Here is a 70504-nt window from a genome sequence, read left to right on the forward strand (position 1 = left end):
CGGCTCCTCGCCCCACCTCACCCACAGCCCAGCGGGTACCACAGCAGCCTCCCTGGGGCTCGGCGGGGGCTGCCGTGTTAGATCACCGCAGGGCTAGGGAGCGTTAGCAGGAGCTCGGTGCCTCTTGGAAGCTGGGAATAGGACCCAAGGGCACGTGTGATCCTTGAGCTGGCATCACCCCGGAGCCGACACCGGAGTCCGGCAGTGGTTGATTTCCCGGGAGGCTCAAGTGCCAGCCGCGGGCTTCTCTGGGGTTTGCCTCGAGTCAGTGCTCAGGAGACGCGCTTGCAGAGATGCTAGAGTCCTATTACAGATCCCGACTGCAGCAAGCAGCTGGGTGTGCTGTTTGGGAACAATATGTTTGGGTAGCAGTGCTCCTCATCAAACAGGTTTCTACCCTACAAACATTTTTCTTTACCCTACATTTTTCTTTAAAACAAAAAAGAGGAACACGAAAGAAATCCGTTCCACCCTTTGCTTTTATTTTCTCGAAAGCCCCAGATCTTATCAACAAAGCCTCCTTCCCATCTGATGGCCTGCGGGATGCTGAGTGACAGCACGGGGGATGAAAAGGACAGGTCCCTTTGAATGCCAGCAGCTGAGACGCACCACAGTCAATCCCAAATTGATTTATACAACATGGGTTTCTTCCTCCTTTCCCACTGGGCTGGGTCCCGCTCCCGTGGGCTGCGCTGGCGGGTGCCCACGGGATGTGGATGCCAACATGAACCTGCATTCCCGGCCGAGGACGTGGGCGGGCAGCCCGTGCCAAGGGAGGGCAGAGGGGTACCGCTGCCGGAGAGCATCCTGCCCCCCCGCTCTGCCCGCTCCTCCCCTCTGCCTGTCCCAGCGCCGGGGCAGGGCTGACGGCGGGGAGGGGAGCGGCGGCTGCTTCACCGTGTGGGACTGGCCAAGGTGGTGCAGAGAAATACCTGGCAGACCCACCTGCCTGCGGGTTTGTCTCCAGCAGCTCCTGCCAGCAACCTCCCACCCCTTCCTGGGCAGCCGAGGTCAGGCAGCAGGCAGGTCTCCTGGCTGGGGGGCTGCCGAGCCTCCCCCAAAGCTGCATTTCCACCCTGTGGGCTTGCGGTGAATAAATATCCTGTGTTTATGCTGTTTGGCTTCAGTGGGATATGAACGTGTTCGGTGGGGAGCGATCCCCCCCCGCACACACACACACAGACAGAGGCTGGGGAGAGCCGAGGGGGAGGGAGCATTTACACACGCACGCAAAACAATCCCTGTTTGTCTCCGAAGACAGACCCCACTGTTGGGTTTCCTGGGGTCACGCAGCTGCATGAACATGTGGAAAAGAAATGTATCTCTCCTAAGCACTGGACATACATGTAATTCAATATATTGCTCCCATGTGCAAGAAATCCACCAAACTGGCCCCATTTCAAATCACAGGGAAACACAGAGTATCAGGGATGGAGGCAAATCCACTCCTAATTCCATTCTTTATTTTATTTTAATTGGGTTGGACTGCGAGAGGCAACAGAGGTTGCATGGGGGTCTCGGGATGCCCAGCTCGCCGGGGCGGGGGGACGCAGGCACTGCGGGGTGGGGAGCTCCCACCGTCCCTTCCAGGTGCCGGTGCTCGTGGCCGCACCTCGCCGATGGGGCAAAGCCACGTCTGACCCGCCAGCGAGGTGCCACGGCGACCGCCAGGTCCTGAGACAAGCTCTCCTGGACCCCGGAGCGGGGGTGCCCGCAAGCCCCTGCCTGCATCCTGCCAGTCAGAAAACTGGGGTTCACCCTGGCTTTTGGCATGGGCTCTCCCTCGAGCACTAGGCAGCCTTTTCCCAGGATTTGGGTCCCTGGATCACCTTCCTCCTGCAGATCTGCACCCCAACACCTCCACTTCGCACCTGCGGCTCCCTCGGAGGAGGCTGGGCCGGTCTTGCCAAGCCGGGAGGAAAGCCTATTTGACTTCCACAAACAAAGCATGAGGACGTGAACCGCAGTTACCTCATCTGAGCCTTAAATGGATTTTTCCATTAAGAGAGGATTTTTTTTGTCTTGTTTTATTGAAAAGGAATTTGCAGTAATTAGCTCTTATGGGGGATTTCACTGTTCTCCCTCCTCCTCTAAAGCATAAAACACTTATTACTACACATTGTTTAAGCAATGTCCACTCCCTGAGATTTTTCTTTCCTCGTGCGATGATCAAGCCCTGCCTTTGGACTTCAAGGCCCTAAATCTTCCTGCAGACCTGAGCCGTGCCGTGGTCCCCTCTGGCTGGATCTGCATTTATCTTTCCCCCGCAGCCCTCCAAGCAGCTGGAAACAAGAGAGCTTGTAAAATGAGACTTTTTTTTGTTTTTTTTTCTTTTCCCTCTGCTTTGTCAGATTATTGTTGGTAGGAACTTTCCGTACCCACTTCTACAGTCACCGGGAAAGCAGCTGCCCATCGCTGAGCCACAGAGGGGGAATCTTCCCTACGGATGTCTACCCCTCCCACTGCCTTCGCCTTTGTTAGGCTGGCCTATATTTAGACTGTTGAGCTTCGTCTTCCTCCTTGGAGAGCGGGCTGGGAGCGAAGCAGCCCATCCCTGCCCGCGGCTCCCGCTGCCCGTGCCGCAGAGGGGAGGCAGGCGCTGGCACAGGAGGGACAGCCCCTGCCTGGGGACGAGAGGGGCTGGGGACAGCACCGCACCGAGCAGGAGCGCTGGGGCTCGGGGGATGCGGCCGAGCCACCTCCTGGGGCTGGGCCAGCAGCAGATTTGGAGGGTAGAAGTGAAGGGCTTGGATCCCTGCACCCTCCAGAGGGGGTCTCGCAGGAGGAACCCCCGGGCAGGGGACAAGGGCTGGCCCCAGCATCCCTGGGAGACGGCGGGCTGTGCCGCCCCGTGCCCCGCCGGATGGTACCGCTCGTGGGGAGTCAGGACAGCAGAAACACCCTTCGGGGGCTGCTGGAAAGGCACGGCAGAGGGACAGTCCTGGTTTTAACTCCGCGTATGTTTCCATAACTCTTCAGGTGCTCTTCCCCTTGTCTTAATTAATTTAAAATAAGAGGCCTCGGGACACTCGGCATGAAAGGGCTCCCTCCTCTTGCTCCAGCTCCCGCGGCAATTTGCCGGCTCAGCGTCTCGCCCAGGGTTGCCATGAGCTGGTACCGAAACCCGCGCTGGAAGGAAGAAGCTGGTGGTGCTGGCTCTGGCCGCAGCCGCAGATATTTATCCTTTACAACGCACAGCCAAGAGGACAGGGGACACCACGTACACGCACCCCGCGAGCGTGGCTGTCCGGGACCCTGCTGGAGGCCGGTGACAGGCCTGTCCCTGCAGCTGGGCATGAATGGGGTGCCCAGGCCTCGGCTATACATTCACACCCTCACGGGCACCATCTCTGCATATCCAGCTCGTGCCCAGCAAGAGCCAAACCTTGCCTGTCTCTTTCCAGCAGCCCCTGGGACCCGCAGCCGGCCACCCAGCCCACACCAGCATCCCCTGAGGAGACCTGTCCTCCTGGAACCCCCCGCTAGGACCCACCAGGCTGTCCCTCCTGCTCTGGGATGGCAACTGTCCCCCGCTCACCGTGCTGCCCTGCCAGCAAAATTTCCCTGATATCCAGCCTACGTTTTCCTTTTCTATTTCCATGCCTCTATATCGCTCCTTACAGCCCCTTGGCCTAACCTAAACAGCTCCCCGCCCTCCTTGGCATTTCGGCTCTTCGGAGACCCGCAGATGGTTCTCGCATCGCCGCCGCTATCGGCTGCCCGCGCGAGATGTGGCTGAGTCGTTACTGCAGTTGGGTGTAGCATGTGTTAGCTTCGTTTGAGCGCAAAGATGAAAAACACTATGTGCTGTGAGCGCTTATTGTTGCTATTATGCAGCCCTTTTAAACTTGCCATATAAATCATGCCCTCCAGCTCCTTGACTATGTTCCTGGTTCTCCTCTGAACTCTCTCCAATCCATCAGCATCGTTCCAGGAACGGGTGCAGTATCGCAGGTGCAGCTGGGGGAGCCTTTCGCCAAAAGCCTCTCGTCCTCCGCAGGTCCCGGCACGACGGCCGGGCCCAGCGGTGCCCGCGCAGCCCGAGGGGGACGCGGGGACCTTGCCGGGGGTGACGCCGCGGCTGCGGAGGCGCCCGGCCCCACGCGTGCACCACGCCTGCAAAATGACCGTGTTGCCAGAGCGATTTCAGACAATGCTTTGACGTTAACAGCTTCTCTGGTTGCACTGTCATTTCCCATTAGAGGCCTTGGTAACTAGCACTTCATGAGGCTTTGCAGAATAATTTGTATGTTTAATACACCTCGAAAGCCCGTGTTGGGCTGCAATTAAGGCAGGGGGGAGGGAGCAGAGAGAAGAGGAAAGGCCTACCTCCCGCTGGTTGCAAAGAACCTGCTGCTTTCTGCAGAGGGCTGCTTCGACTGAGGATGCCAGGGAAGCTGGAATTAGAGGCAAAAGCATAATTTGTCATTTGCAAGTGTAAGCCAAACCCTGGGCTGGTGAGAAGAGAAATGAGAGACCTGGGAGCTCCTCGTGGGAAATTGCCATTTAAAGAGCTGAGCTGGCCTGGCCTGCCGGCCGCTGCGGAGCCGGGCTGGTGGCCGAGACCCGGGGACACGGGCCCTGGCGGGGTGGCGAGAGGGGAACAAGCAGCTGGGCAGAGCCGTCGCGCAGGTCACTGCGGAGGGGATGCTGCGGCCTGGGCTGAAAACCAGCTCTGGGCTCCGTACGGGGAATAGGACATCCATTTTTCTGTGCACCATTAGGTAGCTTTCCTTTGCCTCTCTTTTGCTTTTGCTACATGCACATGCTAGAGAAAATAAACAATGTTAGAGAAAATGAAGCGGTTAGGCAAAGACCAGTCCGTCCCCACTCCAGCCCTCGCAGGAGCCAGGTTTCAGAGGCGCGCACCGGCGTTTATTAACTCTTCCCATCGGCAAATATAAAACCACCCAGCGACCGTCGCAGGGAGCCCACAGAGCTCTCCTTATGTCAGTAAACGCAAGCATTGCTTCACGTGAGGAATTATGAACTGCTGGGAGTAGAGAAGTCTTGAGTGAATTATGCAGTGTGATTTATTCTCTGAGCTGCCCATGGAAGGGAGTTTCCACTCGTTTCAGCTCACGCAGGACCGGGGCCTTGGCTCGAAGGTGGCAAATGCTGAGCACGTCGCCGTGGGCAGAACCAGGCCCACGTCTCCTCCCCCGGCGAGTGTCACACGTGGACCTGCCAGATGTCCGCGGTGCAGGAGCGTGGGGAGGACAGGGGCCGGCATCTTTGGTGACGGGGATGCTGCAGCTCACCCGCGCACCAGGCGGGGGGGGTTACTGCAGGAATAAAGCCGAATCCCCATTGTAAAATGGTGAAGATTAAATATTTTTAAAACCTAATCAAAAATAGCGACGTGTGGGAGCCAGGCATCCTCAGAAGCTGTCAGAAATATTCCCTTTTTCCTTAGGGGCTGCATCAGAGGGTGCCAGCTCCTTCCTCAGCAGCCTCGTTTAACTGTGTGGGAATTTGCCGTAGGCAGAGCTGGGACACAGTTGTTTCAGGAGCACATGAGCCGTCTTGCAGAGTCCATCAGGAAGCCCATCAGCAGCTCAGGTGGCTCCTGAGCAGCATTGACATCAGACTGTTTAAAGCCACGTTGCCACCAAGCCCTGCAAAACCATCCCAGCTTTTCCCCCTGCTCCTTCCAGCCCTTCCAGGCTCCCCGGGGAAAGGTAACACTGCCGTTACCTCCGTAATGTGCTTGTCCAAGTTAACCCGGGACTCATCAGGCAGAGGTGTGGTGCTCCTTGCCGTGGTCCTGTGCGACCCGAGGTGCTGCCCCACGCCTGCTTTCGCTCGGTGCCCCCTGCTCAGCCGGGCCTCCAGCTTTGCAGGTGCGCAGGCGCTGCTCGGCGGGACCGGCGGGGGTGAACCCCGCTTCGGTGTAGGCTGCACCACGGGAAATTTGGATGAACGTTTTAACATGCTCAACGTCCATCGTGCCCCACATCTTGAACTCAGCAGCTGGGTGTAGAGGACTTAGTTTCCACAGTTCATGTTTTCTTTTGCTTTGCGGTGGATGACAGTAAACGGGGCGCCTTTGCTGAGTCCGTGCCACCTCCCCTTCCCACTGCAGCTGCCCAAGAAACACGGCTCTCTTTACTGGGGCCATATTTTACTGACGCAGGCATGAACCCCCTTTGTTGCCAAATTCCCAGCTCAGCTTTCCAAGCCTTTTTCAGAAGATGACGGGGACCCAAGTACCCCAGTCCCAGCTAGTCCTGCCTCCCCCCTTGCTGCAGGAGCTCTCCCCGTGCTCCTCCTGAGGCCTTTCCCAGCAGAGCCTCCTCCTCCAGCCCAGGAGTCCTCACCAGATCATGCCTAGATGATTTTTTTCCTGTGCTCTACTTATGTTTGTTCCTCCCAGTTAATCTCCTAGGGTTGCCCCCCACAAATCCCCCAAGCTGATTTATGCCCTTCATATACTTGTAGATAGTTATCATATCGTGCCATGGATGCCGGCGAGCCCAGCTAGGCAGATTTAGCTCTTTTAATCTCTCTTCATAAGTCAACCCCTTCAGCCGCTTAATCATTTCTGTTGTTCTCCTCCAAATTCCCAACGAGATGGTTTGTCTTGCAAGCACCTGATGCATGGTCATATATTTACCAAAACTTCAGCAGCTTAACACAGAAATAACACTGCACGGAGGTTGTTTACTCACCTGCAACCCAAAGAGTCGTTAAGCTCCTGACGAAATGCCAAGCGGCTCCGCGTGCTGCTGGCGTGGGTCAGAGCCCGTGCCCGGTGTGCTGGGGATGGCTCGGCTGAACAGTGCGGAGGCGGGATGGAGGTCGGATGGCTCTTGTGGGGGACATCTATGAAGGGGGACCTGCCCCAGGCTCTGCCAAAAAAACCTTCCAAGGCCAAAAAAGCTCCATCACTGCAAACACCCACGTCACCCGTGGCGGCAAGGGGGTGCCCCGTGGCATGGCACGCAGGCGGAGGGACGGCACAGCCCAGCTGGGTGATGGCCACCCAAACGCCCAGCCCCGTGCCGCGCTCGCTGGGTTTGGTCACTCTTTCCTAGGACAGCCCGTGATGAGATGCGACGAGGGAGCTGCTTTCCAATTGCTTCTCTGGCACAGCTTTATTGCGTTTCTTTTAGAAGTGGGAGGTCTGCGGGTAGTGTGTGAAGGCTGGGAAAAGCCACCTGGCTGAGGGGCCCGTCGGAGAGGAGCAGGGCATATGGAAAAGGTTCAGGCAGGCTTTGATCCTGGCCGAGTCGTTCGGAGCAGGACAGGCGGGCGGTGGGAATAGCCAGAGCGGGGAGGGAGCACGGACGGGCTCTGTCCTCGCTCCAAAACATCAGAAAACATATTTAAGGCTTCATGATCAAAATATTCCTGCTGGCCCTGAATTCCCTGGTTAGCAAACATGCTCATGGATGAGTGTACAGCCCGGGGGCCACAGGCCGTGGGCTGACAGCACGTGTACCTGCTATTTTAACGGAAAAGCCTTCACCGTTTTTCCCAGCCTCCCAAATGCAGAGACGAAGCCACTGCCACTCTTCAGACCAGGTCACAGGCACCCAGGCTGTGGGGCTGGGGGAAGAGTGTGCATCTCCCAGCACGTTACCGTATCGGAGCCTGGCTGGGTGGCAGAGTTTACATTTTTCAGTAACGTTCCCCTCCTTCTTCCTTCCCTGTTCCCTGATATTTATTATTTCCCCTCATAATGCCTTTTTCATCGTGAGATAAACAACTCTCCCACTCCCCCTAACTGGAAACAATAGCTGCCCAGCCTGCCAGCCTCCGCCGACGGCCTTGCTAAAGCCGAGGGCTCGGTTTTGATAAGCTCCTGTTACAGCCAATGCACTCTGCTCCCTGTGCAAAGCGGCTGGTTTCGTGTCCCTGGGGATGCGGAGGGGAGTCGAGGAGGGCGCCTGAGCCCCCCAGGCTGCTTGAGCCCCCCTGGCTGCCCCACGCCGGGGCAGGAGCACCGTCTGCACAGGGGCCGGGCTGCACCCACCATGGAGCATCCTCAGTGCCGCCCTTCCTGGGGTCTCAGCTCTGCGCTCCCAAATCCACCCCTGCTTTGGAGAGACAAATGATAAGAAAAGGAGTAAAAAAAGCTTCCAGTCCAGAAGACCTGCTGGGTTTGCTGTAAAAGCTGTTAGTGGTGGGTAATCTCCTCTTTTCCTGGGAGGCCAGAGCGCATTAGGATGAAAACCCTCCTGGAGTAAGGTGCGTCCAGGTGTAATCTGGTAAATCATGTACCACAGCCCTTCAAATGTGCTCCTCAGCGCTCAGGTCTCCAGAGCTCTGCAAAGATCATTTGGTGGGGGAGCGATGGAGGTCTGGGGACGAGGAGCGGTGTGTCCCACCACCGCCAGCACACGCTGGAGCTTCTGGGCCCAGCCTGTCCTTGGGACCAGGCTGCACGCCCGGGACTGGGACCAGCCGTTGGACGTCACCATGCCAGAGCAGAGGCCCTGCGGCTCGAGGGCCCAGTGGGGGATGGAGAGGAGCCCTGGCATGGTGCACGCTGGGCTAACACCAGCACCCGTCCTCCTGCTTGGCTGCAGCCACCTTAGACGGGAACAGGCGGCCCCGAGCAGATCCCCTGCAAATCTCGCTGCTGCCTGTTTCGTTTCAGCTGCTGAGCTGTAAGCCTGGTTGTCCCCCTTCCAAACATCGGTTCAAAAGGTGTTGCTCTCCTGAGGGCAGGGGAGAACAGCCACAACAGAAGCCTGACATCGCGGCTGGACCTGGGCTGTGCGGGTGATGCGCCGGGTCCAGGGCTGTGCCGCCCCCAGCACAGCGATCCGGACCCCCAGCGCCTGGGGTTCGCAGCCAGGGCTTCCTAGGCAAGTGGCCAAACTCCAGCGGGAACCCAATCCAGCTCCTCCTTCCCCCAGAGCTGGCAGCAGCAGGCAAGCCTTGCCCGCCTGCCCCCAGACCCCGTGTGCCGACCCTTGGAGAGCCCAGCGGGGGCTCGGGAACCTGCTCCTTCCCGACACCGAACAGCCCCCGCTTCCCCAACCCCTCCGTCTAAAGGAAACTCTATCTCTGCAAACACTTGCTCCCTTTATATCTTTCTCCTTTTTTTTTATGGGGAGGCCTTGGAGGAGAAGGAATGGGAGGGGGCTGGCACTTCCCCCCTCCGCCTTGTCTCTCCAAAATAAAGGGATGCAGCTGGTGAGGCAGCAGTTTCTGGAGCAGTATGGATGGGGTGAGAAAGTCATTACCTGCCTTGGGTTTCACTGTGGGAATGGCTGCACCTTTCACTGGGAAACGCTTGTGTCTGGGGGGACTTGAGAGGGGGAAGCGTGGGGGAGGTGGGGGCAAAGGGGCAAAAAAAGGTCGGCAAACCGAAAAGGGAAGGGAGAAAAAGGAAGGGATTTCTTTTTTTCTTTTTTTTTTTTGCATGTAGACATGTAGAGTCTGAAATAAATTACCTGTCTCCAAAAACAGTGCATTAGGAGGAATAATCGATTGAACACGCCACAAACTCTTATTTTATGGCTCTGTAAGCCTGACTGGTGCTGGGGAAGTGGGGGAAGAGAGAAGCTGTAATACACAACAGAGGGGACACTTCAGGGGTGTGGTTTTTTTTTGTCTTGCCTTTTTTCTTTTCTTTCTTCTTTTTGTTCCTCTCCCCTCGCATTTTGTGGCCTTTTTTTTTTTTGTTTCACTTTTTTTAATCTCCCTTTGGGGACTTTCCCCTTTGTTCTGTTGTGGGGAAGAAAACTGGATTGTGTTTCTCCTGCTCCTGACTAAAAGAAATGACATCAGCCCGATGTGTTTAAGCATCTCTTCCCTTCTGCAGTCCTTACCCTTCCCTTCCCCGAACTGCTTAGTAATTTAGAGGTTAATAAGGGATTATTATTTTCTTTCCCCTATTTGTGATTTTGAAGGATGGAAGCTTGGCACGGCGCTGGCAGAGGGGAAGCAGCGGGATGCACCCGTCTGCAAAGCACCGGCTGGTTTCCTCCCCCCGGCTTGCAGCGGTCCTCGCGGAGCATCCCGACCCCTCACTACGGCTTCTCTGGGACCCCCGGACACCAGCCCATCCACAGGGATGGCTTTCCTGCATCCCTTCGCACCGGGGCTACAGGCTGCACCTGGAGCTTTCCCTGGTGAGATGGCAATGAGACGGGGTCCTCAGACAATTTGAGGGCCTGGATTCAGCATCCCCCATCCCAAGAGCCACGCGGACGCCTCACCGGCATGTGGGCGAGGAGCCCCTGGCAGCCCTGAGACCCTCCAGGCTCTCGAAGTGGCCAGAGCCAGTGGAGCAAGCGCAGGGCCGAGGCAGAGAGACGTGAGAACAAAGGGGCAGAAATTAAAAGACAATTTCCAGAGCCCAAAATAAATATGTGGAAAAAAAGAGCAAGAACGCGGCAGCAACTGGGGGGAACGTGAGGATTTCTGACAAGTTCCCAGCCTAATAGTGACATTCGCCAGGAGGGTCATTAACTCCCCCAATGGAAGGAGACATTCAGCTTTTTCAGAAGCCCCTGGGTCATTTCCTCGGGGTTTTCTGCCTCCCTGATGCTCCGTTCCAGCAACCCGCGGGGCCGGGTTCACAGCCGGCTCGGTCCCGAGGGGGTACAAGCTGCAGGAGCAGATATCCACACTCCTTTGTGGTTTCCCCCATGATTTCCAAGCCCTCTAACAGCCACCTGAGGCTGAAGAGCAGGGACCTGAGAAAGCAGTGATGGACCCTCTGAATCACCACAATCCTGCAGAATTTGCAGCTGCACAAGTGCTAAAAGCAACTCTCAGGAGCCAAGGCTGAGGGAAGGACTCCAGCCTCGGGGAGAAGCAGGTCTGGAGCGAGCTTGCTGCCGCTCTCTGTAGCAAGCAGCGAGCTGCACCGAGCAAGCCCTGTGTGAAAGCGATTTCTTCTGCGGTCAGAGCACGGTTCTTCCCAGTTTGCTCAGACCAATGGGCACGAAGTGACCAGATTTCGGGGGAACCAAATGTCAGGTAACTTCTAGTTATTCAGCTCAACGTGGATTTAGGGCCACACTCTCGCCCAGTCGGGAAAGTCCCTCCTGCTGCCTGAGCAGCGCAGGGGAGGCAGAAGCCCTCGGCCCCCCCGAGGGGACCGCAGCCAGGCAGCTCGCCAACCTTGGCAATGTCTTACAAATGCCCTAAATCTCACTAGAAGAACTCGACCATCTTTTCGGGGCCCAAAGCTCAAGGTCACGTTGCGTACCTGGAGCCGGACACGCCAAGCGCAGGTGAGTCAGCAGCTCTGGGAAGATCCCGTGCCTTACCCGAAGGTGCTCCGCAGGAGACATCATTAACCTTAAGGATTCAGCCGACTCAACTGCCTGCTTGTGTTGTCCATAATTAAAGTTGCGCCGAGAAAATAAATCTTGTTCCCCACTAATATGATGGAGGAGAGTGTTAAATTATAGCTCGGTTTATCAAATGATTGCCCAATGCAGCTACCTTCTTTAATAACTTATGATAAAACATGTCATAAAATGATTTGGGAATTAATACCTACTGGATGATGCTGTGACAAACTGCTATAATATGTTTCGCTACAGGAAGGTGCACGTTCTTGTTTTATTTAAAGAAGCTGCAAGTGGATTTAGTGTTCATGTAAATAAGGGGCTGATTGACAGGTAAGGGCTTAAGAGAGCCCGTGGGTGGAAGAAGAGAACTGCCCTCGCAGCTTTGCCAGCATTACTTTCCGATGCTCCCCACTCCCAAGCTCTTCCGCCGGTGCCTGATGAATACCTGCACCATTTCTGCCCGTTACACCCCTTCCTCCCGCTTTCCCCCTTCGCCCTCTCCTGCACACCTCCCCCCCGATAACCTCTGGGACGGCAGCATCTGAGTCCAGCCCCCCCAGCTCCAGGCAGCTGGGCTCCGGGACTGACCTACTTCATCCTGAAGTCACGTTAATAGCTGGAGGTGGGCACCGTGGTTTCCACCTCATCCTCACTTGGAAGCGTTTACAGTGGTTTGAGGATCCTTGCGAAAATGCAACCGTCGGGAAATGCCAAAGACACCAAATGGAAATCGAGAGAGGAGAACAAATAAAAAAAAAAAAAAAGAGGAAAAAACATCCTGTAAAAATATCACTCTGTTACACGAGTCACATTTGATTATCTCCTATGAAAATTGAGCTCTCAGCAGGAGATGTAAATTTTTCACAGTGCAAACCTGCTGTCAGACTCCGCAGGGATTTCCCCAGAGGAGCTCTCATCGCAAGCCCCCTCCTACTCCTTCCTAAACCCATCGGCAGCACCCCAGGGCTCCGCAAAGGCGCTTACAGCCACCCCACGCCCTCCCTGGTACCCAGCACCGAGGTGGCACCTCCTGGCAGGAAGAGCAGGGCAAAGCCCCGTCCTGGCAGCGGCAGCGTCCCGGCAGCCCACCCGGCGCGGGGCAGCGGGCAGCACGCTCTCCTGAGCAGCCGCCGCAGCCGCCGCCGAACCCCAGGCCCGGGCACAGGAGCGAGAGGGAGCATCATGGGGAAAAGGAAAATCGTTATTTATTTTTTTTTAACCTTCCACCGAACCGGTTGTTTTAAGCGTCACATTTACCTTCTCGCTTAGACACCGGCACCACGCAGCCCATCGGCAACGAGCTGTGAACTGTGTCCACCTCCCTAAGGCAACCCATAGATGATGCCCAAATTTGCAGCTGCATCTGTCCAGCTGGCCGAGTGACCCGTGTCCCTGCTGACCCCCAAACACCCACCCAACTTCCCTCCGTGGGGCCGGAGGGGCTCCCAGTGTCCCACAGGTCCACGCTCGGCTGCTCTCCCGGGTTTTGCAGCCAGCAAACATTAAATAACCCGTGGGAGCAGATCCTGCTGCGGAAACCCAGCTCTCCATCTCCAGGACGTGATGCTCACCATCTGTTCTGCCAGCCTGGCTCGCAGGAGGAGGATGAAGGCAGGGGGCTGTGGCCGGGCGAGCTGCTCCCGAGCCCCCGGGAGCTGCAGCCCCCAGCGCTCCCCAGGGCGCTGCTGGCTGCCAGTAGCACCCCTATAAAGTCGCAAAGCAGCTCTCCTAATTGGCCCCTGTTTTCCCACTCTCATAAATGTCCAAAGCGTTCTCATTTTAGACTGAAATTCCCCACGTTTAATCCCAGCCCAAAGGAGAATGTCTGCGGGGAAAGTCTCAGCAAATTTCCTTCACCCATTTGCAATTTATCAGCAAAAAAGGGAGAAAAACCAACTCTTTTTCTAAAGTAAAAATAGTCAAACCGCACTTTTATAAAAAAATCATGGCTAAAGCAAAACAGCAAAAGTTTGTAACTTGACTCCTGGGTAGAACCACAAGCTTTACAAGGTTGGGGGGGGGGGCACGCTTTAAATATAAATAAATAAATAAATCTCACATTGTAAACGATATTAGATAAATACCACAAAACAAATATTGCGTGTACTCGGGTCCTCAAGCAATCAGCTCAGACCCTGCCCAGTGTCCTGCTCTGTCTTTGTTAGCCATGACAATTCGGGTAATTGTGCTTGCTGCCAGGAGCCTTGGCAGAAACAGCTAGATTTAAGTAAATATTACAGAATATCCATAGGAAATGCATTTCAAGTCGATAAGCACAAATATATGCGCTACTAACCTCACTCGACAGGTCGCGTTCATCCACAGGCGACGCGGAAACGCGCGGCGTGACTTACTCGCCCAGCAAAGCGGCTTGGATTTCGGCTGCCAAATTCTTGAGGTGAATTGCTTACAAATGGGCCCTGAATGGATAAAAGTCACTTGCTACAATCACTCAGTTAAATAAATAAATAAAAAATAATATTCTTGAATAATTGCTTTCATTAAAATCACGCTCTGCAGACAAATCACGGGCGAGGAAACCCCCACGGCGCAGCCCAGCTGAAGGGGACAAGTGAGCTGCTCACCCAGGCAGTGGTTTCTCACGCGCTTGGGCAGCGGCTCCCAGCACGGCGCTGGCAGGAGACCCCCCTCCAGCGCGGACCGACTTCTGCCACCACCCGCGATGCTGCCCAAGGCCGCGCTCTTCCAGTTTGCATCAAAAAAAATCAAGGGAAACGTCTGCTACCCTGACCTGCTGGCTTGGATTCATCTCAGCCAGCCACGGTGATCCAACCCAACCTTTCGAGGCTTGAAACTCATCCCCTGGCGAGCACCATGACGGGGGTCTCCCCGTGGCCCACCAGGTGCCATCGGGTGTGACATCCGCGGCTGCGGGGGAGAACAGGGGAGGGGAGGGTCGCCCACCCGCTGCTGCCGAAGGACCCGGAGAGAAGCCACGATGCTGAAAGCTAAAGCGGGGCTACAGGAATGACCAGCAGGGCAGCAGGGGGCCAGGCTGCAGAAGAAAAAGGCAGCTGGGAAGACAAGGTGACAACAGTGACAGGGGACACCCATGAGCAACCCCCTTTGCTCCTCAGGGGATGTGAGACCTTTCCTCCAGCAGGACCCACGGACCACCCGTGTCCCGGCCGAGAGGCTTGGCCTGATGGAGCAGATCCTGCTGGTCCTGCTGGCGGTGACGGTGGCTTTTTCCAGGCTCACACACGCTGGATTCAGCGGAGGATGTAAGATGCAGTTGTGCAACCAGACCTTGGTGCAATTTGCAAAGTTAGAAACGAAGAAAATCAGTAACTTTATTTTACAACTTCATTTGCCAAAAAACCCTCTCCCCTCTGTTTTTCATCTGGGGAGAGTTTTGAATTTCCATGTACTCGTTTCCTTTTTACATTCCAGTCTCCTCTCTCCAGTCTGTGTGCCGGTGCTTGCTGCCCAGACGCTCTTGCAGCCCGTCTGACACACGCAATGCCTTCCCAAGGGCGATGCAGCCCTGCCCCGCTGCCTCGGCTCGCCGCAGCCCCTGCCTGTCCCTCCCCTCCCCACCCCGGCCCTGGGGTGAGGCGGGACTGGGGACAGTGGGAAAAGGAGGCTTTGAGTGGGGGGGGAGCTGGGGCCTAGCAAATTCCCCGCTCCCCGGGCAGGGTGCGGGTGCTTGTGCCCTGCATGCCCCCTCCGTGCCAGTGCCTCGGTGCCAGGAGAGGGTGGGCGCCCGTGCTGTGAAATGGTGCTGGAGGGAAGAGAGAGACCCCCAGGCAGGACCCTCAAACCCCGCCAAGAACTCATTTCCCCACCGTCGCTCTTCCCTGCGCCCAGCCAGAGAGTCCGGCGAGCCTCCGCGTGCCCACCCGCCTGCCCCACACCATGGGGGTCACGCCATCCCTCCTGCTCCCGAGCCAGGTGGAGGAGGCAGCCAGGGCACCAGCTCCTCGACCCAGCTAATTTCACCAGAGGACATTTGAGCATTGCCTAAGCCCGTTTAAAACCTGATATGATCCCATAAACTCTGCCTACCTTAACTCGTATTAAACGGAATTGGCTGAAACGGTTGTAACCGAGCTGTAAGTCAGTTCATCTAGCTCCTTCCCCGTCTCTTCTAAATGGGGGCTTAGGGGAAAAAGAGCCATCAAGGAGCTCAAACTAGTAATAATGGTGTTATGTTGCAGTAGAGAAAATTAAAGTTAAACATTAGGGAAACCTTTATAACTCTAACTAGAGTTCAGACGGTGGAACAAGCTGCTCAGGGAGACTGTTGAATTGCTTTCCCCAGAGATATTCAAAGATAAGGCTAAGTACCCATCTGACAAGGATGGTTTACCAGCCTGATGCAGAGGATAAAATGGAGCAGGTGAGCTGGTAGAGGTTCCTTCCAGCCTTAATGACTCTGTGCAGTCGGTGAAGGGCCCCTCCACACTGGAACACCATAAAACATATCCTCATTTTTCACAGCCTCGTACAGAAATGCTCCTGCAGAGCACTTCCCAGTGCTAAGTGACACAGAAACAAGGCTCCGGCACCCCGAGTACTAGGTGGCCAGTGCTCAGGAGCTCAAGAGGGCTGCAGGAAATATAAAGGCTCAGAACAAAGAAATCCGTAGTAACATGTGTCTAGGGAAATGGCTGGACGACCGGAATGCCTCCAGGAGGACTTTAAACCTCTCAACCAGAAGGCTGCACTGCTGGGACAGCGGGAGCAGAACCAGCAACCCGGCATTTGAACCGCTGAAGGTTTTCTCGTGGAAGCCCTTTGACAAATATACAGTCCATCTGCCTTCCCGTCTCGTCTGTTTTTAAGCTGCAAACACACAGCACAGGCCGAGGTCTGCTGGAGCCCGGGCTGCGGCAGTGTCTGTCGGGTCTTGGAGGGTCTCTGCCCCTCCGGTCAGCCCTCCCTCGAGTGCCGCCTGCTTCTTGTGCCAGCGAGAGCCGGTTCTCTGCTGCTCCGTCTGTTGGGACGGAGGACATGGGAAGCCCCCCAGCCTCTGTTGTGGCCCTGGGTGCAGAGCAGGGATGCTGGCTCCCCCATAAAGCCCCAGAGGGCTGCCGTGTCGTGCCGAGCAGGGGCATGGTGCTCTGCAACGCCCAAAAAAGTCCTTCAGCTAGAAAGAGAGGAAAGAAGAGGAGGAAGGAGAAAAGGATGCTTCCCAGAAACTCACCGAGGAGGCGCGAGCGCAGGTTGGGGAGCTCCCAGCAGCTGGCCGGGCGCACCAGGAGGGGGCCCCAGCTCCCTTCCCCGGGACGGAGCCCCTGCTTCAGCCCACGCCATGGGGAGAGGTGGGGGTTGAGGCTGGAACCAGCAGATAATCTCTCAATCAGCCCTAGCTAATTTGTAAGGCATTACTGAAATGTCGACTGTACATATGTTAGTGTTAAGTCAAGTGGAAGGTATGCTCAAAATGTGATAAAGAAGTGGCTCAAGGAAAAAGGAGGAGCATGGCCGATAAAGAGAAGGACCAGGGCCACACCGTGCCGTGACTGCAAGTGCCCGCTGACAACGTGATGGGGGATCTTATCAGGGATGCGGTCGGGATGTCTCTCATTCCTTCGCTGTCCCCAGCACGAGCAAACCCCTGGGTGCTCCCTGGGCATTGATACGTGCCCGGTGTCTCCTGAAATTTCACCCACAGAGAAGCGTAAGGGGCAGCTGAGATGTGACGCGCGGTACAAGTGTGCAAGCAAGTAGAGGTACGGCCGAGGTTTTTCCCTTTCATGCTGCTTTGGGGTATTTCTTCCACTAAGACCTCCCTGGTCCCTGCAATCCCCAGCCCAGCTGGACAAACCAGTGGCCTGGGCCAGGGTGTTCTGCCTCCGCTCCCCTTCGCCGTGGCTGTACAGGAGCCCTCTGCTTGGATTTATCCCAATGCCGCAGCTTTGAAATTCTGGGGGGGAGAGAGAGGAGAAGGCTTTGCCTGGCCAGCAGATCCCTCCCAGGACTTCAAAGCCTCTTGGATTCATCCCAAAACAAAATAAGATTTCTTTAATTTTCCAGCAGGATAGGGGGAGAAGCCTCCCTGCCAATCTCTGCCGAGCACCTTTGCAGAGCCAGGGAGCTGGGCAGCCGCGTGCTCCCCTCTCCCCGCATCTCAGAAGGGGAAAGTACCTCGTCTTCTCCTACCTCAGCTAAAAACAGACGCAGAAGATCGAATGCCAGAAAGATTGGCAGGAGGAAACTGGATTTCTTCTTCGTTCCAGCAATTTGATATATACACGTGCAACCTGACTTCGATTTCGGTAGCGCCGGGATCCAGAGGTGGGTGTGCAGCCCAGCTTCCAGCTGCTACGGAGGCAAGAGTGCGCTTGTGTTTAATGGCTGTCATATTAGCAGTTGCTATTTAATATTTGATGTTTAGTCTGGTTTGTCTGCTTTTCCCTTTAGGATCCGGTCTATTCCAAACAGAGCCAAAACAGGCTTAAAGAGGAATCAGGTTCAAAGATAGACACAAATTGATTTCAGACTGGCCAAGCAGCTAATGCGCCTTCCCACCCAAAGCAGGGTTCAGCTTCTGGCTGGCGTCGACTGTTTCTGGGATCCTCGGACATCTGCAACGCTGCTGGAGGGGACAGTAGGCTCTGAAAGATGGGAGAGTGGGATCTGAGTCCAAATCTGGGATGTTTCGCTTCCCCGTCTGAAGATTCATGGCCCCAAAGAGGCACCAGATGGAGCTGCTGGTGGGAAAGGTCTTGTTTGCCTTGTCCTACCTTTGGGATGGAGTGACAGCCACCCAGCTTGGGGAAGGCCAGCAGAGCCTGCTTCCTGCCAACAGCCACATGCTCCTGCAGAAGAACCAACACTACCAGGGATTTCCTCTGATTTTTAGATACTATCTTTTTTTAAAAAAGAGAACCAAAACCAATCCCAGCATCACTGGCATCTCCTTGGCAAGGCGTGGAGGTGTAACACTGGTGTGTGTTTTACAGCTCGTGAGCTACACACAGCTGGAAAAATAGTTAACGTTCCTGTTTTACATGCTCCAGCCTGGTTTTGCAGGGAGCAGGTCTAGCAGCTGAACCTTGCCAAAACAGGCAACTGCAGGTATTTAAACTTAAGAATGAGATTTGGACCGTGATGCACCAAGGTCTCTGAGGTTTCTTGACACCCTGGAAATCACAGGGAGGATCTGGCATCCGTAGGCTCAGCTTTATGGAACAGATGAGTCTAGTGCTTTGTGGTTTAAAGTATGGCATGGGAAATAGTATGAGTGGGAGAAAATACATTGATTTAGGAGGCTCCTGGACAAGGTTACCTTCTGCCTCCTAGGCTAAACTACCCCTTGCTGCTGCTCTACGGCGTATCTGCAAAAAAATAAAGGGCAAGAACAAGGGTAGACGTGCAGCGTGGAAGGGACGTATCCACCATCTGGGCCCTTTCTTCCCCCCCAGTGCAGAGTAGGCACCCTGGGATGGTGGCTCAAGCCCCAGGATGCACCAAGGCTCCCTGCGACACTGGCAGCCTTTCTCTTCCCAGGACACATGGCCTCAGCCCAAACCTGTGCGTCCGAGGGTGGAGCGGGACACACCCCAGCCTGGAAAAAGACACCAGCCATTTGCAGATCTGCTCAGCCCCCTCTTCCCTACCCCTGCATCCTCGGACCCCAGGGGAAGAGCGAGGCAGGCTTATTTTTTTCTTGCCTAAATGAAGAGCAGGGTAACCCTAAAGTGACCCCAGATGCCTGCGCTGACCTCCTCACCCAGCGAGCCTTCCAGAGCTGCTGTTAACCAAGAGCTCCACAGCCAAGGCCAGACACCCAGGAGCCGGGGGTGGCTGAGGGAGGATTAGGAGCCAAAATATTCCGATTCCTCCGGCGGTAACAATGCAGCGGGGACGCGGCCGGCTGCCGGGCTTCTCCGGAGCACGAGTCCCAGGAGCCGTGCCGGCCTCACCCTGCGGTGTCACCAGTGCCCCGGGGCTCAGATGGGGGACAGCTGAGCGGGCAGCGGGCTCTGGGCTAAACACGACGCTTTTCAGCTGGTCAGCCACCTCCGAACCTCAGACAGCTCCGACTTGAAATGCAAAATCCATCCGGCCCCTGGCTCTCGGGACAGATCGGGCAGGATGGGGGTGTGATTTTTTGGTCCAATCCAGTATCTAGCTCCCAGTAGTGCTGAGGAAGAGGGCTGGGGAGCCTGGGGCACAACGCACACTCTCACCTGCTCTCTGTACATGTAAGCGACTTGTGCTTCTGGAGGCGATGCCCAGAGCAAGGTGGGAGGGAAGCCCAGGGCTAGGGTGCTTTGGGCACCAGAGGCAGAGGCAGTTCCTTACGGTCTCCTTCAAGTGACAGATCCACCGCAGTGGCCCTGTGGTCTCACAGCTGCTTGTCCCAGTGTTCCTCGTGAGTCAGGCTGGGGAACTGATCCAGCTGGAAATCATCCGGGGTGGGGGGAAGGATTTGATGAGATCAAATGCCTGAACCAGTTCGCAGCTTGTCTGCTCACTCCTGCTGCTGCAGGGAAGCAGGAGAGGGGCTGGGGAAAAGCAATAGGTGGGACCAGCGCTTTCAGCAAGAACCATATGTCAGACATGCATGAGCAGAGATTTGTGCCCTCTGGATTTTAGCTTTGGCTCCTGCTCGGCTGCTCTGGGCAGCGCTTTCGGAGCCTTCGGTGCGGATGGAGGTGTTTCGCCTACCTGGCGAACGGCAGATGTGCAGCAGCCTCTGGCGCGGGCTATGGCGGGGGACGCCTCCAGCCCAGCGCCTTCGTGCCTGTCACCGCCGCCGGCCCCGCGAGGACACAGCAAAAGGAGAAGGCGCATGGGAGGTTGAATTCATTATTAATATCAAACACATGGGCAAACAACGTTCCTCAAGCAATATCACAGGCCCAATCAAAACCACAGCGTGGACAAACAGCACAAAAAGCCTTACAAGGCTTCAAAACCTGGCTTTTTTTAAAAAAAAAAAAGCCAACCTAATCTGGGAAGCAACAGTATGAATCATGCTGCGTTTTAAACAAGGAAAGGATATATTTAATTTCCAGTTTATGAAACCAGTTTTATTTATTTATGATTATGCTCCAGTGTTTAGCTTATATACAAAGTAATGACTCATTTCTGAAGTAGCTACAAGTCATATTTAGAATAGTACATTTCCTCCACGAGGAAATGAGAAAAGCCAGTAGAGTCCTTTTGGTCCCATCATCCCAGCATCAGAGGAGAAGGGTTTGATGTTTGCATCAGAAGATTTCCCTTGCTACCGTACCTCCTTGCTGTGGAAACAGCCTGTCCTCCGGGGTAGGAAACTCCTGTGTTGTTAACTAACCGCGCCGGGGAAAAAATGTGTCAGCAGTAAAGTTTGGCTTCTGAGCATTAAGGCTACAAAGCAGTCCCTTGACACAGCACCAGCCACGCCAGAAATGGGGCATAAATAGAGATTTCAGCGGGGAGCAGGCAGGTTTTGCTGGAGCAGACCAAACCAGCAGCCTCCTTTGGGCCAGGGTCAGCCTGCGGTGCTGGTCTGTCTGCGCTGGCGCAGCACGAGCGGGAACGTGCCCCATCGCTGCCCCGTGCCCGGGTTCACACGCTACACACGCTCCACCGCCCTGCTCCTCAATGCACTCCTTGTCTGCAGGATTTTGAATTTGCCCCTTTGGTTGCAACAATTAACGACATGATTTTTCTGCCAATTAAAGGTCTCCATTATGAAAAAATACTCTTTTAATGAAAAAAAAATTACGTCCCGTCACAAATGATTTTTCCCCCCTCTGTGCCACAGCCCGCGGGCCGGTGCGTGTCCTGGGGCGATGTGATTCACTGGGCTGAGCCCTCTCTTCTCAGCCCTGTTTCTACCTCTTTTACCATCCCTGCACCGTGGCCCGCATGCCCCAGATGACGGACGTCACAGCACAGACCTCTGAGCCACCCCAACGAGCACTGGTTTTCCTTTTTAGTTTTCCCCCAAATGCAAAGCAAGGAGCCAGCAGCACTCTCCCCCCACGCCGGCATCCCCACCGGCGACGTCCCAGGGCAGGGAGGTGGGCTCAGAGCCCCTGAGCATGGCTTGGCCCACTCTCCACCACAGGGCATCACCAGGAGGCTGTAAAAGAGCCGGTGCGCCCACCCCACCTCAGCCAGGTCCCAGCGCCAGGGGTCCCGGTGGCCCGGAGCCCCTCGCCTCTCACCCCAGGGTGGGAGGGAGCCGTGGAAGCCTCTGGAGGAAGCGCAATCAGGCTGCTATTTAAGGCCTATTATCTCAGCTCTGCTACAGGCTTCCTGATAATTCCCTGAATTAGCCAGGCAGCTTTGTTCTCGAGTGTTTTTGTCAGATATCTTGGACTACACCGCAGGGAAGGGGGGTGGGATGGGACGGGGCAGGAGGAATGACGGGCACCACTGCTGCATGTTTACAAGTTCCTAGGCAGGAACTACAAGGCTAATTAATTTCTCATTAAGGAAGAAGTTGAAGGATAAAGGAGCATAAAACCAGAGCTTTGGGAGATGCTGTGGAGTCCAAAGACGTGCGTACGTGTCTTTCCCTTTCATCCACGAGAATGGGCCCCTTTCATGCAGCAAACACCTTGTTTTCTGGTTCTCCCTTTCATCACGAACACTCTGCCTTCCCAGAGACTTCCTCCTCCCCAGCCGCTTCAGGGGCTGTGGGGCAGGGCAAACCGCGAGTCACCGCAGCCCCGCAGGGCAGGCAAAACCAAGGGATTTCTGGAAAAAGCTCAAAGTCCCAGGGTAACACGGTACCTCTAGCTGGGATCCTGTCCTGGAATTCCCAAGATGGATTCCCATCCCTGGAAACATTCAAGATCAGGTTGGACGGGGCTCTGAGCAACCTGATCTAATTAAAGGTGTCCCTGCTCAGTGCAGGGGGGTTGGACTAGATGGCCTTTAAAAGTCCCTTCCAACCCAAACCATTCTGTGATTCCATGATCGTCTCGGGCACCACTGCAGCTGCCTCCATCCCCTGGCCATGGCCGGAGCACAGCCTCACCCAGCCCCATCCTTCCCTGCAGAAACACATGAAGCGGAGAGTACCAGGAGGAGAAAAGCTGATATTGCTTCTCTGCCCCTGCAGAGAGCCAGGGGAGAGCTGGGGACCCTTCCAGGTGGTGTCATCCCAGTCCCTGCTGCTGTTATAAAGATGAAGGAGCCCCACAAACCTTGCATGACCTCCATGAGAAGTACCTGCTCAGGTTTGCGCTTGAGCCCCCCCTGTGCTGTGCTTGTCCCCTGGGGGATGTGCTGGCCCCGGGGTGCTTTCCTTGGCTGCCTTGCAAGGGCACCAGGAAACGGGGTGGGAAATGGCTCGGGTAGGAGCAGGTCCTTACTGCTGGACAGGGAAGATTTGGGAGCTAAAAGAGCACCCAGAGGTCTTGAAGTCTGGATCTCATTTTAGGTTAGATTGTATTATGGCCTCACGGGAAGATCAAAGCCCAGGGCGAGCAGACCTCAGCCCCCTCCCACCAGCCATGGGACCTGGGCAGGCCACCATGAGCTGCACCACAAGCAGCCTCCAAAGCCAGTGCGAGGGACAGGCCACCCAGCAGGCAGCAGACCCCCAACACACCCAGCCCCAGGGACTGGCCCCCTGCCCCTGCCAGCCACCCCGTCTTGTCCAGGGGAAAAAAGAAACCCTTCGCCAAGGTTTTATTTCACCTTTCTGTTGCAAATGCTCCATAAACAACCCAGGACCGCCTGGCTCGTCTGATGTGGCTGGAGGCTGTGGGCTGACACAAGCGGTTCAGCGAGGCATCTTTCTTCTAGATGGGATTTGCCTCACGCCATAGATTTTAAGTACTGTGAAAACTGGCCCATTTTGCCGTGTTCGACAGAGTGTGTATTTTATAACATACCTTGTCTCAAGCACATTAGCTAAGCAAACATTACATTTTATCAGGCAAATAACGAATGAGAGGATAATGGATATATGTTTCTTACCTACGCTTCTTGGAACACGAGCGAGGAAAGTGGGTGTTTCCCAAAGACGGCAGGGTTGTGAGGAGCTGTCAGTGGTGAAGGTCTCCCGGGACTGTGACGGTGGCCATGGGAGCCCTGAGGAGCCCGTGGCTGCCCGATGGGGTGGAGGAGCATCCCTCCGCAGGGCTGAGGGGCTGCACAGCGAGATGGGGCACAGCCAGCACTGAGCAGAAGGGAGGACTATGGGGCTTTCTCCTTCCCATCGGCTCCAGCCCCTGAAGCTCACGAGCGCGTATGCAGAACCCATGAAAATTTCTTCTCTCTCATTTACAGAAGGAATTTTTTTCCCCCCAGCTTGGAATTCAGTTAGCTGCAGTTTTCATGCACAAAGTGCCTGAATTGGCCAGAGTTAGGAGAGGTCCAGCCCTTCCCCGCTCCCCCAAGGTGCTGGGGGAAATCACACAGTTCATTTTTTCTGGCTGCAGAATGCCTTTTCCTTTGCATTCTTCATCTCTCAGGTACTTAATCACCATGTTTCCTATTCACATGTCTGGTCATTTCACTTGTGTCAGGGCTCCTTAACTAGGAAATATCAAGATGTTTTCACCCTAGAAAACTGAGAAGCATATAATTAGCCACCCAGGTAATAAATTACCTGTGCTGGCGACAGCCCACTGGGGGAACCTTTATTCTCCATCTCATCCTATTATGCTGAGCCAATTTAGCACATCTGTAGTTGTTTTAAAATAGTAATTTAGATGGAATCATAGCAAAAGGAAGCTTATTAACAACTTAGCTGCCAAGAGAAAGATGGAAGGGACAGAGGCTGCCATGGAGGGAGAAGTTTGTTCCTGGCGGCAGGACAATGCTTCAGGGGAAGACAAATCTCACCGGTGCCTCCAGTCCCTTTGCTTGGAGAGCAGGCATGCTCCACGCTCCCCCCTCCAGCCCACCCTGGAGCCCCCCCCCCAAGCCTTGCCTGCGGGACCTGCCGCAATGCTGGGGTGGGGAACCGCACAGGCACTTGGCTGTTGCATGACCCATGTCTCCTGCATGTGGGAGAGGACCTGAGGATGCCACCTCCTTCAACGGTTATGTTACTGAGCCCTGGACAGACCTGTGACCCACCCCCTCAACCCCCACCCCAGCCTCAATCACCCTTGCTGGCTTACCATAACAGATGCAGGACAGCAGTGATATTTAGCTGGGGAGGTTTCCCAAGGTCCCCAGCTGGCAGAGTTGTTCCCCAAGGCTCTTAGTGCATGGTCCCCAGCTGCAGGACCTCAGGGCTCTGCTCCTTTGGAGACCTTCCAAGCCTGGCACTGCTGCATGGGCACCAGGCTCTGCAGGTGAGAATTACAGTGGACAGCTGAGACCTCAGGCCACTGGCCAACTAGAAAATGCCAGGAGCAACTGCTGGGAAGAAAAGAGCAGCTCCAGCCTGGAGGGAGAAGAGACAGAATTAATATCAGTGCATGTGTAAATAAAAGCAGCCAGTTTCTGCCTCCCTACTGCAGAGCGGTAATCCCAGTGCAACCATCTAGGTCAATGTTTGTGATGAGATCGCGTTCTCCGAGCTCCGCGTAGCAGCCTCAAACAGAGAATCACTGAAGTGCATTCAGCAGCACCAGGGTCTGCTCAGGCGGGCCCTTAGCCAGCCAGCACCCAGCCAGCCAGCACCCTTACCTAATGCACCCTGTGCCTCATCTGGACGAGACTTGCTTTGACCGCTCCATCACGACCAACAGGAAGGTTTGCTCAGTGGTAGCTCAGGTTCCCGGCGCCGGCCACTGATGCCAAGCGCAAACCAAGGGGTTTGTGCTTTGGCACCATCTGCTGAGTAGATGAACCGTTCATTTCACCAAGCGAGCCTTGCCTCCTTCCTCCTCATTCTCCTCGCTATCCATCATCCAAGCCCTGTGTTAGACACCCTCAGTCTTTGTTGCAATGGCCAGGACGCTCGAGAGCTGCGCAAGAGCTCTCCGCTTCAGAGGGGAACAAGCACGCTGCTGTAAAGCTTCCCCATCCCACCTTCCATTTGAAATTCATCCCCTCCCCATGCTGCTATGGGACATTTCAGAATTATGACAGGACGAGGGGTAACGCACATCATTTTTTAGCCTAGACTAAGAGACAGAAGAGCCCTCAGCTCCACTTTGAATTCCAAGCAGGTGTTCATCTGGACATCACCACCCTCACGTGCACCTAAACCCGTGAACAAAGTGGGCCAGAGACCTTCCTTTGGCTCTGAGACCTCTCCCCATAACTCAGCTGGGCTCCACAAGGAGCTGAGTTCTCATCCTCCTCAGCCAGGTGGCTGCATCCATCTCCTTTGGGAAGACGTTCACCCCGAGCTGTGCCGGTACAGAGCCTGGGGCTTCCTCACCAGCGGGGTGAGCTGAGCATGTGGGCCCCACCACCACGGCAGAGGGCCGTGGGCCATACCCTGGGGCTGTCGGTGCAGCCAGAGCACCCAGGTCTCCTCCAGACTTGCCAAGTGCCTGTGACCTCCCTGAGCAGAGGGACTGCAGCTGCCTTTGCAGCCGAGACCCACGAAACTCAGGGTCTGGTCAAGGGCAGCAGGACGTGGAAAAACAGGCCTGGCAGAGGGAGCTCTGCCCACCCACACGCCAGTCCATGCAGGGGCACTGGGAACATTGGAAAATATGCCCGAGGCCCCCCTCCTGCCTCCCTGCCCACACGCGGCTGGCTCCAGCCAGGCCCCCCAGCCAGAGAGCTCAGGCACCCTGCAAGAGGCTGTTCCCGTGGCCCTCTTCCAACAGGACAGTTAATCCTAGCCTGACTTTGCAACAAGGACCAAAACCCACATGAAAGAGACTATTTTTTCCGATTTCCTTCCTCATCTGGCAGCCTGGAGAGCGCATCTACTTGGAATAAAGCATCCTGGCATTCTCCCTGCCATCACCTAACCACCGGTTGCTGCTTCAGCTCCCTCCCTGCCTCTGCTTGCTGCTGCTGGAAGCTCATCTGTGCAGGAGGACCTGGCCAGCACCAGCATTAGCCCTTCCAAATAAATGGGCTACCAGTCACTGCTCAGAGCAGACAGGGCTCTGAACTTCATGCATCCTCACAAGGCCACATACTGATGGTCATTTTCTTCAAAACCAAGCCTTAGCATGTTTTAGTAAACAAGAAATAAAAAGGATTTGCAAAATATTTCACTGTAGCCTTCTCCAGAGCACTGCTCTAGGATGGCATGGCCTGGCCACTGCAGCAGATTACTTTTATGAAGGGATCCCCCATGCCATGGAAATTGGATCGTCCCCGGGTGAAAGCCTGAGCACGAGCTAGTTCCTGGCTTGCTGGGACACTCGGGCTTAGGGAAAGCTTGGAGGTTGTGAGGGTGAGCAGCAGGTTTGCCTAAAAAAGGCAGAGCAAAGCACATGAAGAGGAAGCTGTTCCCTGCAGTTTTATTTTTCCTTTCTTATTCCTTATTTACACAGGTTTTTCGAGCTCCGCTCTCATATTTTTGCCCTTTGCAAATGGAAAAGAGTAACACAACATGCCAAAGTCCTGACCCTGAATAACTATGTGCGATATCCCTCTGTATCAACTCACCAAGCTCATATCCAGTTAATCAGCTCCTGGAAAATCAAGTCACACACGAACTCTTTTGGCTCCAAAGACTACTTTTTTCATACATTTAGACAGAGGCCAGCAATGCCTCTCTTCCATGTGATTCAGATGCCTCGGCTGTGTGCGTCTCTGGAGCGAGGCCCCACGCAGGGGACAAGCCGTGCCTGAAGCCTCCAGAAGCTCACCTCCCATCCCAGAGGTGCCCGTCCTGCAGGCTGGCGCTCCCACTCGCTCCTCTGGCCAGATGGCTCACTGCAGCAGGCTGTTGTCAAATTACCACTTTCTGGAACTGCTCAATGTATCATTTGCCTTATGCTTTCATTGAATGGATCATTGACCCCACTTTTTCCTCATTGTCTTTGATTATCTGAGGACATCCCATTCACTGCTGTATAGAGAGTTCCCAAGAGGATCCCACCCCTTCCATGCATAAAACCAAAGCAAACATCGTCGCCTTTTTCAGAAGTCTGGATCCGTCCCTCTGATGAATCATTCCTCTGTATCCACATTTCACTAAAGGATGGGGAGTGGAGGAATGGCGGTGGGTTTAGTCAACTGCAGATTCACAAAAACAGGAACAACAAAAAAAATCTACTTGCATCAAACATTAGTTAGCAAATCAAATTACTCTCCACTTCATCTATATTATTTAGGCTTAATTGTATTACTGGAGCTGTAATACAGTGAAAATACAATTATTGGCAGACAGATTGCAAGAATGGCATCTTTAGGAAAGCAGGAAGAAAGGGCGCTTGGCTGGTATTGATGAAGAAGGGGCCGAGAGCTACCCTGTGCTGAGACAAAAGCTTTCCTCCTGCAGGGATTCCAGTTCATATCCTAAATTAGGTTGCAGCTGACGTGAGCTGAAGGCTCTCCTTAATCACCAGATTTTATTTGCTATTACTAAGCTGCTGCACAGCCACCGGTGAGATTTGGATGCTGCGGAGGACCCGAGCGAGGACAGGGTTTGTTTTACCCATCGGAGACTCTACGGAACACCTCGCTTGCCGTGCCAATAAACATCCTGCTCTTTCACGGCACGCCGAGAACCAGGGAACGTGCCGATCGCTCTTCCGCGTACGGTTATTGAGCATAGCATCCTAAGCACCATCACACAAACCTTTCTCTCTGCACAGTCATTACCCAGGGGACAGTCTCCATCTCTTACCGCTGCTTGGATGCCAGCAAGCCCAGGGCTGGTCCCTGCTCCTCCTGCCGTTACCGTGGGACCGGCACGCTCCATGCCATCGCAGTGAACAAATCGCCTGCCAAGGAGCAACGCGGCTTTACCGTGGAAAAGGGTTTTGGCCCTCGGACCTGCCCAACACGGTGCTTGCGACACCTGCCTTGAGACTCTGCTACAGTCAGAAGAGAATTTCCTCTTCAGAAGTTTAAAGACAAGTAAGGCTCAGAATAATTAAAATCCCTTCTGCAATGCCATTAAATATAAATACAAATGGTGTTAATATCTCTGGTTACTACGAGAGCATTCCCAAGCACCCTCTAATTGTCTAATTAAATCACCAAGGGCTTAGGTTAGTGACAATGTAATCCTTAATGGTGCCTTGCTTGTACATTTATATAAGGTACTGTACAAGATGGTTGTTTATCTAATTAATCCCCAAGGTCAGATTCAGAGCTGGTGTGCAAGGTAATGTAATTTAGGTCCCTTGCATTTTGTCAGGCTTGCTCAGACCTACTTACACCCATTTGCTGCACTGGAGGAGGCGAAGCGGTGCAGCGCACGCGCCGTGGAGCGGGAGGGCGGCCTCGGGGCACGTTCAAGGAGGAGAGATGCCATCTTCTCTGCGCCACTCTCCTCCAGGCATTGCCCATCTCCAGGCTGCTGCTGCCCTTGCAAAGGGTCAGCGCCGGGGTGGTCTGTAAGGAGAAGGGGCCAGCAGTGCGTGGTGCAGGTCGGGGCAGATGTCCCAAGCCAAAGGAGGGGTTGAGTGGTCGCAGAGCCACCTAAGGAGACCACCGCCTGCCGCGTGGATGGAGCACGGCACACTGCATTGCTCCTGCATGCGATCGTGATCTGGGATAGAGAACTTTGTCCTGCAGGATGGTTGAGAGCAGGAACAGATATTGTCTTCCAAAATGAGCTAGAGAGGATGAAGCCACTCCTGCCCACATCCCCTCCCCATGACAGGACCCCAGGGTGCCTGAGCCCCAACCCCAGAGAGCACAGGGCCAGGAGGGGACACCGGAGGAGGAGGAAGAGAGCCCCTCGCTGCCTCCCCGGCCATGCAGGCAGGGAGCAGGGCTCGGCAGAGCTGTCCAAAGAGCTGTGGCTGCTCCAGGAGTGACATTTAAAGACACGGGGAACATCTGAGACCAACACCCTGCCCTGCTTTGAAGCATACCAGCTCCTGCTGCTCCCGCTCCCGAACAGCCCTCTCACCAGATGAAGGGAGGCTTTAATGCCACTCATCACAAATGCCAAAAGAGAGGCAACTCTATTTCTCTCCCTTTGAAATTATGATTTCCACCCCCCTTCTAACGCTGGATCAGACAACATTGATCGCTTTGGATAGTAACTGTTCGGTCTGAATTCCTGGGCAGGCTGTCAAGTTGTCACAGATCGTCCATGTGCAGCGAGTGGATGGTGCTCCATTGTCCACAAATCAGGAACAGATGTGAACATCCTGACAGCCATGGGCTCCTGCTGCAGCCGAAATAAAAGAGAAGCCGAACTCCCAGAGACGATTGCTTCCCCCACTCCCCACCCCATTTCTCAATGAAATATGCAAAATGTTAAGAACAATGGGCACATTATGAATAAAGATTTGCCCAGCTGGGCAAATAATCACCGCTTCCCCAGGGATGCCAGCCCTGACCCCCAAACGATCCCCAAACTGGGCTGGCAGCCCTGCTGGAAAACCCTACCCAGAAGAGGGGAAGGGAAGCTCCTTCCCCCAAACCCTCCTAAGTAAAAGGGCAGTATTTCCAGCACATGCATATAAGCACACCCTAATCCTAGCTGAATCCTGGGAACAGCTAGAACAGATTTACGAAACAAGCCCTGCACAATGCTGTAGCCTCCCTCACGGTCCCAGGAGCCCTGCTCGGAGACCTCTAAGACTACTAGTTCAAACGTCTGGCCCTACCCAGCGTGAGTCACCGACTCAGAACTTGGCCCAATATAAACGCAGCTCCACCGATGCTTTTAAGAGCTGCGGTGCCAGGGCCGCGTCTTCATTTCCACGGTCAGAGGTGTATAATTCCCTCTTACATTCCTGGCTTTTCTGCTTTCTTTTCATTTGCACCACTGTAAATTTGTATTCACTCCGCTGGAGCAATGTAAACACTATTTGCAAGAAGAGGGCTGGCCTTTTTAAAAACTTCAACTGGTATCTTTTACCAGGACACATAAAGCAGAGAGCAGATTTCCGCTTATATTTGTTGTATTTCAAACAGAAGCAAATGTTTATAGCTGGGCTGTAAACCACGATAATGTGGGACAGATACTTTACAGAAGCCGCACTCGCAGACAAAGGAGACGTACAACCCGTGGGTTAGCTTGGAAGTTTGGCTTGCCTCTGCAACCCTGCTCCCGCTTCAGACGCACTTACCGAGCATCAGTCACATCCCACACATTTATAAAATTACACACGCACTGAAGTCATGCACCGACAAAAATACACACGCACTGAGTCACACTTCTGTGAAATTTAGTTTGCGTCCGGTCCCACATTTATGCGATTTCACACGCTCGGATGGAGGTGCCGGCAGCAGGGAATCCGTCGCACAGGAGCTGGAGCAGACCTCGTCACGCTGCTTACCCCTTGTGCATTTACAACCTTTAGCTTCAAGCATCACCTCAAGCATCACCTCTGCGAAGCGGGGCGTGCGCTTACTGTTGCCTCTCCCAAACCGGCACCAAGACCTACGGTGAGATGGCGAGATCTCGCTGCCATCCCCGGTTCACGGGAGACGGCCACGATTCTCCACGAAGGGCTAGAAAGTGCCAGCACCCCCTCACACCTCCGAGGCTTGAGCCGACACATCACTAATTCCTGCTGTCTGTTTGAGACCTTCCCTGACAAACAGTTTCGGTGACCCAGGAATGTTATCTTAGTAAATCAAAAACATAAACATTTAGGTTCAGGACTGTGCTGAATGGATTTGAAAATGAGTTATGGTAGGAACCCGGCGAGGAGTCTGAGTTTGGCTTGGCAGTTGCCTCCTTTGCCTGGAACCTGCTTTTCAAGATTAAATACGATACTCTGCAATACATCCAAAATGTCAATTACTCCAAGTCTCTCAGGTTTGCAATTACAGAATGCAAGTCATGTTCAGCATTTTATGAAACTGCTTTTTTTGGCATGGACCATCTTTCTCTTATTGTAAAAAATAACTTTCAAATCAAAGCATTAAATCAAGGCACATACGCTAGGAAGGGATGCTGGGCTGAGGCTGCGCTGTAAACCCTTCCAGCACCGTAACTGGATGGGAGCTGAGCGAGCTGGTTTCTGGTCCGGGGAACGAGAGCACCGAGTGGCAAATCAGGGGGAAAGAACGTGGAACCATCTCAGCTGAGGAACGCCTAATCCCAGCATCATAGACTTAAATCCCACAATCTCCTTGTTATAACCCCCCACGGGGCAGGGGGAAGCAAGCCTCAGGAAAACACCTCTCCCATCCCACCGGAATCCAAGAAATACTGTCATGGCTTGGGCTTTAGCATACTACAGCAGCAGCTGCAGGCAATTTCTTTCAGGCTTTTCCAAGCTTCAGGTCTCTGCTGCCAAAGGCACTCTGACCCTTTTCTTCCTCCGCATCTGTAGGGTGGGGAGGTGAGTGCAACGGATTGGGAACACTGGCCCGACCTCATACTTAGAGCGCTGAGCCGGGGCAGGATGCTTGTTTGCAAGTTGTTGTATCCTTTGAGCGCCTGATGCGCTGGGAGCAAGGTGTGATTCCCTGCAAAGGTCAGGCACCGCTTCGTACAGACGCTACCTGCGTTGTAAAAAGGCAGATTCCCTGGCAAAGTTGTGATTAGAAGGCAGTGTATTTGTCTCTGAATGGGTGAGTCTTTACTGGGAATCGCCTTCTTTCTATTGTGATTTTACTTACAGCTTCCCAGACTTTCAAGTCACATGAGATCCTCCAAGGTCAGGGGAAACCTTCAGCGCAGGATCTTTAAAGGTGCTTTAACTTGTGTCACTCGTCCTAAACGGAAGAGCCAGCAGACCTGGTAAGACCTGTGCTTCAGGAGGCACCTGAGCCAGAAGCACCATCGACCTCATCCGGGCTTTAATGAGAGTACGGACGCTGACACCCACCCTGCCTCCCAGCAGCCCAACCGGATTCCTGGCTGGGCAGGAGATTTCCCTCCTGCTCTGGTTTCGGTCCTGTTGATGTTCCTGTCTCAGCTGCTTACGCCCTGTTGCTGTGTGGGGTTAAGCCAGGGAGGGTCCACGCCGGGGCTGGGCACAGCCAGCCCAGGCTCCGGATAAGCCCTTTTTCATCTGCGTAACACATTTATTTCTTTCAACAAGGAGCTTTGGCATGGGGTAGCCAGAGAGCTGTGAGATCCCAAGTTTGATTGTTCCAGACCAGATTTGGTTGCTAAAAGCCCATCAGCTGCATCACTCTCTCCAAGAGCCAGCCTTGCACCAGGCATGAAAAGCACCAGTGCTTTTGTGCAGGGCACTGAGATGCTGTCAGCATCCCAGGTGGCCCCCAGCTTCCAGAGCTGCCGCCTCAATACTTTTCAACAGCATCGGATTCATTTACTGTAGGGTAAGGGAAAGGGAGAGCGCATCTGGCAGAGGCACTCAGAGGCAGGAACCAGAAGCTAAGCGAGGACTGAGGCTGGCCAAGGAGTCTTAAAAACCCCTGCAGTTGGACTGGAGCACCATTCCTGCCGACCCTGCCGCGGGCTTGGGCCCCTTTTGGATGCTCTTCCCAGGGATGCAGGTGCACGGTGTTAAGAGATCATTTCCTGTTTGCACCGCGGCTTCAGGGATGGATTTACCATTGGGCTAAGTTCACCCTCCTTTGCTCTCTCAATCTCTTCCCTTTGCTCGCCGCCTCCTTTGTTCCCCACAAGCACCTAAAAACTGGGCAGGTCTGCTGCACCACTGGAGACCCTCGCGTTCGGCAGGGAAAAACCCAGATGGTCTCCCAAAAGGCATGGTTCTCATCAAGGGAAGAGACAAATGGCTCCGTGGTGGGGCTTTTGCAACAGATAAGGAACTGAGGGAATATTAGAAAATGCAAAAGGCAGAGCAAGCTAAAGGAGTGAGATACAAGCTGAAAAACAGGCAATAATTCTCCCTTGGCTGAAAAGGGCTTTAATTGCCAATCACACAAAGGTGATCAGTAAAACCAGCCTGAAGTGGAGAGTTCATTTGAAACACATGCAGTGACTGCTTAAGTTGCCAATGGAAGTGCAATTAAGCACAGGAGCTGGGGAATGAGACCTGCTGGAGCCAATACAGATGGCCCCACATTACCAAGGCTCAGAATAAAAACCTCCCTAATTGCACCAGTTGAGGGAGAGATTTGCCCTCTGTTGTGTGTTTTTTTTTTTTTTCCCCTGGATCAGCACGAATCTTTCCAAAAATAGGCCACTCTGAAAACTTTGCTTGCAAAAGTCAAGTGAACAACTCGACTCAAAAATTAGTGGACCCTTTGTCTACCTCTCGGCAGCCTGATTCCCTGCATCTCACCTGTTGCACATGAAACAGGAAAGTATTGCTTATTCCAAAAGGAAGACACTTGCAAGAGCAAAAAAAGGCCTTTCTGCATCAGATGGACAAAGTCAGTGCAGCCACACACTTGGCGAGCTCTCCTTTCCTCTCTGCCCTCTGATTTAACTCCCCTTGTGTACATTCAGTTCTCCTATTGGGATCCATTTTCATTTCTAATTAGCCCGACATTTGGAATGCTTAGGCCTGGTCACCCATCTGCAATAATGTCCGCGTTGCAAAAGCAGTGTGGTTTAATAACTAATATCTGATAGAAAAAATGAATAGCATAGTAAAAACAGATAGTATCTATCTTTTCCATCACACTGTAATTTAGGGTATAGGTTAAAAAACTATGTTAAGAAGGGATACCATAAAAAAAAAAGAAGCATTTTTATAGTAAAACTCACCTAAGAGCTGTTTGCGTGTGCCAGGTGAGGAAGGGGTCAGCCCAAGTTCCCATTCTTGCTGGGGAAACTTGAGTGATGCAGGGTCACAGGGCATCCCCTGGGCTTTGGAGATGTTGGTGTCTCTCTGTACAGCATTGCTGTCCTGGAGAAAACATTTACCGCTGCTGCCCTCCGAGAAGGAGACGGGGCTGTGACATCCTTGGAGCCCTGCCTGCCTCGCCAAGCTCCGCAGCGGGGCCCCCGCAGGAGCAGGACCAGACCTGCTGGCCATGAGCATCAGGGAAGGACTGGTGCTCCAGTTACCTTCTGGAAATTCTATATTCTTGTGAGCTCAGTCTCCCTTTATCAGCAAGGATTCTGATCTTAATGGCAAAATGAGTCATGCTCAGAGGAAACCGAAACCGCAGTAAAACACAATGTTATCTCGCTGAAGACCAGCCCTCCAGCAGGGCACAGATCAGCGAGCCCCCGGTATTTGCAGGCACCACGGGGTATTTTCCCCCACGCTGTCCTTTCTTTCCTCTGGGCAAGAAATTAGTGCCAGTAAAAGGCGACAGACCAGTGGTGAAGGACAGGACTGGCACTCACTGCTCCTGGCCATGAGCAAACAGGTGCAAAGCACATAGACCTGCACAGACCTATGGCAAAGGATCAGATGTCATGGATGCTTATCTTCTTTTTTTGCTAAAATGATGAAAAGGGGCTGTCTTCAAGTCCCCCTGTCACCCAGTGCTGCACAAACCAGAGGGCACCCATCCACCTTATTTCAAAAAGCCTCCCCGATGCACGGCTGGTGACAGGGCACAGCAGGAAGAGGAGCTCTTGTCAGGAGACACCTTCTACCTCCACATCCTTAATTTATAAATCTGGCTTTCTCCAGCCCAGCACACAGGACAGCCCTGTGTCAGAGTTTCCTCCAACTGCAGCGCAGGGAAGCAGCGGTGCCTTGTCCACCTGCAGTCACAGCCTCAGTGTTACAGGGAGGTGCCTGGGGTAACCTTTTTCTTTGGCAGGTGTTCCTACAGTGCAATTGGACTTTTAAACAAAAAAAAAAAATCAGTTCCTGTTCCACGCTGCATGTCCAGAAAGGCTGCTTTCACAAAACCTCCCGCCTCAAAGCAGGGCTGAGACAGCAAGGCCGTCCATCCTACTGCCGCACACGTCCTTCCACCGTCATTGCCATTAGCTGTTGAACATGGTCCAAGACCGCTCTAAGAGATGCTGAGAGCCTGTCACTTGCAGCATGTGCTCTTTCTCATTCGCTCCCCAAGAGAGATAATTGTGGATGGAGTGGAAAGCTTTCCAAGTAAGGCTGTCGGCTTGTTTTCTGTATACATGTTGCTGTGTGTTTATACTGGGCTGGAGAGGGTGTATAAAAACAGGGGAATACTGTATGTTCTTTAAGCATGTAATTACTAGGAAAGATATTGATACGCTGAGAAGAATTTAAGGGTAGGCTATAATGACATAGAGGCTGGAGAAATCCAGGCAGAAACGTTTTAAGAGCAGCATCTGCCTACTTCAAACAAGCGGCAGCTAAGGGGAGAGATGACAGCATCCTGCAAATAGCTTGAGTACATAAACACTGCAGAGGAAGGAGGCTTATGGTACAGGCTGCTAAGAGCAAGGGGATCATGTTAATAAAAGAAAACTTAAGCTGAATATCGTTAAACTTCCTGACAGTGAGGTTGTGCTGAGATACCATCATGTCAGGCAAAGCCCCACGAGAGGGGATGTTTCGAGCTTTGCGGAACAGCGCGCTCCGTCTTCGGTGCCGTCGGCGCGAGTGTCGGCAAGGGACCCCCACCCTAGCAGGGAGGCTGCAGGTCTAGGAGGGAGCTGGAGGATTTCGGCCGTGCTCCTCGCCTGCAGCAGTCCTGCTGCTGACATCGGAGTGGGGCTTTTGTGACTAAAGTAATAGCTTAAGGAGGTGGCGTCAGGTGAGACCGTATCATTGCAATGCACGGAGGGATGCTCTGTTCCCTCTGAAAATTCACTGGTAATCCCACGGTAATCTCCACTGCCAGGGCACGTCTTGCATTCCTTTGGCTTTGGCATGTAGGAATAAAGTTAACCCTTGAAGTGAACCTTTGCTTCTGGCCGGGCATTTCTAACATCCATCTCCCTCACAGCTCCTAAGGAAGGGTAAAGCCAGGCCACAGCTTTTATGAGCAGTCAAGAGCTCTTTTCTTTCTCTCTTCACCCAAACCTCCCCTTTTATAAAAAGGTGTAAAAGCCTAATTATCTTCCACTCTTCTAGGCTGTTGAGGGTTTTGTTCCGAATCCGCCACCTATTGACTGGATGTTAATGGCCAAAGCTGCAAAAGGAGCCAGGGCGGAGGGAGCGCCCGAGGGCAGAAGGTCCTGAGCAACAGCCCAGAGACACAGGTAGAATTCCAAGTGCTTGAAGACCTGGAGGCCGAGGCGACCGCGTTCCCCTTCCCTCTTCTGCTGACTTGTTCATTTTCAGCCCCAAATTATTTCAATAAATTACAAGTTCCATTTAAAAAAAACGAAGGGAAGGTTTTTCACACTTGTATTAGAGCATCCCCACCGCTTCTCTGCGGCGATCAATGGAAACCAGCGATGCAAAAACGTGCACAACAGTAAACCTGCATTAACCCATCATCCTCATCTTCGCAGGCCCTGCTGTCAGAGTCCTGGGCTGGGTTATCCTTCTGCTTTGCAGTCCTACTCAAACTCTTTAAACACCATTAAGCACAGACAGCAATACTGATACAGCATCACTGATGGCACCAGGGAGGGATACACGGCCGTTTAGGACACTTAAGTAAATACAGTGAAAGCAGGCAGTCATAACCAGGTAATGAAAAAAGCATCACTTTTTTTAATAGTTAGAGCTACCAGAAACTTGCTGTTCATCCCAGCACAAGTATTGTTCCCTGATGGTGAAAAGATTGTTTGGAGAGGAGGGACAGCTGCTCTCTTTCACGATTAATTATGCAGATGGGTTAAGAATTAATCAGGTAAAGGGAGGGATGTGAAAACAATCAGGGCAAGGAACTGTTACATTTGTCCCTTAAAATAAGTTAACTGGCTATTGAGACTTGTCAGAGACCAAACACACACCCCCACACAAATCCCCAGCTCCCAGAAAATGTTAATTTGCAGGTCACTTTCTAACCCTAGACATGCAAGTTATGTAGGATGGATTAAAATGAAATTAGGCTACACACCCAGGCAAAGCTGTAGGGCAGGAGAAGGTTGCTCACTCAGCCCCTGCCCTGCAGTGGGAGACGCTCGGGGGTGGGGAGGGAACCGGACCTTCCCCTCTGGGAGGTGGCGGTTCAGCTGTGCCACCCCCGGCCTTCACCGCAAGCTGCCACAGGCACAGCAAAAATGCAGATGAGAAGGGGTCTCAACCATCTGCAAAGGCTGTTGGGGAGCTGGGCTGGGGTATGGCATCCACCCCCCCCTTCCAGGAGTATCATCCTGTACCCGAGGGGATCCCGATGCTCCTCGCTCAGCGCAATGGCACACAAGCGTGGTGCGCTCTCCCACCCCCACGGGGAGGTGATGCCTGCAGATCCCTTCCGCCCTTGTGTATTCGCTGCAGGGATTGCCAGCTGTAGCGTGAAAACTGCTCTTCCCCAGCCAAAGTGCCATGAAGCCAAACACAATTTCCATCATCAGCAGCAAAGAATCAAACCCCATCTAACTGGCAGCCGTGCTCAGGAGCTGCTGGTCTCGGAGATGGGATTGATAAGATCCCTGGGAGGCGCTGGAAGATGGGAAGCCTGCATGCCAAACACAGCCAATTAATGTCAGCCCTTTCCCATGCCAACCAATTAAGCTGTGTATACTTGTCACCAGCACTTGGGAAGGCGTGGAGGGCAAAGAGAACACAATTCCAGAGAAGCCTTGAAGATGTAAAACCTCCTTAATTTATGGAGGGAAGGGTGAGGGCATAGACACCCTACACTAATCCAAATGGGACCTGATTAATGTCTTAGCTAATTTAGGAGCCACTTGGCTCTCATGACCTGGTGAGGCTCCATTTAACATAAACCAGGCTGGCATCGGAAGCAGGGAGCAGCTTAATGTACTAAGCAACAGATGAGGTCTCCAGTCACCTTGCCAAGCACCAAAACTGTTTTCCAAGCACTTTCTCTTAAACCTCCTCCAAAAGGGAAAAAGCAATAATCACAACCATAAAAATGTGTGGCTTACCCACTAAGCGGGCAGGCACACAGCTCCTCTCTCCCAGCAGCGGCTGAGGGCTCCCTTGGCCACAGAAATGATCCCCTGGCAGCAGGAGTGGGGCTGAGCCACCCCCAGCCCTGCTCCTCCCCACCTACTACAACTACAGAAACAACAGCAGGAGGAAAGACAGCTTTTGACCCACTTGTGCCACTAAAAAAATAAAAATCACAGTCTGTTGTGAGGCAGAGGAGGGGGAGAGGCGGGGAAGCACTTGAACAGCTCAGGGGCACCTTGCAGCATCAGCAGGGCTGATCTTGGACATGAAGGTGCACTGTCCAAGCTGCTGTCCTGGAAAACCCTCAGTCTCTCTCCTGACATGAGCAATGCTTTAAGGTGCAGGGGTGACTTTGGAACCACTTGCAGAAGAAAACTTCACTGACAGTTTCGGGGATTTTCCCAATACCCAGCAAACCCACTTCTTGAGGGCAAATCATCTCCAGCTGCCTCCCCAGACATGCTGCTGTAGGTTTGCTTAATTGCTCGGCAAGGAGTCTTTATGCACAAGTTGGCAGGAGGCAATCAGCATGTGGTGGCAAGTTACCTGGCTGACTGCAAGGTAGATTAAAAGATTAAAACCATGGAGTTGTCGGTTATTTGCAGGAGGAGTAGGATGTGGGTAGACATGCAGCAAGCTGGGTGCGGATCCGGGCAGGATCACTTGGAAATGCACAGGAGTGGGAAAGTCGGGAGCACCCAATTTAAACATTAGACAATCCATTTTTCAGGCAGGGTGAGCAGAGGCACCAGGAAAGCACTGAACAAAGCAAGCCTGGCTGTACCCAGAGCTTTTTTAATAAAGAAACAGTAAAAAACATATAGCAGAGCAGCACCACTAACTCTTGCCAAGGGGCTTGGGGAGTTGCACCTGGCAGAGGAAAGCAGCTCAGATACAGCTCGGTCTCCTTGGAGCTTGTGCTTTGAGGGAAAAAAGGTATCGTCGTCATACACTGCCCATATCAGGGTGTAGATGCAAAAAAACCCTAGTTTTTTTTAAGAAAAAACCTGCCTACCTTTTCAGCCAGGAAACAATATCTTTCTCCACAGATCCTGCTGCACTGTGTAACTGGGATCCTTAGTTTGCATCCAGATCAAAATAAGGAATGACCACTGACCATCTCCTCCCTTTTCTGTTTGCATTTACAAAGAAATGTTCCTTAGAACCAGATTACACGTACTGCACTTCCTTGCAAAGCTTTCCTGAGACACCACCTCGCCTGAGGAGCACAGCAACAAAAGCAGCTTTCAAAGCCAGGTCAGACACTCTTGCCTCTATTTGAACAGTGGGGTTTTTTTTCACCTTTTCATATGAATGTTCTGGGATAGACAGAACAATGCCTGACATTTCCAAAGCCAGCATCAGGTCCCTTTCAAAGCCTAGTCTGCAGATCCCCAAGTCTAAGCCAAGTCAGGAGAGGAAAAACACCCGAGTTTTTCTTTTTTCCCCTGGATGCAATAGGCTCAGCAAGGCCAGGCAGCTTTCTCCTGAGCTTTCTGGCAGGGCAGGCACAGCCGTGCTGTGGCCCCCCACAGCAGTGCTCACCTCCATCAGCTGCCTGCCGAATTTCGGAGGCAGGACGACTCGAGGGCTGCCAGGCTGCGGGGAACCGCATCTAGGACTCCCTGAGCTTCAGTATCTCTGCTGATAGACGTGCTGAGCCCCCTCCCAGGCCCGGGAGCCGCAGATGCCCCCTTCTGTTAGTCTAAACACACCTTTCAGGCTCTTTCAAATCCATCCTTGGTATTTACCTCTTCCTTCCACAAATGCAAGTCCTTTGGCCTCCAAGGTCCTGCCACAGCTTGAGCTGCTGCATTTCAAAGGCTTGGAAAAAGTGACAAGCAGCAGCTGCCTCTGCTGGGTTTGCTAAAAGCAGGGAGTGACATTACCTAATCCTAAATGAGATGTTATTTTTGTAGAGCAACAGCAAAAATACAGGGCTGCCTGATACACTCCCTATAAAAGGGCTTCGTCTTTGCTGGCTGGCTGGGAGATAAGGATGCTGTGGAAAGAGGGGAGTGTTAGCCAGGAATGAGGAGCGGGCTACCCCGTCCCGCTCAGCTCCTAATTGATGAGCAGCTCCTGACAAAGAAGCCCTCCCTGTGAGTTACAGACTTACCAACAGATTTATACGCAGTCTGGATAGCACACGCCAACGCAGACATACCTGGCGAGTAATTTACAGCAGGGAACAGTCAGAACACATCAACAAGCCCTGTAAATGAATTTATTCTTTAAGTGTTGCTTGTTTCATCATGAATGGCTTATTAGAGAAGTCAGTGGCATTTCTCAGCATAAGCAAAGTAGTTTATTACAAGTGATTTATTAAACTGCTCTAATTTGTCAGCAGCCACTTGAAACATTCACTTTCCTTTATTCCTTCAGGTTTGCTAATAAATAGCTGAATAAATAGATCTCCAGCACTTATACCTGACTGTCACATATCAAAAACCCAATATCAGCAGATTAGGAATGAGGCAAGACTGAGCCCTCCCCACTTATACCCAGCCCCATCTGTTGAGGTAAATTGATGGGAGTGCACTTCCAAACAAAAAGATTTTTTGTTTGCCTTCTCACGGGAAAGCTGGACTTGACAGTTCCCAATTTCCCCCAGTTATGGCCTGTTCTGTGGGTGGCGGATCCCCAGGTGATGGCCGCTGCTGCAAGGCTCCTCTCCTGCACCCTTTCAGCTGAGATGCTCGCAGGCAGACCCTGCTAAGCTAATAGAGTTCAGATGCTTTCAGCTCCACTCCTGCTATATGACTCTTTCCAGGACAGGACCCCTTTCTATCATTATTTTAACCAGTCTCAGCTCATCAGCCTTAATTTATTTGCTGCAGAATCACTGTTTTAATAGTTTGCTTAGAGTTTAAATTCCTTCTGCTCCCTCCTGAAATGTTTTTCCAGGACAAAATGGCCTGAGCACTACTTCTGCTGGTGCCAGCCCGCAGAGCCACCCCTGCCCCACATACCGTGCACAAGTCAAACCAAGGGTGGGGTTTTTTCCTTCCCCGCCCCCCCGCGAGAAATCCTTAAAGAAAATGCACTAATATCACCTCATCACGCACACACGTTTGTTCCCAGCTCACAATCAGCCAGGGCAGAGCAGGCACCCAGGGCCCGCTGCAGCCACCCTGCCATGCAGCCCATGGGTGCTCTCCCTGCCGCAGCCCAGGGCTCCCCGCAGAGCTCTTCCATCCGTCCATCCTCCCGCCTGGAGGACTGAGCTCAGAGTTGCAAACCACATGCTCTGGATGTGCTTCTCTCCTCTTGCTCTGGCTCCTGCTAAAGTCCAGGGAGATTCTATGGGAGAAGCCACTTTTAATTTGTAATCTGATTAAGCCATTAGAGGCGAATAGAGCAGTAACTAACACAAATTGCCGATCGTTTCCATCAGCAAATCCCCCCAATTAATCCTGAGATTAACCCTGATTACACGCAGTAATGGTGATCAATGCACCCTAATGGGGTAAATCCGCCCACTCCACTTTCTTCCACATCCCAGAACGATCAATTTTAAATCAGCATGATTTATCTGGCAGGATCCAAGCGAGGCCAGCAGTGGAGATGGGGCACTGCCTGCATCTCCAGAAACAATCAGAGGAGCGTTAGCTCATTAAGCTAACTGCCTCCCTTGGGGAAAAGAAAACCAAACTCGGAAAAAGAGCTGGATGCAGTGAAACAAAGAGCAGGGGAATGCAGAGGGCAGCAGGAATGCGAGATTTCATCTGCCTGCTGCACTCCCTCCCGTTTCAATCCTCCTAGTGCTAAAAAGCTCCTGTGAGGTGATCAGACCAAACGGCTCGGGGCAAGGCTGCACTTCTCAGGGATTCCTCTGTCAAAGAGAGGAAGTCAGGCTGCAGAATAGCTGAAAAAAAGAAAAAAAAACTTCCTACTTTGTGATCCGAGCCTCTGTTCTTTCCTTTGCTACTAAAATCGGAAGTTACCCCAGGACCATCCATTTCCAAGGATCCCAAGCACTTTGCAAGCTTCAGAGCCTGGCTTAGTTTTCACTTAGTTCTGTGTTATTTATAGAGCAGCTGATACCCAAACGCTTGCTTCAATGGGGATTTTGCCTTTGTACGGACTAAGTAAGAACTAAGTCAGAAGCTCAAGATTCGACCTTTGGTGTACAGAAATCAATTCATCCTGCACTGAAATGCAGCCATCTCCAGGGTGAAATGCAGCAGTAGTTTAACAGTGCATGGCAGTAAAGCAGGTTGATTTATAGACCCTTCTCCAGTGCCGCTTCCTCTACTTTAGGAAAGTTTTAAGAGAGAAGAGAAAACAAACTGCTGGAGGATGTGCTAAGCTCCTGCCAAGGCCTCCAGCACCTTGCTGCAGCCCATGGGGCAGCAGCTCTGGTGGCTCCAGGCAGCTTTGTACCCAAAGGCCGGCGCCAGGACAGGAGAAATCACGAGTGATGTCTCACGGGGTCCCCAGCTGCCACGGGAGTGTGTTTTGCAGATTACTGTGCGGCAGGAGGGACCACCTTGAGGACTACAAGTTCCTTATGCTTTGACCCAAACTCTGACCGGGAATATTTCAGGTGAATCCTTCCCAACATTCCCTTAGCATCTTGCTCTGTGTTGAGACAGCCGTTTCCCTCTCATTGCAGAGCAGGAGTGCTAAGCCCCATGTCGCCTCATCCCCAGAACTGGTTGTATTTTGGCAACAAGGTGAACCCTGCAGGACTGAGCTTTATCAAAATCTCTGGGAGCATTTGAGACTCAAAAGTTTTAAAGGATCATAAACCATCATTAACACTGAAAGTTATTTAAGCCCTAGGTTCAAACCCTGCCTCGTACCCTCAGTAGGATTACAGGACATCCTGGTCTGGCAGGAGCAAGACTACTTTCCTGTCCTTCATCTGATGGATGAGGGGAGAGATGCAAAGGGACGCTGGAAAGCTGCCACCGCCCCTGCTCAGCTCTTTCCACAGAGAATTAGGGAAGTGAGATGGGAGCTGCTCTGAAGCCTGCTGTACCCCCCACCCCCCCCAAGCTGTCCTCTCAAGGTTTAGCCACGCAAAAACTGAGCTATGTTTTCCATGGGAGCAGAGGGCCTTTGCCAGCTGGTTGCCTCTAGGTCCTAGAAAGCCAGAGATGTTGGAAGCCCGGTCCTGGCACAAGTGACACGGTATGTCTGGACCTGGCTAACCCGCAGGACTGTGCTGAAGGCACGGTGCACAGCCCCTGTGGCTCCATTCCCATTGCGGGACCCACATCTTGCTGCACAAACCCTGCTTGTCGTTTCCCTCCGCAGGGAAAACAAGGTCCCCCTCCTCTCAGAGACTCAGTGGGGATTTCTGTGCCCAGGCTGGAACTCAGGAAAAGCATCTGGTTTGTTCCACAGCTCCTGCCTACGCCGCCTGCTCCAAAAATGCTGTCAGAGAGGAGAAAAACGCACAGCGAGAGGCTGCCTAAGTATCAATCAGCGGTACAGTCCCCCGGGGAGGAAAGGTTTAGTTCTCCGGCAGAAGCAGTGGTCAATAAACACGGCACGTGCTTTATCTCCTGTCAAGGCTGCCCTCTCCTATCGACAGACCTGACACCAGCCCAGAGACAGAAGAGGAGGCAGGAGCCTAAAGCCTATCAGCAATGAACCATTCCACCTTATTTTAGTGGGAGCGGAGTTGCGAGCAGGTCCTGCCTCCCGCAAGGCAATGGCAGATGTCATGGGGAGGAGAGGCGCCTGTCCTGCATGCTAAGGAAGGCAGCAAAGCAGATCCCTGAGCTGATGTGGCACAAGGGCGTGCTGGTAAAAAGACCACCTCACACAGCCCAGGCCCTGCTTAGCCAGGCACAGCTTCACACCAACCGGTTTTAGTGTCTTGAGCGATGCAGAGGGGTTTTCTTAGCACCTTTTTCTTGCTAAGCTAAGAAATCTGGGGCACCTCACTTCTTCCCATGCAGCATGTAGGGAAGACAGTAGCTCTGATGTTCAATAACTCAGTGTAACACACATGGGAACGGTGACATGTCAGCCCAGGGTTGGTGCCCTGCTCAGCCATGCCCCTTATTCTCCATAAATCCACATGACCCTTTGAATCAAGCTGGCAGGACACAAACACCAGTTCCGAGGGTAGGACGCTGCAGCTCCCTCGCCTAGAGGGACCTTCCAGTTAAGGAGCAGGCAGGGCTGACCAAAGAGCTTGGCCACAAGGTTGTCACTCGCTGGGGCACAGACATTTCTCCAGGGTCCTGCCTCCGCAGCCAGCGGGCTGGGTCTGCATCTCTGCACGGGCAGGAAAAGAACATGGTACAAAACACACCAATGCCAGCAGCGTTCCCCAGCTGGGGCCGCAAGACCTGTCATCCGAGGCACGGAGCAGACACCAGGCACACGTAGACACTGGACATCACCAGACCACAGGGGATCTGTCTTCCACCACGGCCCGTTGCCTGCGAGGGGGTTCAAAGCGCACATGTTTCGGGGTGAGGTGCGGGGGCCCGGTGCTTCAGCCATCCCTTCTCCCCCCTGACTCCTGCAGCCTCACCAAGGGGCTGTTGGCCTCCTTTGATGTGCAGATGAATCAAGCCTCAGCCATGAGAAGCCCCATGGATTTATGAACTCCTCCTCTATGATGTCTTTCCAATTGTATCCCCCAGAAGAGCATTTGCTCTCCCCTTCCTCCCTGGCTCCACCAAGCCAAGCATTCCTTTCTCCTCCCTCATCCCAGGCCCCTCTCCACTGGCCTGGGGAACAGTGCTGCTCACCCAGAACGCGCTTCGGAGAGAAAGCTCCACTCTGCAAACTGGGCCACTTGTCAGCTTACTTTATATATTCCAGCAGGTTTGATGTCTCCTTGCTGTCAGCCCCACAGAAGGTAATGCAGGCTCACTTGACAGCCAGAGATGAAATACTGCAATTCAATCTACTCCCACCCCAAATCATGCCAGGTCTGCAATTCTATAGAAGTTGCGGTAGACTTGAAAAGAAAGGGACAAATAACTGTGATGGAAACCATTCACTAGAGACTTCCAGGGGAAATTATACACCCGCAAGGGGAAAAAGGATCATTAAGAGGTGACAGGAGAAAACATTTGCATTGCAAGTCAAACCAGCTGGAGGCTAGGAGGGAAGCATTGTGGTCACTGCCCTCCCCAGTCCAATTCAATCAACTCCAGCAATTGGTAAACCCTCGAAGACAGGCCCTTTAGCTATTTGACCCAGATCCCCCAAACACAAAAGTCAACCTCTACCTATAAACAGAAGTGGAGCATTGCAAAGGTCCCCCGAAGTTCACCTCCTGCACCAAACCCATGCACGCACAAAAAAATCGACGCATCTGTCTCCTTTTTAGCAGTCACCTCCACCTCAGCAACTTCTGAGAGCCATAACTGCACAGGGAGATTGCTTTGCTTGGCAAACAAACTGAGATTAAAGTGAATTCGCTGGGAACATCTCTATTTAGTTTCTGGGCTGAGCACGCTGATAATGCAATGGCACATTTAACTTTTTGCTGCTTGAAACAAAGCACAAAGAGGTGGAGGAGATGTAAAAATAAAGGAGGCTTTACCTCTGGTCTGAGCATCACAGCAAAAGCTCCCTGTCCCTGAATGCAGCCCAGGCTGGGCACTGCAAACACGTGGGACCTGCGCCACGGAAGCAGGAGCAGCGGGCAGGGAGGAGAGCCAAGGCAGGCTCCAACAGCAAGCGCTCACCAGAACCAGAGAAGGGGAACACACCCCCGGGAAAGAAAGCCTTCGCACCCCACCCCTCATTTTTCTGCCAGAGCATTAGCACAGACTTCCCCAAAACCCTTGAGAGGAACAGGAGTGATGAAAGAGGGGCTGAGAAGGGTCATCTTCCAGCCAGCTGGAGAAGGACTCCTCATCAGCCCCTGGGGATTAACCAGCCTCTCACTGCATCCACACACAGGATGTGCTCAGAAGCTTTTGCTAACATTTATACATCAGCTTGAGACAGAAGTGCTCAATTTGCAGCTCTGCCTTCCAGTCCCAGGCTTTGGCTCCTTCGCACAGGCTGGAAGTTTGCAAAGCTGCCTCTGGTACATCCCCAGATAGCCACACCAGCAGTGCACAGCCGAGAGGGCTGGGTGAGAGCATTAGCAGTCTCGGCACAGCTGGGCCAGCCTGGAAGAGACAGTTCTCCCCGGTGGGCAAATAACAGGAGAGGGAGGAAGTAATATACTCAAGTGACATTTGCGCCCGGGTGCAATGATGTGTCACTCATCGCAGCCAGACCAAATAGCATCTCTGGGGCACCAAAATTACACAGCCAAGTAAATCCTACAAAATCCATCTGCCCTTTTCAATATTTGGAGATAATTAACTTCTCCAAGCTGAGATATTACAAAAGAAAGCTGTTAGTGAATCTGTTCAGCCACAGGTCTGGCTGGATGTGGAGCTTGCCAGCACTGGGGACACTCAAAGGGCAAGAAGGACATTTCATATTTCCATACATTCCCAACTCCCTTGGAGGAAGATTACAGAAAAACACACGTAATGCAGCAGGTCAGAAGAAAGAAAGACCGAGGGCAGACTTACCAGGACAGACAAAACACCTCTGCCCCTCCATCGGTACCATCTGATCTGCAGTCGCCACTGCAGCTGTACGCAGCCTCCGCTCATCCACCAAGAAATCTGGCTGCAGGGCTAAACAGAAAAATCAAGCTAAACCCACACCTTTATCTAAGGGCGAGGCAAAGCAGGCCGAGCTCGGTCAGCCAGAGCAGAAGGCCAGGCTGCCTCACCTGAGAGGAGAGGAGCTCACACCGATGCTGGTCCCAACATCCCCCCCCTACAGCCCCAAGGGGACCAACAGCCAAACCAGCCCCCAGCCCCCTCCCTGCAATAAATACACAGCCTGCAGCTGGCCCAGCCCCCCCCCCCCAGCAAATCCCAGTTGGGCCAGTTGATTGCAGCATTCTTCAGCCAGAAGGAGGCAATTAACACTTTCCTTTCCACCATCGCCCCACAGCTACATATCCCCCCCGCAGAATGATGCCAGGAAAAGCAAATGGGAGCGCCAGTTCTGCTCTCCTGTCTGACCTGCTCTTCCACGCTCACCTTAGAAAGGGGGGAGATGCTCGGAGGTGTGATGTGCCTGTGGCTCTCTGGGGGGCTGGCACTGCTCCCCGTGGGTACGTGAAGCCATGGGCCGCTGCGCTCCCCTGTGAAGCTGGGCAGCCTTATCTTTAAATTAAAAAGCAGGCCACTGACCAAGAAATAGGGCAGGAGAGGAAACACATGCCCACAGTGACCGAGCGAGGGGGGGACGCGTGCGGGCCGAGGGAGCGAGCAAGGGGCGATGAGACGTGCAGAGCGTGGGTAAAACTGAGTGACCTCCCCAGACAGGGACTTGTGGGCACATCTGCTGCGACGAGTGCATTGCTTTGGTTTTGACAGATGTCTCCCACCCTGTGGCTCAAGGGATGTGAATCATCCCCAGGTTCAGCTCTGGGGCTGCGTGGAGAGCTAATGTGCTTTACTAATGCAGGCGCTGCCGGAGAGAGTGCTGCCCAACGCCTGAGCTGGGGAGAGGGCGGTAGGAGGCTGCATGTCCCTCCTGTGTGCTGTGCTCCTTCATCGGCCCACCGGTGTTCCTCTCCAGACCCTGCGCCCTGGAAAATCACAGCCTAAAGTCATTAGGAAAGAATCTGACAGACTCAGGATGAGGTCCTTAAACCAGCCAGCAAGGTTTTAGTACTCTCTGCTAACCGCTATAGTTGTGCAAAGACTGGAGATCCCCAGAACCAGAGCAAGGCAGATGCCTCCCACACCAGCAACCCCTCGCAGAGCCGCTGCTTCCCGTCTGCTGCTGCCTGTGCTGCCTCCACGGGTCATGGGGGCAGTAAATATTTGCACAGGGCTGGACAAGGAGAAAGCAAACAGGGTTCCCTTATTTATAGGCCTTGGCAGCAGATTCCCTGGGCAGCTCTGCAGCGTTTCTGTCCTCTCTGCGCCCCAGCTGGGGCTCAGCCCCCGCCGTGCACCCCGGCCGTGCCGGCTGCTCTGTGGGGTGCTGCTGCCATGCCAGGGAGAGGTGGGGAACAGGCAGGTGGGAAGCAAAGAAGCAGGATAGGGATGTGAGGCCAGAGGCAGGGAGGGCAGGGAGTAAGTGTGAGTGACAGAGAGAGGGAGAGTGTGAGAGTCTGAATTTGCAGGAGCAAGTAAAGTGACATTGCATGGGTGTTTTTGAAGCTGTGTTTATTTTACCTGCAGGCTAGAAGTAAGAAGATGAATGAATCTGCTGGTGTGGTTCCCTGGCGGTCCCGAGGGCCCTTTCGAGCAGTACATCAGTGTGGTGAAGCCCTTAGAAGGGTTAAACGCTGTTACTGAGCCCTTCCTTCCAGATGGGGAGAGTCCTGGCTCAGGGGCAGCTTGAACCCTGCCTGCCCGGGCCCACGTGCACCTGCCAGGACATACACACACGCATGCACACGTGTGTACATGAGATGAATCCTGCACAGACCGAGGTTTGCTCCCCGCAACTGCTGCTGCCGCCCCGGCTCTGCACGGGCCAGGGCTGGGAAGAGGCACCCGGGAGGCAGCAGGAGGTGCAGGAGCGCTCCCGGGGTCTGCGGGTGGGAGGTCTGTGTCTCCTGTACGGGGAGCACCCGGAGCTCAGTCCTGCCCAGCTCCTGCTCCAGAAACACAGACTATGAACATACCTTGGAACAGCTGGGTGCTCCAAGCGTGCCTCATCTGCTTCCCATCATCCACCCAGAGACGGATGGCAGGAGGCAGAAAGGAAGGAGCTTGGGGATCACTGACCCCTCTTCGTGCTGAGTGTCTGGGTTTAGGAAGGATTCAGACTTATTACAAACCTCCTGAGTTGTTGATTTCTTGGATTTCTGTCACGTCATGAGAAGCTTTCTTTGGGCTGAAAAGGGCAAGGGTATGTGTCTTATTCCATAAACTCCCCTGAGACAAAGGTAAGCCCATGAGGCCAGGGGTTAAAAAGTCCCCAGCCAGGCTGGAAATAAAATGAAAGAAGAGAGAAGGAAGGAATATGTCACCAGCAGCATCCTGATGGCTCTTCAGGAGGGGTCAAGCCAGTTTGGTGGGGGTGGACGATGTTTGTTCTTGTGCTGATGTCCCAGCTAATAGCTCAGAGGGATAATCTGTCCTGGCCTGGTGCTGCCCATCAGTTTCTACAGCCCGGCTGACAGAGTGCTTTATTTACAAACCACGACCAACACAGGCACTGGTCAGTCCATTGCTCGTGCCGGCAGTACAAGCAAGAGAGCTTCTCCTGGCAGAGGGATCGATGGCAGCTGGCTGGAGGTCCCTGTGTGCTTTAGGATTCCTCTCCCAGGTAAACCATGGTGCGAGTCGCTTCTCTTTCAGGCCATCATTTCACTAGCCAACAAACGCACGAGAGCGGGTTTGTGGGAGATGAGAGTAACCAGGGCCACGCTGCAGAGGTGAAAGGGAAAGCCAAAGCAGCGTCTGCTCTGCAGTGCTGGGGTCACCTCGCAGCTCATGTGAGGAGCCCACGTCTTGCTGCCGTGGGCTTTTGTGCATCTGCGAGGTCCCCACAGGCTGCGTGGGGATTGCAGATCAGTCCTCCAGGAGCAGCCTCTCACCCAACACGGGCTGAGAAACACAGGAAACAGTCTATGCTCTGCATAAAGGCACAAACCGTGCTGGCTCTCGTCCCTCAGAACCTGCTGGCGTGGTGCTACCCACCCAGAGTAGATCCCAGCCAGGCAAAGGGCTCAGGGTAATTGTCTCGTGAGGATGGAGGCTGGTGTTTCCCTCAGGGCTGAGGGACATAACATCCCTGAAACAACAGCAGGAGGAGACAGGTTTTGGGATGGAAAAAGTCCATTTGCAACCGGCAAATGGACTCCAAACCGGCAGCCCTGGCGGGGTCTGACTCTCTTGCCTTGCTCCTTCTGCCATAATTTATCCCGCAGCAAAGTGAGACTAAACGGTTACCATATGGATTCGATAGCACGCTGCACCTGTTTTCCACCGTCGATAACCACATGTGGTACAGCGTGATGGAGAGGCAGGGCTGTGTGTAAGTGTGCGTGTACAAATCAATCACAGCGCCAGCCTCGGTGAGCCTCGGGGGTGGCTGGTGCTCCACACGACTCCCCCAGGCTGGGCCAGCCGGCGCTGCTGGAGCGATGCTTCTCCCATATGGAGCCACTGGACCTGGAGGGGTCTTTGCTGGTTTGATGCCCCAAGGAACAAACCCTAAGCCATGCAGAAGTCAGCAAGCGGACACGGCCAAGTCCTGCCCTGAGCTGCCACCAGGAGGAAGGCAGCAGCCTGGCTGGGGCGCCCCACGGGGACAGGGACTGTGCCTGCCGAGGGGAACCTGCCCGGCTCGGGGAGCGGAGGCCCCTCTGCCACATCCAGCAGCAGGAGAGCCAAGCGCCCCATAGACTTTGAGGGAAGAAAGAAGGAGCTTGGGAGCCATTTTCCTCTTGCAACCTACACATTTTCTTATGGGGAATGTAAATTTCCATATGGAAATAAACTGTTGCTGACCTATAGAAACCATCTGACTGCAGCCTGGGGAACCTCTGGGATGAGTTTACAGAGCTCTGCATAAACATGGCAAACGAGAGGCAGGCTGGGGTCAGGACTGCTGCCGGCCAGGGAGAAGTTAGGTCTCCCACCCCCACGCTGTTCAGGGGTGCCACTGTCCTAAGCATGTCTCCCTGGCACGGAAAAGCCGCCGGCGGTGGGCAGCGATGCCGCTGGGGTGCTGCTGGAGGACCCCGCAGCAGGCAGGCTCCTGCCCTGGAGCCGAACCTGCCTCGCTGGGGGGGCTGCATGCAGGCAGAACCCCCTTAACCCTGCCGTGCCTGAGGAGGGTTTGCTGAGGCTCGCTCACACTTTGGCTGACTTTTTGCAGTCGGAGGTCATTCTTTTTTAAAGGTTTTGCAGAAATAACGAGCCAAACTGATTTGCTTAATGCTGAAGAAAAGCCAACACCCATTTGTTCTCCTGGTGCAAGCTCCCGGCACTGACAGAAATGGAGCACCTGGCCGCCTCCCGGGGCCCCACTCTAAGGGCAGGGGTAGCAGAGCAGCAGCACCGGGGTACCCCCAGCCCTGGCACCAGGCAGCCCCTTGCGCCGTGCTGGGGGGCTCTCAGCAGCCCCAGGCAGGCATGCCCCTCTGCCCGTTCAGCAGGAACCCCACGCAATGCCTGCCGTCCCCCGGACAGGCTTCTCCTTGCACTGCCATGCAGCAGTGTGCACGGAAGGTGCAGCAAGCGATGGCACGGAGTAGGTGCTGCTAGGAAGGACTTCATGCTTGGATGTGCCCTGTGGCTGCAGCCAGCCCTGCCCATGCAGCCCCTCCAGCACCCACAACGGGGAATATTCCAGGGGGCTCTGGGGTCCCAGCCTGCCCCAGCAGCTCGTACTGGTTTTACAAACCAACCCCAGGTCAGAAGGGGCTTCAGGTCCTGGATGTCCCCAAGCCCCAGGCATCTGCTGCTCCTGCAGGGGTAGAGAAGTGGATGTTCCTGCTCTGCAGCCTGAGGGAAAGCCCTGTGGTATCTCCTATCACCCGTTTCCACTTTGTCCCTCCCCAAACACTAAAATATTTATGTCAAAAGTAGACATTAAAATTTAAGGAAAGCTAAATAGAAATTAAACTTGTGTATTTTGAGAGGAAATGAGTCCCGTAAGGTGATCATGCTGCTATGCACAGATGATTGATGTTGGTTTATTTATCTGCTACCGCTAAATGCTTGCAAAGGAGAGAAGAAAGGAACACAGCCGAGCTCTGCGGGGCAGGCGCAGCTCCAGCAATTTTGTCAGTGTCCAAGACGAGAGCTGGGCAGCCCTGATCAGCCACGGTGACTGGCCTGTGCAGCACAAACCTGGAAGCAAAGCTTTTGGGCTTCCACAGTGCAGATACCCAGCTTCTCCCTGCCCCAGCTGGCTTGTGCCTCCTTGGCTCGAAACCACCCATGAGTCTATGTCCAAGGGCAATGACTTTAGGCTGTGATTTTCCAGGCTGCAGGGACTGCAGAGGCCTGTGCTTGTGCTCAAGTACCAAAGTGATTGGGGGCCTTCTTTTTCTCCTTTCATTTTCCTCTCCTCTCCTCTCCTCTCCTCTCCTCTCCTCTCCTCTCCTCTCCTCTCCTCTCCTCTCCTCTCCTCTCCTCTCCTCTCCTCTCCTCTCCTCTCCTCTCCTCTCCTCTCCTCTCCTCTCCTCTCCTCTCCTCTCCTCTCCTCTCCTCTCCTCTCCTCTCCTCTCCTCTCCTCTCCTCTCCTCTCCTCCTTTCTCCACTTTTCTCCACTTTTCTCATTTCTTTTTGTTTTCTTTTTTCCTTTTCTCTCTTCTCTTCTCTTCTCTTCTCTTCTCTTCTCTTCTCTTCTCTTCTCTTCTCTTCTCTTCTCTTCTCTTCTCTTCTCTTCTCTTCTCTTCTCTTCTCTTCTCTTCTCTTCTCTTCTCTTCTCTTCTCTTCTCTTCTCTTCTCTTCTCTTCTCTTCTCTTCTCTTCTCTTCTCTTCTCTTCTCTTCTCTTCTCTTCTCTTCTTCTTCTCCTTCTCCTTCTCCTTCTCCTTCTCCTTCCTGTCATTTTTTCTTCTTTCCTTTTACCATCACTGCCAAGAAAATCACTCTTACCCACCAGAAGCACCTTAATAGCTTCTCTCACAGCCCCTGCCCCGATGTGGGTAGCACCCCACTATTCGCTCTCTGGCTGTGCCATTACGCAGGGAGTATCTTGCTCTCCCCTGCCTGGAGATCCCCGAGCCACTTTTGCTGGCTCTATTCCCCTTTCCTTATGAGGCCGCTTTGTTGGCCTGGCTGCTATTTGCATAATGGTGCCCATAATCACTTGAGGAGGAAATCATTTCCTTTCACTGGAACTGGGGACCTTTTCATTGCATTTATTTATATATATACATTCCTGAAAGCCATGCACTGACAGATGCTGGAAGCGGCCGCCCCCTTGCAATGCAATCAGACACCCCTCCGCCCCGGCCTTGCCGCTTCCTTTTAACAGTCGTCTTTATTTTTTCCCCAGCAGAAAACAAGGATTGCTGATTGAACGGTGGTGCTTTTGCAAACGCCGTCCGTTGGGTCCCAGCCATCTGTTAATGCGTTCAAGGTTATCCAGGGGCTGACTCACGCTCGTGTCTCTTTCTCTCTCTCTTCAAATCCTGCTCTTCCTCATTTTACACTTCCTTGGAAAGAGATCTGTGCCATGGTATGTTTGACACCCAAGGAAGTGTTAGTCATTGCTTACTAGTTGCTAGGTGACAGTGTCCTCCTGCTGCGCTCGGCCACGCGTGTCCCAGGGATGCCACCCCTCCTGCCGGGCCCCTGCTCCGTGTAGGGGCAGCTGCTCCGGGGACGGGGCGGACGAGGCTCCAGCCCTCCCTCTGCGCTTCAGCTCGGGGAAAAGGAGCTCTTATGTATCACCATCCTCTTCCAAATCTGTTGCTCCAGCATCCTTGTTTGGTGGGTAAATAAATATGTACATGGTAACAAAGCCCTGAGACAGGGAGACCTTCTGCTCCGGTAACGCGCAGTCGGACAGTGCAGAAAAAGCAGAGCAGGGGAGAGGGGGAGAAGGGAGCTGAAGAGGGGTGAGAGGAGCCGTCCCAGCAGGACGTAAAAAGTGAAACGGCAAGGCCGCTTCTCAGCACAAACGTGGAGCCGGCGGAAGGAAAGGTGCCCGTGCGGTTTGCAGGCCCACGCTTACCAGCGAGGGTCTGCCTGCCGACTCTGCAAGAAAAGTCTAGCAGGAATCCAGCTGAATTAACCCGAAAGCACGTCCCCCGAGGGCCCTGCGGGACCAGCCCCTCAGGCAGAGCCTCACGGAGGGCAGCCGTGTGCTGCAGGCGGGCGCTTGGACCAGACCTGTGTCTAAGGACGGGCTCACCCCGGCAGCACCGGGTCTGCCCGCAGAGCTGGGGGTGCTGGAAGGCTGCTGCCCGCCCCGGGACAGGCAGGGGCCGAGGCTCCAGTGGCCCCTGAGGGTCCTGCCCTCTGCTTGAGCACCTCGGGCACATGCTGCCAGATCCATCCCAGTGGGCCAGCCCAGCCCAGCCCAGCCCAGCCCAGCCCAGCCCAGGCTCCTGCTGCTCCCAGGATAGCAGAGCAGAGCAGGGAGGCTCAGAGCAGGAGCCGGGCCTGACTTTTCCAACAAAGCGGAGAGGGTTAGGAGTTGGTTTTGTTGTGGGCTTTTTTTTTCCCCCTTGAAAAATGCTGATGTGTCAAAACAAAGTTTTTTTTTACAGGAATGTGCTAGTTCTGGCTTAACTCTTCTCAGGAATTGCTGCTCAAAACTGAGAAGCAAGAGGTTGCTCCCGTCCTGCCCTACCCCATCCCATCCCTGCTGCCCTGCCAGCCGTGCCCTGGCCCCGTGAGCTGCCAGCCCCGCGCGAGCACCGAGCAGGGCAGCGAGGCCGGGTGCCGCCGGGGCTGGTGCCCTCCTGGCTCTGCCGGGAGCCCGGCTGCCCGGGCACGGGGCTGGGGGCAGGCGAAGGGTTGCTCTCTCCAGATGTGGTTTTGATTAGAAATTTTTGGAATAAAAATGAGCAAGTAAAGCACAAACCAGTCTCATTGACATGGCTCTACACTTCCTGTGAATGTTTCTGTTTTGATTAATCAACATTCCTCATGAAAATCATCTCCTGCTCCCCCCTCCCCGTGAAAAAACCCCAGTTGGAGCTGTTCGAGATTGCCCTCACCGCAGAGCAGGGCGGTGGGTTTAACTTCCCCGAAAGGAAGGTGTGGGTGTCAGCACATGGCTTTTGTCCAGTGAAATACAACCCCTGCAGCATCTCAGACCACAGTCCTTCGATGCCTTGGATCCCCCCATGCTTGGAGGAGCCGGAGCTGCTGCAGCGTGGGCAGCAGAGACTCGTTTCAAAGGGGTTTTGCTGGGAGTTATTTGCAAAGGGAAGGTTTAATGGTCAGTCCCAGCAGAGGACCATCGCGGAGAGTTTGGGGAGAGGCCTCACAGCGGCTCTCGCCTGCATCCAGCCCAGGCGTCCCCCAGGTCCGGGGGGCAAGGGGACCTCCGTGCTCGGCACTGGGCTGGCCACAGCAGCTACCAGAGGAAATCTGCAGCCCTTCTAACTCCGCTTAAGAGACTCAAATCCTGTTTAATGAATGATCATTAACTGGGGACATTTCAGATGAGAAAATTGTTTTAGGAACGAGCAATTAAATCCTAATGCTTAGATCACGTAACTCATTTCTAATTAAACTCACTGTAAATTATAGCAACGGTATTTATTTTTAATGAGAAATAAAACAGAAAAGAAATCGCAGCCCTTCAAAAAGATGAAATGAGTGGGGGGGAGGTAGAGAGGGAGCGAGCAATGGAGGGGAAAGGAGCAGAGAGCAGTGAGAGAGTTCAAGAACAGGCTGAAAAAGGCTATTAAAGCCCTCCCCACCGGACCCGAGCAGCAGCCGAGCAGCGATCGCCATTCCTGCTCTGTGTCTGAGGACCTCCTGGCAACAGCTATTTATATTTCTGCCCTTTCCCAAAGGTGGGTAAACCTCCGGAGCTGTGGCTCTTGGGGGTTTTTGCCACTGGGAAGCGGACTCGCTTCCCTCTCTCTCCAGATACAGCTGCAGCGTGACAAGGAAAAATGGTGCCCATATGGAGACATTAATGATCAGAGGTTCAAAGCAAGCACGGAAGGATCGACTGCTCTCCGAGCATATATTAATCACATCCATCACGGCGCGGCTCTGGGCAGCGGCAGGGGAGTGGCGGGTGGTGGCTGGCAGGGAAGCCCAGCAGCAGGACGGGGAGGGATGCCGACGGGGACGGAGAGGGATGTAACGCTGCAGGTTTGGCTTTGATGGAAGCTGGGCAAAGAAATTTGGGGGTTTCCTGGGGCGAGGGGTCACGGATTGTCCTCTCATGGCCTCAGAAGTCTCCAGGGGTTTCTTAACCCCGTGCCGTGGGACCTCATGTACAGGGCATGGAGGAGGAGGAGGAGGGAAAGCATCGGCATCTGAGTGTCTGTGGCAGGTGGAACCTGCAATTAACTGCATAGTTAGGGCAGACAAAATACATTCCGAATGATTACTGCAAACTCAGCAAGGATGTGTAGCTGCATAATAAATGTCCACGTGCGAGCGTACATCTGTTGCTAACTCGAGTAAATAATCCCGTCCTACCCAACACACCAAAGCCCTCTGGGCCGATTGCACAGCGCCGTTGCAATCACGCTCCATTGGCGTCTTTCACCCAAGGACCTCAAAGGACTTTACAAACAACAATTAATTGGAATCACTACCTTTCCGGTACCTCATTTATCCTTCATTTTCAGATGGGGAAACTGAGGAACAGGGCTGAGGTCTGACTCACCCACCGGCACCCGCAGGAATGGGGGTAGAGCCCAAGCTGCTGCCCTGGGCTGGGTGAGCCAGCCATCCTCCAGCAAGCTCCATCCAGCCTCCCAGACTTCCCCGGGCACGCCGGCAGCCCCTGCGCGGCACCCTGCGGCACCGTGCTGCGGGTGTAGGAGCTCTACATAGGGACAGCCCTGTTCCTTGGGCCAGGAGTTTATTTTTAGTGGAAAACATGCTGGCGTGCATCCAGTAATGATGGGCTTAACCCCACAAAGTCGAGTTCACGCCAAGCCTGCTTGGAGATTCATAAAAGTTTAATGTTTTTCAGCAATGTTTCCGCTCTCCCAGTGCCGTCTGCGCCTCGCCGGGACGGAGCCGGCGGTGCAGAGGAGCGGGCTGGTCTCCGGCTCCCCGCTGCAGCCAGAGCACAGGCACATCGGGGCTCACCCAGCTTCCCGCTTCGGCTGAGACCAGGCAAGCCCTGGGGGAGCACAGGGTGGGGGCAGAAAGGGTCCAGGCTGAGCGATGCCTGCCTGAGCCCAGCCCAGATGCAACCCCAGCTCTTGTGCAGTGAAGGCAATGGTGCTCCCCTTGCTGGAGGAGAGGTGTGGGTCCTGCTTCTCACCCCTGAGCTGGAGCTGGTGCTGCAGAGGGGAAGGAGCAACAGCCGCTCACCCTCCTATAGCTCACCATCCCACGCCGGGGCTGTCCCGCTGCACCGACGCAGAGGCGAGGGGTGCAAACCTCCAGTGCAACCCCTCCTGGGCGCAGGACAGGGAATGCATCACCGAGAGCGTGCTGAATACGGAGACAGAGCTTGGAGCGAACAAGCCTCCCTCAGCTTCCCGGAAACATTCCCACGAGGCCCCCGGGGAGCTTTTCCTTTCGCACTGGCTCTGTTTAAACAAGCTCAGTGCCTCGGCACAATGGTGCACGCTCCTTCCCCGAAAGCCTCACTAATGACTTTTTAGAAGGGGCCCTCTCAGGCTGTTAAGTCAGAGTCGGATTTAGTGTGCGTGGTGTGGCTTGCCAGCTGTCTGCACGCGGATTTAAATCTGATCGGCGTGGAACAGCGGCAGCTCCGGCACTAGGCTTCGGACAACAGTCACAATTATTCCCCTCCTCCCGACAAAGCCGACTGTGTCCAAAGGCTTCCTGGCCACCGCGTCGCTGCCGCCCGGGCGCCGGGCGCCCCATCCACGCGGACACTGCCTGTGAAATAGCTGCATGTGGGCGCTGACACTGCAAACTCTTTCCTCCGTGGATATATTCTCATCACACTGAGCTGTGACCAAAATACTGGCACTACCGGTGGCTGCGTTAGGCCAGGACAGAGGAGTGCAGCTGGGGAGAAGGGGGTGATGGGGACGTCTGTCCTGCCAGCACCTGCCTTTATCCTGTTTGGGAAAAGAAGAGAAATCCTCGATACCTGGAGCCATGCAGGGAGCATCTCTCCACAGGACAACCAGAGTCCTTGTCCCTGGCTCTGCCTTTCCTTCTTTATGTGCCCTAGGAAATCACATCACCCCTGTCCAGAATTATAGCACAAAGCCAGGTAGGAAGAGACCCCAGGTGACACCTGGTCCCACCTCCTGGTCAGCGTGCCTCCACTTACCCCCACACCCTGGGGCTGTGCCAGACCCCGAATGCTGTGGGTCTAACACTTACCCAAAGAGCTGGCATGTGTAAAGCTCTGCATAAAGCAGCTGAAATGGGGCCAGGCTCGGCATTTGGGGTCTTCTGCTTTCCCCACCAAAAAATCAGGGAAAATGGTCAGCCTTTATGGACTCCGTGACCTTGGGGGAGCCGCAGACGGTCAGGGCTGGGCTGGACTGGGGTTACTGATTGGCTGCTCGGGTACCCTGTTGCCAAAGCGAGAGGTACCAGTGGCGGGTGGCGGGGACGAGGGTCCCTTTCTTGTCTTTTCCCCAGGGTTGGTTTGTTTGTGTTTGCAGAAATGACTGGAAGAAAGGGGGAGACGAGCCCGTGAGGGAAATGGTGTCAGTGGGCAATGACACGCTTGCTGCCCCGCACGCAGGACTCTGCAGCTGGCTGGCACCCAGGCGGAGACCGATGCACGGCGGCACGGCACGCGTGAGAAAGGAAGAAGTAGTTTCATCTCTGATCTTTTTTTCCCCTAATGAAAGAAACACTGATTTGAAAGATCCAAATCACCTACACCCCAAATTTCAAGCGGAAATGGGGTCACCCTCAGTCCACCCCATCCCTGACCCAGCAGCCTGAAAACCTCTCAGGGGAATCTGACACAAGCTAGAGGATGTAATTTTTTCATCATCCTCTTCTCTGTGTTTTCTGCCACCAGATCTCAGGAGCAGGGTTTCCTTTCCAGTTGTAACGCAGAGGTGCATCCCCACCTGGACTAATTTTTTGCACTCCAGTATTGACTTTTTAGCTACAAGGGGTCGGAGCGTTGTCACCTATAGTTGTTCTTGGTTATTTCTGAACACGAAACAGCCAAGTCCTCAAGCTTTTCTCAGTACAGCCACATTTTTTACTCGAAACTTCCTCCCACTCCATGAGATGAGCAAGGCAAGATGAGCATGACTCTCTAATACCTGTTCCTCGCCCTCTGAGCATTTAAACCCCACACCCAAAGGCAGGCATCTTCATCTGATGCCCTGTGGGTCACCTCCAACCCCAGGCACCACCTTGCCCGTGCGCGGACCGACGGAGGAGCGACTCCTACCTGTCCTGCCCCAGAGGTTTCCGCAGGGATCATGCACACGTGGCCAGACTATCCGGAGCCAGGGCTGGCCCCGGGAGCACGTGTGTGTGTAGGAGGTGGCAGAGAGGTGTGCGAGCAGCCGGGGCAGGGTGGGTTCAAGTGCGCACAGCGTGCGAGGGGAAGCGCTGCCCTGTGCTGGGGCTGCTCGGGGAGGAGCGTTGCAGGAGCATCTCGGCATGACCTGGGATTCCTCCTCACAAGGGAGACTCAGAGAGTCCTCCCAGCTCCCCTCCAAACCCTGAAAGCCCGTGCTATCACATGTGTGGTTTTAGCACCTGGAGGTTATTAACAGTGGTTGTCGTCTGGCTGCTCTTTAAACCAGGAGATTCCCAGCAAGCAGGATTCATCCTGCCCCTGCTCCTCTTCTTCTTCGGTCCACCTTAGATGGAGGCAGCAGGAGATGCGGGCTGGCCGGCAGTGAGGTAGCCGAGTCAGCACTCCAGCTGCCGAATTTAGCCCCGCTGTTTCTGTCTGAAATGGCATGTGCATATGGGAGAGGCCCGGCTGCGGGCTGCCTAACCAGGTCAGTGTTAAACACATGCCCCTTCAGAAAGATTATATGGAGCCTGTTTTCCACGGCCTCAGACAGCTGTGCTCTGGCAGTATCATCTGTCTTTTAATGGTGCCCTGCAGAGCTCTGAAGTTGCCACTATTTAGGCACAAGGGGAAGAAACAAAGTGAGCAAAGGAGCAGAGATGTGGTAGCCGGAGGAAGCGCCGGACCCTGCCTCCGCTGCGTTCGCACAGGCAGCCCCTTACACAGATCCTGCTGCTGCTTATCGGGGCCAGGATCGGCAGCCTGGCGTGGCAGGTGACAACGGGAAGGGTCATTAGTGAAGGAGTAGGGTTTCTGTCCTTCTCATGGTCCCCTGATGGAGAAATGCCCCGCGGAGCAGCCCTCACCTCCACCAAACACCAGCCCAGCCCTGTAACCGGAGCCCAGGCAGGAGGACAGGTTGGAGCCTAATGACTTCCAACTCCCGGACTAAGGAAACGGCAATCAAAGGGCTCGTTACTGATATAAAGAGCTACTGTGCTGCCCTGACACCTTCAACTCTTGAACTGCTGAACCACCTGCCTGGGGAGCAAGGAGAGGCTTTGGTATGGCGCTGGCTCGCATGCCCCAGGTCTTTCCTGGCCCCGTTAGTGGGATGCAGCATCTCTGCTTAGCCGTGGAGCATCCCTGTTCGGATGCGGGCTGCCTCCACCCTGCCACCAGCCATACATCATCTTGCAAGGACTCACTCCTGCAGGATGGGGACCGGGAGGCCAGCTCTGCTGGCAGCAGCCCCACAGGGTAGTGGTGGGTCCCTGTGCAAGCTCATTCTCCTCCGAGGGTGTTTGTCCTCTGCGTTGTGCATCCACAGAGATGGCAGCTGCGATGCTGAGGAAGGGGAACATGTGGAGGCAGAATGATGGGGAGGGATGAAGATGTCTGGGGAGCGGTGGGGGAGGAATTCCTCCCTGAAGTGGATGATGGTATTAGATCCAGATCAACCCAAGAGCTAAAATGTCCACAGCTCAGATCTGCGGTTTGGAGCCTGGCCCTGTAGGAGCTGGAGCATTAACACCCACGCCACCTTCCCACTCGGTAAGCCTGCCCATCCGCATGTCTCCCTGCGAGGAGGCACAAGGGCCTTCCCCAGCTGTACAGAGCTGCCCCAGATAAATACCCGACAGCTGGAACAGAGAAAAATGGAGCTGGTTCTCTAACTGCCAGCATGAGCCTATCCATCACGCTGGTCCTGGCACCTCTTTTCGGAAGGGAATCAAAGAGCTCCTTAGTGAGAAGGGATGAAATGACAGGTAGAAAGGCCAGAGGATAAATCCTGCTGCCTACTGGGACTGTTAAATATTAGGAGAGATTAGTGTCTGACAGGGGAGAGTAGGGCAGCAGCTCTGCTAAACAGCCAAAGAAATGCGTGGAATTCCTGCTCCTTTGTCAGTGGCAATGCAGAACACTCAGGGTGGAATAAAAGGGAGAAGAAAAAATACCTTTTCCTCATTTAAATTAAGAAAGGAGCCCCTGCAGAAGCCTGTACCTTGCTCAGCCCTTCCCAGAGCGTCTTGGGACCGGGCAGCAGCATGCTGGTGCCGGGCAGGCGCTGCTGGAGGGGGGAGCTGGGAGGTGGAGCAGTGCTTGGGCTCCACGCATCTTCTCCCCATCCTGCTTCTGCACATCACCTGCTTAAATCACAGCCCTCCGAGGGGGGACCTCTCTGGGAAGGTGCTGACGCAAGGTGGGTGAACAGCGGAGAAGGGAGGATGGATGCAGTGGGCATGGTGCAAAAGGCTGCCCAGACATCTGCTTTTCTGTCCCTCCTTTTCCCTGTCTCCCCAGGTAGTTGCGTGCTTCCCGCTTTCCCCCACTCCCAAGGCACAGAGGTGTCTTAAAGTCTAGGATATCCACCCTGCTGTTCCACTGTACAGCGAGGGCAAGGGGAGCCCACAGCTATCTCTGCCCAAAGGCCATTTCTGAGCAGCACACGGGCGTCTCACCGCATTTTCAGCCCCCTCTCCAGTCCCTTTGACACCCCATCATGCAAGTCCTCCCAGGAAGCGCTCACTCCTTCTCGTTACAGAGAAATGAAAGCAAGCTGTGCTCACAGGCTGCAAATCAGACACCTCATCACGAGCAGCTCCAACAACTGCTGCTCAGCCGGTGAGGCCACGACACCACAGCACCCACTGGATGAGCCCAGGTGCCAGGTTATGGGGACAAGGGACAGTGGGACAAGGTTGGGGGGGAGAAACAGGGAGCTCCCACCTTCCTTTCCTTGTACCCCTTCAGCTGTTCCCGAAGGGGCTGTACCAAAAGGCATGATGCAGGCAGGGTTTTCCCGCTGCTCACGACTTTGTGCACCAACCGCACCTTTTCCCTCCACACAAGCAGCATTTGTAGCGCACGTAAGGCCCGAGAGGCAAACCCCTGAGCGGTGAAAAGAGCGAGACCCCCTGCTCCTTGCTCGGGGGCTCCCCTGGCTCCTGTGTTTCCTGCCCGTCCCTTCCTTTGGCCATCAGCCTGGCAGGTAGGACGTCGTCGGTTTGCTAACACCATGCCCGGCGCCGGGATCGCAGCCACGCTCGCTCTCTGGGTCCTTTCCCCCATCTGGGCAGCAGAGGCGGGAGCAGGGGAGGGGGGTGCTGGGAGGAGGAGGGGTCCGGCAGGGATCGGGGGGTCAATTCAGCTCAGGCAGATTATACAAAATGATAGTTTCCATTTCTTTGCTAAGGCGTCATGAAGCGCTTTGCTCAGACTGGTAAAATATATGTGATGGGGCTTAAAATATTAAAAAATTGGCCAATTTTCATACTTTCGATGTCTGGCATGTCACGGCTTATTAACCAGCTGAAAAGCCTCTGTGTCTGGGACAGGTGAGCTGGGGGGTGCGAGCGTGTGTGCAGCGCAGGGCTGCACGTGGCCGGAGCCTGTGCGACGGGGCAGGGAGGAGGAGTGTGATGTGAGGGGAGCAGAAGGGCTCCCACCTTCCACAGTGCAGCGAGCCTTGGGCTGAGGCGGGGCTTAGTTAGGAGGGGCTAGCCTGTCAAATTCAGCCCCATCCTAAAATGAAATTCAGAAATTTGTCAGACTCCCATCTTGAACTAGTTAGGTTTCTTCCCTCAATTACCCCGTTGGAAAGCTATTTTATAAACTCCCTCGTCTGATGATTAGGAGAAACCTCCTTCAATTTTCAGCTGACATTTATACACGACAGGTTTCTACCAACTTATGCTTATGCCAGCGGTGTCCTTCCACTTACAGAGCTCCTTGCATTCCTGGGTGTTTCCTCTCCAATGTATTTATAGGCAGCAACCATAAACATCTTAGCCTCTGATTTGTTTCTAGACTACACAAGCAAAACTCACTCAGAACCAGTAGTCCTGTCTGTGCCCACTAACCACATTTGCTCCTCTATTTGGGAAAAAAAAAACAACCCACAGATGACTTGTGTCAGCCTCAAATCATCAAATCTCATCCTACCTCCTCATTTTCAATAAAAAATCCCAAATCCATTGGCTAAATACTCTTTTCTAACCAGCAAACCATGATATCTGCCATCATTTTCAAGCACATTCAATGCAAGACGAGAGCTGAATAGACTGACCAGAAAGCAGAGGCTGTTTCTGGGAAGACCACGGGGGTGAGCAGGTAGTGAGTCCATCCGTGTTCGGGTGACTAAGCCCAGCAGAAGAAAGGCTCTCTTGGAAAGGAGCCCCTCTGCTGTGAGGCCGGGCTGGGAGAGTTGGGGTTGCTCAGTCCGGAGAAGAGAAGGCTCCGGGAGACCTTATTGCGGCCTTTCAGTGCTTAAAGGGGGCTTATAAGAAAGATGTGGGCAGACTTTTTAGCAGGGTCTGTAGCAATAGGGCAAGGGGTGATGGTTTTAAACTAAAACAGGGTAGATTTAGATTGGACATAAGGAAGATATTTTTACAGTGAGGGTGGTGAAACACTGGCACAGGTTGCCCTGAGAGGTGGTGGGGTGGGACTAGATGACCTTTAAAGGTCCCTTCCAACACAAACCTTTCTACGATTCTGATTCTAAGGCTCTGCTGGGTGGGCTTGGATGAGGAGCAAGGCGATGGCTGCTCTGAGCAAGGCGGTGGCAGCAGCATAAGGAGGATGGGCGCTGCTTCCCAGGATGGAGGAAGGTGACCGTGGGGCTCACACCGGACAAGGAAAAGGATGACTGGTGAGGCTGGCATTTCTTTCAGACTGCTGTAAAGGGTAGGATGCCCCTTCCTGTCCCACCTTGGGGGGGTCAGCCAGGGAGGCAGCACTGGGCTGTAGCAGTACTGGGGACAGCTGCCCCCCTGCCCTGCTGCCCCCATCCCTCCTGCCCCCCTCCCATCTCCCCACACTCTCAGTGCTTCCTGCCTGCATCCCCAGCACTTCTGCCAGCGTTTGGGGAGACAGGAGGGCGATGGCACCATTGCTCCTCTCCATAAGGGTGCTTTCCAGCAACCGCCCACCCAGGAACCCCCCGCCCCAAGAACTTGAGGATGATCCCACACCCCTCTGAACCCAAGGCTCTGGTGACACCGCCGCATGGTAAGGACCTTCCATGGCACAGGGATGAGGGGCCTCAGCACTCTTCTTCTCACCACCCTTTTGAGGCTGTTGTAGAAGCCTCCTGCAACTAGGATCCGGCCAAGGTGCGTCTCCCAAGGCTTCCTACCCCAGCTGAGCGCTGCCTGTACCTGCAGCGTGGAATGATTGCTGAGAGCACTTGCAGAGGCCATGCTGAGGCATTTGTCATGGGTGCAGACCTGAGACAACCCATTGATGTTTTCTTTCCAGTCCACGAGCTGTCAGAAGCTGCTTGAAGCCGTGGGAAGGCTGCAGGGAGCCTGGCCCCGTTCCAGTCCGGTCTTGGGAAGGCTGCACTTTGAGACCCAAACTTCTCAGCGCTCAGGAGTCCAGAGCAGGGCCATCAGCAAAAAGCAGCTTCTCCAAATCCTCGCCTCCACTGGCTCTGTGCTGCTTGCTCTGGCTGCAGCAGGTTATGTCTCATCTGAGAGAGCGGGTACAGCAAACACTGCCATTCTCTGCAGCTGGCAGCAGCCCCTGCGGGGACCACAGCGCCCGCGGTAGCTGCAGGTTGGCAGGTGCCCCGTTGTCGCCTCTGGCATTGCCAATGTTATCTTTGGATGCAAAACCTGGGGAAAATTGTGTGCTTGGAAGAGGACAGGCTCTCCTGGGTCAAATTAGTCATTCCTCGTTAGAAAAGCCCTGCTGGTTTCTTTGTTTCTCTTGCTCTCCAGTGTACCTAGATAAATACATTTTCTAATTCTCCAAGTCCCACTGAATAGGAGAATGGCAAGGTGAGAATATTAAAGCTGCAGATTATCAAGTGCTTCCCGCGAATTGAGACTCTAGCAGCGGAATGATGGGGAGGGAGGCTGGGGGGTAAATTGCAGAGGGGGGAGAAGACCAGGAAATGGAGGAGGGAGGCAGGGGCAGGAGAAAGAGGAGGATGGAGGGGGGAATGCCAGAGGAGAGAGTGCACAGAGAAAATGGGGAGGGGAGAAGGTTGATGGAGGAGAGCAGAACGGGGAGAGCTGGGCTGCGGAGAGGTTTGGCAGCTGCTGAAAGTGTTACGCATTTCAATTTTTAATGATTCAAAAATACAACCATTAACATGTCAGAGGCAGAGGTAAATGGCAGGGCTTTTTTACAAGCCCTAATGTCTTTGAAGAACAAATGCCATATAAAAGGGAGGCTTTTAAAGCATTTTGGCTGGGCCGTGCTGTCTGCGTCCCTCTCTTCCAGGGGAGCGCTCCCCTCCCAAGACTGCCGATGTTTGCATCATTTTGTTTTCTTTGGTTTTTTTTTCTCCTTTTTATTTTTCCTCCAATCTCTCTCTGTCTGGGATCTTCCAGTTCACGACACAAACCTGTGAAATTGGGAGTGTTCTGCTTTTTGCTCCCAACATCCCCCGGCAAACGGATTTGCATCAGGTGCAGACAGCGACGAACTTTGAGCCATTGTTCCCAATTTCAGCTGAGAAATTTCCCTCCTGCCTCAGTTATTCGGCTTGCCACTCTCTCTGCCTGCTTGTCTCCAGGTCCCCGTTGTTCTCTGCCTTTTCATCCTATTGCCCTGGCCCTGGAGAAACTTCCAAGACCAAGAAGCAAAAAAAAAAAAGGCCAAGCTGTCTGTGTAGGAAGGACTATAAGCTCGAGAGCGGGGAAGGGTGCTCCAGAGGGTCTCTCATGCAGGACCCTCTCAGCCACAGCTCAGATCCTCCGCTCCTGGCGATGCAGCCGGCTCCGATGTGTGTGATCACATCTCCCAGTGGCTGCGGGCGCTGGCAGCAGATGCCGTCGGCCGGGGCAGGCATACAGGTATTGCAGGTGTGGAAGCTGCCGGGAAACGGGGCTGCGCCCGGGGGTCACAGCTAGCAGGTATTTACCTACCACGTGGCGTGGTGTTCCTGCCCGACCTGCGTGACCGGGGGTGCCAATCCGAGCCACAGCGCTCTGGAGGGAGGAGGAACCAGGGGGGCTTTGGTGCTCCCGTTTAATTTGTCTCTTAGGAGTTGGAAGTGGGAGGGGGTGCTGGTGAAACCGAGTCACTTGGGTTGCCCGTGCCACCGTCGGTTCTGGCACAGCAGGGCACGCACTTCTGCCAGCCCCAGGGCACGGCTTTCCATACAAAATAAATGACCTAATGCAAAAATAAATGAGAACCCAAGAAATGTAAAAGAAGGAAGGAGGTAGCGCCTGCCAATCGTGCATGCAAGGTTCAAGTCACTTGCATGTGTCCTGCAAAGGAAGCGTCAGACTTTTAGAAGCTGTTATGGCAATGGGAATAAAATGGCACTGTTTTGGGTGGGGAAGTTATTAAAGCTCACAGTGTCCAGGAAACACTGAGATAGAGGCGTGATGGGCATCAGGAAACAGCCCCTGTGCCCGTGCTCAGCGTCAGACCTGTGTCCTTCAGGTGCTGCCGACCTGCAGAGGTGCAGGGCCCCGACGTGCTGGGAGCGGGCTCACCCTGCCCCTGCGGGCTGCCGGCACCGGCTCGGGTGCAGACAGCCCAGGCGTCCCACTCTCCCAGCAGGCTGCAGGTCATCAGAAATCTGGGCCAGCATCCCCCAGGCGGGCCCCAGGCAAGGACTCTCCCAGGAAAACACAGGCACGGGGTGGCCCACGCAGCAATCTGCTCCTGGGTGGGCACGTGGAGGAGCAGGGCCCCTCGCAGAGGGCAGGAAGGAGAGCTCTCTTTCTCCCTCCTCCCCACCAACAGCTTTTTTTTTGTCCCCCCTTCTGCTGATTGTACGTTTTCTGTTCCAGCTGGAAGTCTTGAAACAGGGGTTGTTCTCACAGCATTCCTGCCCCACTCAGACACGGGAAGCAAAAGGAGCCTCCGGAGAGAAAACTTCCTGGCCGGAGAGCCCTGCACAGCTACTGACCCCAGGGCTTTCAAAGAGCTGGGGAGTCTCCGAGGGACCCCACCACCGGTCCCTCGCAGGGCTAGCAGGCAGACAGCTAGCTGGATCTTTGCACCTTTGAGAGGATTTCATCACTCAGTCTTAGACTGAATACATATTCATCATTTATGGATTTCTTTTTAATGGGTAAAATATCTTCTTTTTAAGGAGAAACCCTACTGCTGATGGCACAAACAGCTGTGCAGGGAAATATCGTCAGAGCAAACCCAGTCAATATCCCTCTCTGGGCGTCCTGGGGAATCTAACAGCTTTTGACTTTTAAAATTACTCCAAACGCAGAGGAATTTCAAAGAGAAGACAGAAAACCTCCCCCATCTGCTCAACCACATCAGCTGGGCAGTCTTCCCACGCCTCTCCCATCCGCCCGGCGTTCCTACCCCTCTTCGGTGGGCCTGGGTCAGGGGCAGGCACTTTCGCCCCAGCCTCTCCCAGAGAAGATGCGGTGGATGCTCCCGTGTGTTGGGCAGGGAGAGCTGCCTCGTTTTCACAAGCGGTTGACTCAAAGTTAGGCTTCCCAGCTGCACCTCGGAGAAGCAGCTTCTCAAGCCCCCCGCCACTGTCCCTCGCAAACCCTTATTGAGTTTGACATGTGTTGTTCTATTCCTGATGGATCCTGGCCACTGGAATATCCATCTGATAATCAAATAAAATAGCCAAGCCCCCTGCGTGCTGCATATTTTATATGCTGCTCCCTGACTTCCATTGTTTCACATTGTTTAGACTATTAGTCAGAACAATTTGTCATCCTACCCCTGCTGCCTAGTGGGATTCGGTTTGTTGTGGGAGAAAGCGAGCCCGTCCACCGCCGTGTGCATTGCCAGCAGAGCAGCCGGCAGAGATGCAATGCTCAGGGGCGGCTGAGCCCAGCCAGACCCACGCTGTGATTTATTACAGCTCAGACCCCCTCGCACCATGCGGCTGGTTCATGAAACCTGAAGGGGGGCTCATTCCCTGCCCCAAGGCTCTTGCAGGTTGAGAAGAAAACAATCCACATGGGTGCCAGGGTAGGAAGTGAGGGAAGGAAGAGGCTGAGGACGATGGGCAGGAGCAGATGCCGAGAGATGTTGGAGTTGGCTTCGGAGAGGCAAGGCTTTGACTGACAAGGGGAGAGAAGGTTTTGCTGGCATGGCGCTGCAGGTCTGCGGGGGGCTGCTGAGCTCCCGGTGTTGCAGAAGCTCCTGTCAGCTCCATTTCTCACTCCTCCTGCTCCGGGTAAGAGCCTGGAGACCGCCTTTGCGGGCAGAGCAAGCAGGCAGCTCGGCTGGCTGGGCTCCACACGCTGGCTTACAGGCAAGAGTTCAAGTCCAAGCAAAGGAGCTTCTGTTCCCATTCCTGCTCAGATCCCTTCAGGGGTTCCTCGCATTATAAACACCTCCTCAGGAGACAGTGATTGCTCTGGCTGCTGTTATTTTGTCTGCCGAGTCGCCCTGTCAGCTCCACTTTGGTGTCAGGAGCGGGATGGTTCAGGCTTGGAGGGAGTCTGCGGGCAGAGCAGCGGCAGGGAGCAGGAGGCCCGCAGTTAAGGAGGGACCCAGCTTGATGAGTTGTCCCGTCGTGCTCTGATCCCCTCCCAAGAAATCGAGGGGATGATTTCCATGCTTGCACCAGTCCCGGCGGGTCAGCCAGCTGGGCGAGCTGGAGGCAGTGGGAGCCACCGCTGATGAAACCTGTTGACCAGGGGAGCGAGTCCGACTGCCAAAGCCCAGCTCTATGCTATGAGCTGTCCCCGGGCCGTCTCCAGCCTCACCTGGAGCCACGCAGCTGCCGGAGCCCCTGCACCTCCTGTCTCTCCTCCCTTCTTCCAGCAGAGGCTGAGCAGCCGTGGTAGTGCCTGTGTCAGCCCAGGAGCAAAACTCACAGCTGGTTTTCATCCAGGCACTAAAACTTCCTTCAAAATCTTTCCTGGCCGTTACAACACTTGTTGCTGCCTCAGCTCTGCCCATCACCATGGTATCCAGCAGCCGGCGTGTAGGTAGGAGGCTCGGCTGTGTTTGACAGAACCTGTCACCTGCCTGCTCGTGACCTTTGCCTGCTGACATCTCGCCGCGTGTCGAGCTGCCAGCGCCAAGCGAGCACACGGATGCCTGCCTCCATCAGCTGCTAAACTCGCTTAAATCTCCTGTCCTGGGAAATCACCTCTGGCTGCCAGTCAAGCACCGGGAGCAGAGGCTTGGCTGCCAGAGGAGGTTGAGTGGGGAAGAGGAGAGCATGGCACAGGTTGAGAGAGCTGGGTGGGCTCCTGTCCCCTGTGGACAAGGGGCAGCCCCGCTGCCTGTTGGGCATCCTGCTGGGGAGCACTCACTGCCTGCCAGTCATTGTGTTTTCTCCCCCAAAAAGCCCTACAGCCCCCGCACACGTGTCCCGCGGAGCAGAGGGGCCCTCCTGGGCTGGCCCCGGTGCTTGGGCAGGTAACACGCTGCTTCCCCGTAACCCATCAGGCTGCTAATGGAGCTCTGGCATCACTGCAGTTGTTGGTGGTGTATTTCAAGTCCTTGATGTTAATCTGGCTGGGGGACAACAGTAAATTGCTCAAAAGCACCCAGTGTCACACATGGCTGCTACGTGTTCCCCAGCTTACCTAAGCCTGCACCGATGTGTGCAGCCATGGGACACCCTCCCGTGGTGGTGATCCCTGGGAGGGCAGCCTCAGAGCCTGCCGCTCCGGAGGGAGCTGCGTCATCGTCCCCACCAGCCGCGGGCTGTCTCGCGGTCGTGATTTGCGAGGCCTCCCTCCCGGCAACTATTGCCTCCCGACAGCCACCCTTCTGCCTTGCCTCTGGGCACCTGCTTTGGGGCCATGTGCTACAGAAATTTGGAAACCCGTGGGGGTGCAGCGAGCTGCCCTGCACCGAGGATGTGGTGCCTCCACCCCCGTTGGCACTGGCTTCCTGTTAGACCCCAAGGCTGAATTTCAGGAGTTGGTTGTGGCCTGCAGAAGCCTTGCAGGGCTGGCAGAGGGGAGTCACTCCCTGCCCGGGACTGGAAAGGCTGGAGCTGGAGTCTCCTGGGCGCGTGGGGAAGGCTGCCACCAGGGAGTCACCCCCTGGAAGTGGGCGCAGCCGTGAGCGCTGGCAGAGCTGAGCGCTGGCTCGACCCTCGTCGCGTGGGCACCGGGATGGGGCTGGCATTCTCAGGAGAGGGCTGGCTGGGAAGGTCTGGCTGCACTTGTGCCACCTGGGAAGGGGGCTGCAGGCCAGCCCGGGCATCGCTTCTCCTGGTCACGCACTACCTGAGCGTCCATGACCTGCCATGGGGCCACAAGGCTTTTGGCCCTGGGGAGAGCTTAGTAAGGCAGGGGGACTTCAGGTGGCAGAAAAGTCAGTCTTTGGCCAACACCTAAAGCCTTGCGAAGATGCCGTAAAGGCTGGTGGGAGAGGAGGCGGTTGTGAGGACCTGCCTTCTTTCCCAAACATCCGTCCTACAGCACAAACATGCTGTCCAGGTCGACTGCTTGCAGTCAAGCCCTTCCTTTTCA

General features: G+C 54.2%; 1 long non-coding RNA gene across 1 annotated transcript; it reads right to left on the minus strand.

Moving 5' to 3' along the window:
• Window positions 1–20473: 20473 nt before the first annotated feature.
• Window positions 20474–46676, minus strand: LOC135315322 (uncharacterized). Its single transcript, XR_010374754.1, has 3 exons — window positions 46576–46676; window positions 24311–24579; window positions 20474–23754 (listed from the first exon to the last, which is right to left on the minus strand). It is a non-coding gene; the product is annotated as an uncharacterized LOC135315322 (long non-coding RNA).
• Between the last annotated feature and the right edge of the window lie 23828 nt (window positions 46677–70504).

Source organism: Phalacrocorax carbo, chromosome 11 (genome assembly GCF_963921805.1).
Source record: "Phalacrocorax carbo chromosome 11, bPhaCar2.1, whole genome shotgun sequence".
Taxonomy (NCBI): domain Eukaryota; kingdom Metazoa; phylum Chordata; class Aves; order Suliformes; family Phalacrocoracidae; genus Phalacrocorax; species Phalacrocorax carbo.